The sequence below is a fragment of the Rhinichthys klamathensis genome, unplaced genomic scaffold (genome assembly GCF_029890125.1).
Source record: "Rhinichthys klamathensis goyatoka isolate OS25496 unplaced genomic scaffold, OSU_Roscu_1.1 h1tg000114l_1, whole genome shotgun sequence".
Taxonomy (NCBI): domain Eukaryota; kingdom Metazoa; phylum Chordata; class Actinopteri; order Cypriniformes; family Leuciscidae; genus Rhinichthys; species Rhinichthys klamathensis.
Genome location: NW_026606651.1, coordinates 4337348 through 4409436, shown reverse-complemented (window position 1 = coordinate 4409436; position 72089 = coordinate 4337348). Strand labels below are relative to the sequence as shown.

General features: G+C 37.9%; 3 protein-coding genes across 3 annotated transcripts in view; all 3 read left to right on the top strand.

Moving 5' to 3' along the window:
- The window catches only part of tnks1bp1 (tankyrase 1 binding protein 1), a 33824-nt gene extending 31613 nt beyond the window's left edge, over window positions 1-2211 (top strand). Inside the window, exons 10-11 of the mRNA XM_056254855.1 lie at window positions 921-1011; window positions 1556-2211. Of these exons, the coding sequence (XP_056110830.1) occupies window positions 921-996 (76 nt within the window). The 3' untranslated portion in view covers window positions 997-1011; window positions 1556-2211. The remainder of the gene's footprint in view (window positions 1-920; window positions 1012-1555) is intronic.
- A 7976-nt stretch (window positions 2212-10187) lies between these two features.
- Window positions 10188-18143, top strand: crybb3 (crystallin, beta B3). The gene is made up of 6 exons (XM_056254674.1): window positions 10188-10288; window positions 11285-11367; window positions 12188-12306; window positions 13964-14096; window positions 16494-16636; window positions 17721-18143. Exons 2-6 carry the CDS (start codon window positions 11293-11295, stop codon window positions 17992-17994), a joined length of 744 nt encoding a protein of 247 aa, XP_056110649.1. The 5' UTR covers window positions 10188-10288; window positions 11285-11292; the 3' UTR covers window positions 17995-18143.
- Window positions 18144-38444: 20301 nt separating this feature from the next.
- On the top strand, window positions 38445-70868 carry pxna (paxillin a). The gene is made up of 13 exons (XM_056254854.1): window positions 38445-38932; window positions 45928-46133; window positions 49921-50119; window positions 50531-50723; window positions 52796-52946; window positions 53686-54786; window positions 56221-56490; window positions 57384-57692; window positions 63137-63295; window positions 64627-64800; window positions 65939-66020; window positions 66168-66316; window positions 69862-70868. The coding sequence occupies exons 1-13, from the start codon at window positions 38452-38454 to the stop codon at window positions 70126-70128; spliced, it is 3741 nt and encodes a 1246-aa protein (XP_056110829.1). The 5' UTR covers window positions 38445-38451; the 3' UTR covers window positions 70129-70868.
- Window positions 70869-72089: the final 1221 nt, after the last annotated feature.

The window sequence follows — 72089 nt, the reverse complement described above, 5'->3', positions numbered from 1 at the left end:
TTCTAAGTGTACTTGACTTATAGTTGATTTATTCAATATTTTTTTCACATAGTTTAACATACTATCTTATAAACTTGCATTGTTTGAAAATATTGATTTATAAAGAAACCGGATGTTCCGAATGTGAATTTTTGTGTCCATTAGTAGTGTTTCCTAGTGTACATAGGAATTTACTTCAAATAAAGTACAGTTAAAGGTATTTAAAGTATAAAAAATAATATCTAAATAGGAACATAGTAGTGCAAAAATAAGTATGATGTTAAGTTCACTTAAAGAAAACTTTCAAGTATACTTGCAGTATAAAACTACTAAACTAGTAGTTTACTGAGAGAAGACTTTAAGGTGTACTTTCATAAACTAAATAAAAAGCGCTACAAGTACTTATCTAGTAAACTATCAGTATATCTACGTTCACTTGTAGTATAGTTGGAGTACAAATGAAAAATGTAGTTGTAAACTAGTTGTGTACTCAACGTCTACTACTGTTACACTTAAAAGTATGCTTTTATACGCTAAACAATGGGCTAGTTTAGTCCCAATTAGTATTGAAAAGGTACACTTAAAAGTATACTACTAATAGATTGATATTAGTATACTTAAGACATAAAGTATAAACTTTACTTAAGTATACTTAATAAAATTAACAACTTTAAGTACACTTATTTTTATTAGCGACCGCAGGCAAATCCAGAAACGCGCTGCAAATGACACAAAGTTCAACGTATTTATTAGATAGATAGATAGATAGATAGATAGATAGATAGATAGATAGATAGATAGATAGATAGATAGATAGATAGATAGATAGATAGATAGATAGATAGATAGATAGATAGATAGATAGATAGATAGATAGATAGATGATCTGAATTATGTTAAGTGTTAGTTATTTGTAATAATTGTGATTTATGTAAATCCAGGTCCGGCTCTTCACCCTCATGGCTGCTTGAGCTCAAATCCAAGAAGAAAATGAATCAGCCTGAAAGTGAAGCATGAATCTGTGTCGCCCAGGTGAGTGTGTGTCCAGAAATCACCCCGTCCACTCCTCTGATTCCTTTTGACGAGGGTTTTCCTGAAATCTTCCACATTATATTTGCTTCAATGTTCATTATGATTAGAGAGCACATACACTCTTAGAAGAAAAGGTTCTATATAGAACCTTAAAGGGTTCTGTCAGGTGTTTCATATATACAGTAGAACCTTTTAAGGGTTCCGGAATCAATTTATGGATTTAGTTTTAATTAATTCATTTTGTGAAATTCTTTTTTAACTTTAATTCAATGTTTTGAATTAAACAGCTTGTAAACATACTTTATCACTAGAAAAGACATTGAAATAATCCATTAAACATGAAAGTATTATGCGATCATTTCTCCTTAAAAATGAGTCAGGAACCCTAAGTTTCTATATAGAACCCCTATAGAAAGAGTGTAGGGTGGGACGTTCGTATGTCGCTCGCTTCATCCCCAGTAGAGGGGGACAAAATCCACTTTTATATCACTTTGACTTTTTAGTAATTTGGTTGCAAATGTCACTCTGCCGTCTTTCCTCACAGGTCTGATGCAGTTTGTTGAGAGGAAATCTGGAAGGAAGTCTGTTTGATGCCAAAGGAACTGACATGCGTAAATGAGAAGTGCAATGAGCCTTTCATTCTCATACTGACTGATTATCAGATATGTTTTTCAAATATGTGTCCCCGGACTAAAATGTGTGTAGGCTTTGCCAAGATGATGTCCTGTTTTGCACCTTTTTACTTTTTTAACATGAAAGTCTGCAGCATCATAATCAGCACAAGATGGATGAAAAGCATGAGCTGTTTACTATCAGTCTTGGACCAGTGGGAACCCAAGCTCATTTTGATTCTGTTTACATTTATTAATTTAGCAGGATGGTAAAACAAGCAATTAATTTGAAAGACGTTTCCTCGGTTCAAGCAGGGGCCAAAAGCGCTCGTGTCGTCTTCTGTCCATCTCTGATCGGGGAAAGCAGATATCAGTATAGCTTCATGCTACAATGCACTTTAAATGAGTCACACCACTGGAAATTGTGCCTTGAGGTCTTAGTCATTACTTTGCATTTGACCTAGATTTTTCTTTAAATCAGATTTTAAATATTGTGTTTCTAAAAGTCTGAAGATATTCATAATGGCATTGCTATATAAAACATCCTTTTTCTTTCTCTTAAATGTTTTTGTTCTGTTTACATTGTGCCATTTCTAAACATCATTTGATGGTAATTTGATCTTGTTCACTTTTATTATAATTCTTTTATTCTCTGTATTTCTACTTGAATTAAAGCTATAAGCAGTGAAGCATCGGCTAGTAATCGGGCTGATTATCATTTATTATGTTTTATTTTGCTTTGTTGCCCAGTCCGGCCAAGAACACTTTTACAAAACACAAATCTGAGTTATAATAAGCTGTGTTTTTAGTTTGAATGTTTTTCAGTCATTTCCAATGTTTGTTTATTGACTTCAGCTGTGTAAATTGCTGCTAGAAGAAAATGTTTACCTGTTTAATGTTGGGCAACGGGAGTTGTGTTTTATAAAAAATGAATTATGAATTACAATTAAGGGATATCTTCATTAAATATTTTTCTAAATGGGAAGCAAGTTTGTCTTTGTATATACCATTTGCTTATGTGTGCCAGGACTGAGATATCAGTAGATCAAGCACAGGGGTTTGAAAACCTTTCTAAAGGTGAATTTTCAGTAAGTCAGTGATAGAAAGAGAGATTCGTGTTTGGAAACCGCAGTTACAGGAAAATTAGATGGAAAGTCCCATGGGCTGTCATTAATTTTCATATACACTCACCTAAAGGATTATTAGGAACACCATACTAATACTGTGTTTGACCCCCTTTCGCCTTCAGAACTGCCTTAATTCTATGGCATTGATTCAACAAGGTGCTGAAAGCATTCTTTAGAAATGTTGGCCCATATTGATAGGATAGCATCTTGCAGTTGATGGAGATTTGTGGGATGCACATCCAGGGCACGAAGCTCCCGTTCCACCACATCCCAAAGATGCTCTATTGGGTTGAGATCTGGTGACTGTGGGGGCCATTTTAGTACAGTGAACTCATTGTCATGTTTAAGAAACCAATTTGAAATGATTCGAGCTTTGTGATATGGTGCATTATCCTGCTGGAAGTAGCCATCAGAGGATGGGTACATGGTGGCCATAAAGGGATGGACATGGTCAGAAACAATGCTCAGGTAGGCCGTGGCATTTAAACGATGCCCAATTGGCACTAAGGGGCTTAAAGTGTGCCAAGAAAACATCCCCCACACCATTACACCACCACCACCAGCCTGCACAGTGGTAACAAGGCATGATGGATCCATGTTCTCATTCTGTTTACGCCAAATTCTGACTCTACCATCTGAATGTCTCAACAGAAATCGAGACTCATCAGACCAGGCAACATTTTTCCAGTCTTCAACTGTCCAATTTTGGTGAGCTCTTGCAAAGTGTAGCCTCTTTTTCCTATTTGTAGTGGAGATGAGTGGTACCCGGTGGGGTCTTCTGCTGTTGTAGCCCATCCGCCTCAAGGTTGTGCGTGTTGTGGCTTCACAAATGCTTTGCTGCATACCTCGGTTGTAACGAGTGGTTATTTCAGTCAAAGTTGCTCTTCTATCAGCTTGAATCAGTCGGCCCATTCTCCTCTGACCTCTGGCATCAACAAGGCATTTTCGCCCACAGGACTGCCGCATACTGGATGTTTTTCCCTTTTCACACCATTCTTTGTAAACCCTAGAAATGGTTGTGCGTGAAAATCCCAATAACTGAGCAGATTGTGAAATACTCAGACCGGCCCGTCTGGCACCAACAACCATGCCACGCTCAAAATTGCTTCCCACTAAACACAATGATGTCCAAAAGACGTCTTTTCAACGTCTTTGTCACAAAAGTCGGACGTTGAAAAGACGTCCACTGAGGAGCCAGAATGAAAGTTTTTATGACGTCTTTTTTTGACGGTTTCTGAACGTCCGATATAGACGTTCATGGACCCTCTTCCTACAAGGTTAAAAACTTGTTCAAATGTGGCCATTGTGGACATATTTTTTACATAATTTATGGTCTCATTTAGACATAATTACTTTGACTATTGCTGTCAGATGATATAAGTGAGAATTAGCAGAGGTTTAGATGTTGATATTTGTTTCATTTGAAGTGTCACCATTGTGGTGATCAGTGTTTGCTTTAGTTGGGCTCTTGGTCCCCTTTATTTTTACTTTAACTTTTCTTTGGCTGCTGTAACTGTATGTTTGTTAAACACACTGTAATTTGCAACTGATGTTGCAAAGAAAGCCAAGAATAAGTAACACCAGGTGTTATCAGCTTCATGTTGATGATGATGATGAAATCATCACAAAACAAGCATATAATGTTGTCAGATACTTTGGCATTTCTAGCCGCCTACCTTGTAGAACTGCAATATTGGCACCAATAGCATTTATAATATCACTTATTTAGAGGTGGATAACAATTATGTGCATACGATGTTTAGAGCAAACATATCATGTTGTAACACACAGACATCAAGATTTTGCATATGATTCACAACAATGGTGACAAAAAAAATCATCATGCTGCAATGCATGATGGGTAGCCTTCATAGTTCAAAACTCATCATTGATTCCCAAACTTTTTTGTTTTGATTGTCACCGTTGTTGTGATTCATAGCCAAAATCTTAATGTCTGTGTGTGACTACATGATGCATTTGCTCAAAACATGTGCACATGCTTTTTATACTTTAAAAATATTTTTTATTCTATTGGCACCAATATTGCAGTTCCACAAGGTTGGTGGTTGAGAATCCCAAATATAAACACAATTTCAAACTCAACATTTGATGCTTGTTTTGTGATGATTATGTCATCATCAACATTGAGCTGAAAACACCTGATCTTACTTTTTCTTGGCTTTCTCTGCCACAACATTTGTGTCATACAAACACACAGTTACAGCAGCCAAAGAAAAGCTAAAGTAAAAATAAAGGGGACCAAGAGCCCAACTAAAGAAAACACTGATCACCACAATGGTGACACTTCAAATGAAACAAATATCAACATCTAAACCTCTGCTAATTCTCACTAAGATCGTCTGACAGCAATAGTCAAAGTAATTATGTCTAAATGAGACCATAAATGATGTAAAAAATATGTCCACAATGGCCACATTTGAACTAGTTTTTAACCTTGTACGAAGAGGGTCCATGAACGTCTATATCGGACGTGCAGAACACGTCAAAAAAAGACGTCATAAAAACTTTCATTCTGGCTCTTCAGTGAACGTCTTTTCAACGTCCGACTTTTGTGACAAAGACGTTGAAAAGACGTCTTTTGGACATCATTGTGTTTAGTGGGTTAAATCACCTTTTTTCCCATTCCGACATTCAGTTTGGAGTTCAGGAGATTGTCTTGACCAGGACCAAACCCCTAAATGCATTGAAGCAACTGCCATGTGATTGGTTGATTAGATAATTGCATTAATGAGAAATTATAATAATAATAATAATAGATTTTATTTATAACGCGCTTTTCATTCCAAAGAATCTCAAAGTGCTACATAAAAGAACAACAATAATAGCTGCAGAATACTAAGAACAATAAAAGCAATAGAACAATCAGCACATAAAAGCCTTTCTAAATAAAAAGGTCTTCAGTTCAGATTTGAAAGTATCCAGGCTCTGTACTTCTCTCAGCTCACTCGGGAGGTGGTTCCAAAGCCGAGGTGCAGCTGAGCAGAAAGCTCGGTCCCCCATAGTGCGAAGTCTAGTCACCAGTCAAAAATTGAACAGGTGTTCCTAATAATCCTTTAGGTGAGTGTATTTTCACTCACTCTAGATAATATTTTTGTGGAAAATGTCTGTATAGAAAGTGTGTGAATTACACATTTAGGTCTAGTAAGATGTCTAATAACATCTAGATGTCTAATAAACACTTTATCATTTTAATGTAGGCTACAGTGCAAGAACCATATTACATTCAAATCTAGCCCGACTACTTTTTCAGTAGGGAAGGCTAGTGTTTTAGCACAAACTTCAGCGTTTAATTTAAATGCAAGTAGCCTGAGGGTTAGATGTTGTTTTACAGTTCTATGGAGATCTGTACACCTTGTTTATGTTCATTTTTATTTATTTAAAGGTAGGCTATAGCCTACACTCTTTGTTAGGCTACTTATTTTGTTCAAAATGAACTAAATGTAAATAATAAGTCAATAACTCATGAATCCTTCTTCCAAAAACGTGTTTTTTTTTTTTTTTGTCTTATCCTGATTCACTATGGTAAGCCTGCTATAGGCCTAAGTGTTTATTTAGACCTGTCGGGATGGTTTTCGCGGGAAATTGCGTCGCCCGTGCATGTCTCATCATAGGCTATCCATAAACAAAGTAAAGTTGCTCCGGCTACTTTGACGTGTGTCTGGTGTGAGAGTGGCAGAGGTTAGTTGTAAATTGTCACAACGAGCGAGAAAGGTTGACAAGAAGCCGATAAATCTCGAAACTCGGTAATCACCCGGTTATTTTTTAACGCATTGAACAGAGGAGAGTCAGTTGGCAAAAAGAGAACACGACAGCTCAAAACGGTAATTAACTTTGGCTTTGCTTTTCGGAGATGGTGCTTTTATTACTCAACAGGTGAGTAAGGTGTTTTATTGAACAGAACAAATGCCATATAGCTCTCTAACTCTGTGCTGGGATTTATTTTCAATTTAGTAAGTGTCTATTAACGGGTAAAGATACTTAACGTCTTCAGCTAGTCAGCTTGAGAGTCTTTCCATCTCTCTTAAAGGGATACTCCACTTTTTTTTGGAAATAGGCTCATTTTACATTTTACTACGGAGCCCCCCTAGTCCAACTTTGTCAAAAAAAAATGTATTATATCTCGTGGCCTCAAGATAAGTAACTCGTGGCCTCAAGATAGTATCTCGTGGCCTCAAGATACTACCTCGTGGCCTCAAGATAGTATCTCGTGGCCTCAAGATAAGTAACTCGTGGCCTCAAGATAGTATATCGTGGCCTCAAGATATCTCGTGGCCTCAAGATATACTATCTTGAGGCCACGAGTTACTTATCTTGAGGCCACAAGTTACTATCTTGAGGCCACCAGATAGTATCTTGAGGCCACGAGTTACTATCTTGAGGCCACGAGTTACTTATCTTGAGGCCACGAGATACTATCTTGAGGCCACGAGTTACTTATCTTGAGGCCACGAGTTACTATCTTAAGGCCATGAGATAGTTATAATAATTTTTTTTGACAGAGTGGGACTAGGGGGCTCCGTATTTTACAGAGCAGCAGGCGTAATGATATGACGCAGCGCCTGAAAATAGTTCCGTTGTGTTGACGGAAGGTAGCCTATTTTTTTTAGGCGCTGCGCCATATCATTACGCCTGCTTGCTCTCATGGTACGGCAGTAAAGTTTCTTGATTATTACGCAGGAATGAGAGTATAGTTCCTAGCCATATCAGCCTAGAAAATCGCAACTTTACATTTTCTGTCGGTCTTAGTGCACGATGTAACTACAGAAGAGTCAAGTTTTAAATAGGAAAAATATCAAAACTCTTTGGTCATTTTTTTTTTTAGAAATGCTAATGGTCTTGTCCACTTCAATGATGTATGCTAAGCTATGCTAAAAGTGGTAACGTCAGAACCGGCTGAATGGATTCAAAAACGGTAAAACTCAAAAGTTTAACTCTGGGGGAGTTGTAAAATGAGCCTATTTCCAAAAAAAGTGGAGTATCCCTTTAAGCCTGTGAATGTTTTGAGCAGTGGGATGGATAACCATATTCATCCACACCGTCACAGAGCAGAAGCACAACCAAAACAATGTCCTTCAGCAAAATGCATGCAGTTTTTTTAACCGCTAGATGGCCAAAAGTTTCATGGTGTACCGTTTAATTTGTTTTATTTGCTTTTTAACAAGCCATTCAAATGATAATCTTCCAACAGCAGAATATAACAAAATCATGCACTGAAAAAGTTTATACGTACCTCAATAATTTATATTATTTCTACTTGATATAACAAATAAAAATGACTTTTGTTTGTGTAAACAAGTTAGTCAGGGAGAATTGACAGTCAATTTGCATTTCTAACCATTTCTGGACCATTATTATGAAGTTCAATAGTGCCACATGATCCTTCAGAAATCATTTTAATATGCTGATTCACTGCTCAAGAAACATTTCTAAATATTATCAATGTTAAAAACAGTTGTACAGCTTACTATTTTTGTAGAAACTGATAAAAAAATTCTTTGATGAATAGAAAGTTCAAAATAAGAAGCAGAAATATTTTGTAATATTATAATTGTCTTACTGAACCCAAACTTTTTAACGGTCATGTTACTTAAAGGTGCTCTATGGAACTTTTAGTGGCCTCTAGTGGTGATGTTTCAGATTGCAACAAGAGCGCTCGTGCTCGTGTGCGTGTGCGATCTCAGGAGCGAGCATTCACTAGTGGCCACACGGAGACTTTCAACGCAACGGAGAAAGCATCACACAACATGCTGGAAACTCATGTAAACTCCCACTGCAACGTTACAATAATAGGCTACTTTTATCAGCTTGACGTTGAACTAATGCTCCATGCTCGTACCTTGATAACGTGACATTGACTGCATTTAGCCGACATGTGATGTTATCTAGCATAGCCTACGGCATTTCACTAACTATTCGTGTATCTTTCACAATCAACAATGTCAACATAGGTGAATGTATAACGAAAACGGTTAGTGAACTAGACTGAACAATGTCAGTGTAACAGTAAGACAGTAGGAAGTAACATTACTGTACTGAAGGTGTCTGGAAATGTTTATTATAAACAATATGATAGTGGGATGAATTACGTTATAGCGTAACGATCTATAACGTAGATCTAGTACATAAAACAAGTATCCTAAAGCACCTTTTCTTATCCTGGAACAGTCTTTTGTATTCATTCCATGTCTCATGTAGTTTAGCCTACCTCGCTATTTCATTTGAGTTTACTAATAATTCAAAAGCTTTGCTGATGTTGATCCGTGTTTTCGTCCTGAGTCAATCAGAATCACGTTTGGCCTGACGAGCTTCAGCAGATAAAACTTTGTTTTGTTTTTTATATTTCTGTGGAGTTAGTGTTGGAGTGTGTGTTGTGCTGGAGGCAGGTCGTTGTTTAGTGTTATCATCAGACTCATGTCGTCAGCTGCAGTGCCGTCACATAGACTGTATATAAAAGGAGAGAGCCTCGGGAGCGCGCATGCACGTCACATCCGATGGATTTCGCGGTAAATCCGACCCGGAGACTTCACATATAAATATGAATATTGGCCTTCAGAGGTAATAGCAAAACCCGACAAGTGGATCATTGTAATGTGTGATTACAACCCCTTCACACACAGGCAATAAAAAAAGTATTCATTTTAGAAGAAAAGTTCCATATAGCACCTTTAAAAATAAAACGATTACTTGTCAATTTGAGTAAAATAATAATAAAGTAAAATGCCAAATATTTTATAATGCAAAAATAAAAAAAATCATCTGTTAAATTTACATTAAAACTTTTACTATTTACTTGTCAATTTGAGAAGTGATTTATATTTTATTTTTTAATGAATTGATTTCTTTAAGTGGCACCTGTATGCCTGGTTTCACAGACAGGGCTTAGAGATTAAGTCAGGATTAGGCCTTAGTTCAATTAAAGTAACTTTTATAAACGTATCTTAGGAAAAAACATTACTGATGTGCATCTTGAGACAAAACAATGGCACTGATATATTTTAATGTAGGTATCAGTGCAAGTTGCTTTTAGTTAAAACAGCTCAAACATGCATTTTAGACTTAAACCTTGTCTGTGAAACCGGGGGATAGTCTTCCACACATGCTTTTCTTGGGCAAACAGAGGCGGAGAGAGAGAGAGAGAGAGAGAGAGAGGGACACTGAGCAGGGTTGTGATGACAGCAGCTGATCCTGTCTGAATCCTCTTGGCTCGCTCCCTGTGGGTGCCCGCTGTACCCACGCTGGCAGCAGAGCAGGCTGGTGCTGTGGGCAACTCCTGCCAACTCTCGGCCCATTGAGAGGCAGTCTGACGGACACAAATGAGAACGACAGACTTGCTGCATCAACAGCAATCCACAGCCAACCCATTTCTGCTGCTGTGGACGGAATTAAACCATAAATACCCCCCGGGTCCCCTCCACTCACCCGACACACCCTCACCTCCACACACACTCACACTCACACACACAGAGAGAGAGTGGAGGGGTGAGAAGAACCGCTGAAGGTCACGGACAGGAGAAACAGGTAAAGATGCATTTTAAGTCTTACTTTTCATATGTATCTATTATTGTCATAAAATCTGTCTTAGGTTTATTGTTTGAATATCTAATGAATTGTCCTAGAATTTATTATAGAAATTGGCATAAAAGAGGAGACAACTATTTTTTTCAGAGAGCACGATTTATAGATTTTTCTTTATGAGAAACAGGGATGTGGTCTTCTTGATCTTCTTGAACTTTTATTGCTAAAACAAGAAAGTGTCCAAAATCCTTTTTGACTTAATTTTCAACACTAGATATATAGTTTCATAAAACCTAACACGCATCTTTTTTTTTGCATTAAAAGCATCTTTCTTCAAAATAAATGGCACATGTTTGTGATGTTTTATGATCTTTTGATGGTTTTGTTTTGTTTTATTTTTACATTTTTTTGTCTGTTTTGTTTTGTTTTGCAAACATCCGTGCAATGAACATAATCATCTGTGTTGAATTGCATTCCTTTTGGATTTTTTTTCAGTCATTTTTCAATGTTTGTTAAACCTCAGCTTGCACCTCTTTGTAAAACAAAATGCCACTTTTGATGTTTTATCATCTTAGTTTTGTTTTGTTAAGAACACTTTTGCAAACAAATGCGTGCAATGAACATAATTATCGGTGTTTAATCGTGTTCCTTTTGGATATTTTTCAGTCATTTATTTTTCAATGTTTGTTAAACCTCAGCTGTGTTAATTGCGAGAAAAATGTTAACCTAATTAATGTTGGGCAATATGAATTGTGGTTTATAAAAATTATTGTTCTTATGAATTAGATTTTTTTTTTTTTTGCATTAATAGAATGCTTATGCATCTTTCTTCAAAATAAATGCCACTCGTTTTGATATTTTGTTTCGATATTATCCAATGCCATTCATGTAGTGTCCAACTATCTGCCCACTGAAGATCTAATCTCATATATTTTCTCTATATAACATCTGGTTTGATTTACTTGCTGTTTCTCGTCTCCGTGTTTTTGTGTTTGACAGACAGAGAGATGTCGGATCAGCAGGGACTCCCAGATCAGCAAGTTGCTGGGAAGAGCCAAGGAGGAGCAGGAGCAGTTTACAAGGTCCAAATATACACATTTATACCGTTAATATTCACAGAGGATATTTTGCTCAGAAATTGCTCTTTTATATCTTATGTGTACAGTATCAACTTTCACACATTATTGAGCTATAAATGAATGTGGAGCATCTCACATATCTTCACATTTGATGAGAAATATTTGAGTTTACACTGAGATCTCTAACTTTTGATGGTGTAGCAATAATTTGGGACATTATTGAGATCTCTTCTGACACGGTAGAGGAGACATGTGAGATTACATGTGAGAAGTTCTGAGAAGCTGGACACTTAAGCAAACGTCTCTGTTTGGTTTATATTTGATCTCATTGCTGCCTATAGGAGAAACAATTGAGATGTTAAAGAGATCTCATTTGTGAGTTGTTTCCCCTACGAAAACTGTACCTGTTCCATTAGTTAACGTAAATGCTTTAACTAACATTAACTAACAATGAGCAATACAATTTTTACAGTATTATAGGCTAATGTTGTGTTACCTGTTAACAAATGGAACCTGATCGTAAAGTGTTAGCGATCTAATGCAGCAATGTCTGTTTTATGAAGATCTTCCCTGTAATGGTGCAAATATTTAGGATTTGATCAGATCCGTGATCTATTGCTCAGCCGTATAATCTAAAATATTGAACTGAGGCTATATATATATATATTAAAAAAAAACCCGGCAAAATGGCCTCATTCATGAAACAAGAAAAGAACCCATTTCTTTATTGAAATGATTGTGACAATTTGTATAAATGGTTTTACATGTAAATGCTGAAACCCAAACAGTTTATGACTTAAAATGTATTGAATTATCTTAACAGGTCTCACTGTATGAATTTGAGAACTTCCGAGGGAAAAAGGTCGAGCTGTCAGCAGAATGCAAGGACTTGATTGAGAAGAACTTGGAAAAAGTTGGATCAATCATAGTTGAGTCTTGCCCGTGAGTACAGTACATCTTCTCTATTGTCTGTCTGGGCAACTCTGGCTCCACAGATCCACTTTCCCTGATCAAACTCACATGAACAAGCTCATCCAGGTCTCCGGATTGCTAGAAAGCTCCAGTCAGGTGAGTTTGATCAGGGAAAGTGGATCTTGAAGCCCTAGCCCTGGTCTAACCTCTAGTCCACCGCTTTGATTCTTAAAGGTACAGGTCACCAAAAGAACATGTGAAGAATTTTTACAAGGTTCTTCAAAGCAAAGGTGTAAATATATCCAAATATTCAAAATGTGGAAGAGAGGGTTTTCAGTGCACAGCACACGTTCACAAGTTTCAGTCTGTTGTGCTTGCAAATGATAGCATATATGGATTCAGAAGGTATGATTATATCATACGACTCAAATAAACGATTTATATCAGTGCTTCTCATGCAAGCTGCAGGATGACTTAAAATATCATTGTTATGTTTTAATTCAAATATAAAATTCAAATCATTTAAATATAAAATAGATAATTATATTAATATAATTTATATTAATATTATAAATAATAAGTTAAAACAATCTAAAGGTGTGAAGTGAAAGCATATTTTTTGCTATTACTGTTGTTTTTGCTTAAGAACATACAGTTCCTTACAATTCTGGAATCACAAAATGAATTGTCATAAATTAATTTACCTAAATTGACAGTTTACAGAACAAACGCTCAATGTAATATATAGTTATTGTTCTGTTAATATTACATTACATTACCACTGTTATAATTATATATGTTTTATTTGTCTACCTCTGGGTTATTATTGTTAACTAAACTAAAAACATTTTCATTACTTGAAAAATAAAATGTAAAAAAAAAACTTAAAATTATTTTATTTCAGCCAGTTTCCAAAGCAATACTTCTCATTTTCATTTAGTTACAACTAACATTGCAAAAATAATTTTTTGTTGTGTTTCCCAGTATACATATCTAAACATTCTTAAATCAAAATACATTTACATGAGTAGCAAAATGACTTGTCTTGTTTAATGAAAAATGCATCAAAATTAAGTTGGTTTATGCTTAAAACAGGATAAAAAATAAATGGTAATGGGGTCAGAAAAATAATCCTGTTTCCCCTTTGAATTAAGTTTACATTTTTGACCCCATATTTGTTTCTTGTTTTCAAAATCTCACTTAACTTTGATTCTTTTTTCAGAAAACAAGACTTAATATCTCAAGTCATTTTTCCTTCTCATGTAAATGTTGGTTTAAGAATGTTTAGATATTTGCAGTGAAAACAAGACAAAATTTTCATTTTTAGCAGTGAAAAAACTAAAACAGAATAAAAACTATACTCTAGAGTCTAGACATACAACACACAACAAAATTACTAAGACTTTAACTACAATTAAAATTAAAGCAGAAAATTTTAAAATAATATCTAATTCAAAATATATAGTATATCAATGATACTAATATAACACTGGTTTACTTGCATGTCATGTGATTAGAAAATTGTGAACATGCAAATGTGTTGTTAAATATTCACTTTTATATTCTACTTTATTTTAGGTCAAACGGGTTCGGCTGACAAAAAAGTTTGGGAACCCCCGCTTTAATCAATAGGAATTGTCCATTTATCCATCATGATAGCTTGTCTGTGAATGTGTTCTTGTCATAGATGGGTCGCCTTTGAGCAGAAAGGCTTTCTGGGAGAGCAGTTTGTTTTGGAGAAAGGAGAATATCCTCGCTGGACCACCTGGACCAACAGCCAGAGGAGCTACTGTCTCCTGTCCATCAGACCTCTGAGAGTGGTGAGAGACATGTTCACACTCACACACACACACACACACACACACACACACTCCTAAAGATCTGAGCTACTGTCCATCAGACCCCTGAGAGTGGTGAGAGACACGTTCACGTTCACATACACACACTCCTAAAGATCTGAGCTACTGTCTCCTGTCCATCAGACCCCTGAGAGTGGTGGGAGACACGTTCACACTCACACACACACACACACACACTCCTAAAGATCTGAGCTACTGTCTCCTGTCCATCAGACCCACGAGAGTGGTGAGAGACACGTTCACACTCACACACACACACACACACACTCCTAAAGATCTGAGCTACTGTCTCCTGTCCATCAGACCCACGAGAGTGGTGGGAGACACGTTCACACTCACACACACACACACACACACTCCTAAAGATCTGAGCTACTGTCTCCTGTCCATCAGACCCACGAGAGTGGTGAGAGACACGTTCACACTCACACACACACACACTCCTAAAGATCTGAGCTACTGTCTCCTGTCCATCAGACCCCTGAGAGTGGTGGGAGACACGTTCACACTCACACACACACACTCCTAAAGATCTGAGCTACTGTCTCCTGTCCATCAGACCCACGAGAGTGGTGGGAGACACGTTCACACTCACACACACACACTCCTAAAGATCTGAGCTACTGTCTCCTGTCCATCAGACCTCTGAGAGTGGTGGGAGACACGTTCACACTCACACACACACACTCCTAAAGATCTGAGCTACTGTCCATCAGACCTCTGAGAGTGGTGAGAGACACGTTCACACTCACACACACACACTCCTAAAGATCTGAGCTACTGTCTCCTGTCCATCAGACCCACGAGAGTGGTGGGAGACACGTTCACACTCACACACACACACTCCTAAAGATCTGAGCTACTGTCTCCTGTCCATCAGACCTCTGAGAGTGGTGGGAGACACGTTCACACTCACATACACACACTCCTAAAGATCTGAGCTACTGTCTCCTGTCCATCAGACCTCTGAGAGTGGTGGGAGACACGTTCACACTCACACACACACACTCCTAAAGATCTGAGCTACTGTCCATCAGACCTCTGAGAGTGGTGAGAGACACGTTCACACTCACACACACACACTCCTAAAGATCTGAGCTACTGTCTCCTGTCCATCAGACCCACGAGAGTGGTGGGAGACACGTTCACACTCACACACACACACTCCTAAAGATCTGAGCTACTGTCTCCTGTCCATCAGACCTCTGAGAGTGGTGGGAGACACGTTCACACTCACATACACACACTCCTAAAGATCTGAGCTACTGTCTCCTGTCCATCAGACCTCTGAGAGTGGTGGGAGACACGTTCACACTCACACACACACACTCCTAAAGATCTGAGCTACTGTCTCCTGTCCATCAGACCTCTGAGAGTGGTGGGAGACACGTTCACACTCACATACACACACTCCTAAAGATCTGAGCTACTGTCTCCTGTCCATCAGACCTCTGAGAGTGGTGGGAGACACGTTCACACTCACACACACACACTCCTAAAGATCTGAGCTACTGTCTCCTGTCCATCAGACCCCTGAGAGTGGTTAGACACGTTCACACTCACACACACACACTCCTAAAGATCTGAGCTACTGTCTCCTGTCCATCAGACCTCTGAGAGTGGTGGGAGACACGTTCACACTCACATACACACACTCCTAAAGATCTGAGCTACTGTCTCCTGTCCATCAGACCCACGAGAGTGGTGGGAGACACGTTCACACTCACACACACACACTCCTAAAGATCTGAGCTACTGTCTCCTGTCCATCAGACCCCTGAGAGTGGTGGGAGACACGTTCACACTCACACACACACACTCCTAAAGATCTGAGCTACTGTCTCCTGTCCATCAGACCCCTGAGAGTGGTGAGAGACACGTTCACACTCACACACACACACTCCTAAAGATCTGAGCTACTGTCTCCTGTCCATCAGACCCACGAGAGTGGTGGGAGACACGTTCACACTCACACACACACTCCTAAAGATCTGAGCTACTGTCTCCTGTCCATCAGACCTCTGAGAGTGGTGGGAGACACGTTCACACTCACACACACACACACTCCTAAAGATCTGAGCTACTGTCTCCTGTCCATCAGACCTCTGAGAGTGGTGGGAGACACGTTCACACTCACACACACACACTCCTAAAGATCTGAGCTACTGTCCATCAGACCTCTGAGAGTGGTGAGAGACACGTTCACACTCACACACACACACTCCTAAAGATCTTAGCTACTGTCAATCAGACCTCTGAGAGTGTTGGGAGACACGTTCACACTCACATACACACACTCCTAAAGATCTGAGCTTCTGTCACGCTTCACTGAGTCTTGTGTTTGTGGTCTATTACCAGGACAGCGCCGACCACAAGCTATATCTGTTTGAGAACAGCAGCTTTGCCGGCAGAAAGATGGAAATCGTGGATGATGATATTCCCAGCCTGTGGGTTCATGGCTTCCAGGACCGTGTGGCCAGTGCGAAAGTTGTCAATGGAACGTGAGTTGTTAACTTATGAACCCTTCATTTTACAAGATGGTCTTGATCTTTGATTTGTGTATTCGGAAAATTAAAACTTTTAATCTGTGAGAATGCATTAGATTGATCAAAAGTGACAGTTTATATTATAATGTTACAAAAAAATGCTGTTCTTTTTATCATCAAATAATCCTGAAAAAAAAACTATCACGGTTTCCACAAAAAAAGTGTGAATTATAGTGTGTGTGTTCCCCACAATCCACAGACAACTTAAGTCTGTGTTTTAATCCGTCTCTTTTGTCCACTTTCAAACACTTCTGTCCTGATTTCTTCGAGGGGAGGGTCTGTGAGCGGGTAAATGTATGGGGTTTTTCGGATCTTTCGATCTAATGGACAAAATAAGCTGAATTTACATATGAACGCGACCAGAGACGACGGAAAAACACACGGAGAACATCAGGTTTAGTTTCTGCTCTGACAGCCACAAGACCAGCCGAACGCTGTGAGTGTGTGTTAGAAATCAGGAATGGTGAGAGAACATTGTGCTTGGTATGTTTTTCATCTTCAAACCCAACTTGTGTCTTCAGCCGACAAAGTTTAAATCCCGTCTGGCTAGAGCTCTTCCCATAATGTAACTCATAGTTCAGTAGACGGTATTATGTGTCTGTTTGAACACACTCGACCACATGAGCGTTTATACTACGAAAGCAATCCGGTCGAATGTGTTTTCAGCTACCTCTGGAAGAGGGTGAAAGTGGACAAGCTCAAAGCGCTTTAGACCCGTTTACTCCTGTATGTAGCGTCGTCCACTTGTGATCCGATCGACCAAAACACATTTTAATACCAGATGTAAACAGTGCCAAAGAAAAAAGTGGTTATTTTAAGAACTGTTGCCTGAAAGGTTCTTTGGGGGACCAAAAATGGTTCATCCGTGCCATCACTGTGCAAAACTTGCTTTTGGAACCGTTCTTTTTAAGAGTGTATTTCCTCAAGATATATTTTTGCTACTGAATTGCTATAGTGACCTTTTTCTGGTATTGCACTGACTGGATCAGATCCCATATTGGTTGTCAAACTCAAGTATCACTGCGATCTGTTTTCTCAGGTGGGTGGGCTACATGTACCCTGGCTACCGCGGCCGGCAGTTCGTGTTTGAACACGGTGACTACAAACACTGGAACGAATGGGGAGCCACAGAACCACAGCTGCAGTCCATCCGGCGCGTACGTGACATGCAGTGGCACAAACGGGGCTGCTTCCCCATCCCCGACCCGGCTCCCAAACCCAAACCCAACCCCATCCCCAATCCCAATCCTAACCCCAAACCTGCGCCCAATCCCGCCCCCAACCCCCCTCCCCCTGCCCCGTCCGCCAGCTGAAGGAGAGCGTCCCGCCCCGTCACCGATGACCTCTGCCCCACTCCTGCTCAGAGGGCCGCGAAGAAAGCTCGAAAGCAAAAGTGACTGCCTTGCATCTTGTGTGTCTATCATTGGAAATAAAGGCCTCGGCCCCATGGTTTGATCTCTGACCTTTGCCTCACGTCTGCTTCTATTTTAGCTCTGCTAGACTGATAATACGCTACTGCTCAAAAGTAGATTTTTTTTAATGCTTTTAAAAAGAAGTCTCTTCTGCTCACCAAGACTGCATTTATTGGATGAAAAATACAATAAAAACAATATTGTGAAATATTTTTACATTTTAAAAGAACTTTTTTCTATCTCAATAATAATTTATTCCTGTGATCAAAGCTGATTTTCAGCATCATTACTCCAGTCTTCAGTGTCACATGATCCTTCAGAAATCATTCTAACATGATGATTTGCTGCTCAAGAAATATTGCTTATTATTATCAAGTTTATTTCTTTTATTTCAATTCATGAAAATGTTTTTTTTTTTTTTTAGTTAACCATAATAACCCTGCAGACCCAGTCAACATGTGAGATCATGTGATGAGCACACCATTCTCATTTGTGATACTCTCTAATATGTGGGCTCATTGTGAGTTCAAATGTTGAGATGAGGTCACCGGGAGGACATTATACTTCCCGTTTCTCAACACATGGAAAAACGTGGATACCGCAGGATTTGTTAGCAAACCGATTGTGCCGAACAGTTGTGTTCTGGACTCATCGTGGAGTTGTTAAACTGGAGAAATGGTGAGTGGTCTCTTTAATTGCTATTCACATATGATATTATTAGGCTTTATGCCGAGCGTCACGTGACCAAGCCGGAAAACAGATCACATCGCTTCCGATTCAGGTCTTTTGTATGTGCTTCATGAAATTTTTTGCGGTTTTACTCAAGATAACTTAAAAGGAGCAAGCAAAATGAGCATAACCAATGTCCCTCGCATGTGCAGATTGATATTTAAAAGTTTTTTTAATTTTTCTTCTTCACACTATAACGTTTAGATATTTCAATAGCATAAAACACCAATAACAAAGTGAACTTAGTAGGTTAGCTGATTACCTTAAAAATCCATAAATATCGTAGTTAGTTCTTACGGCCGTTAACACTTTCTCTGACAAGCGGATGCAATGAGACCCGTTTTCCGGTTCGGTCACGTGACGCTCGGCATAGAGAGCCTAAGTCCCTCCCCTTCCGGTTGACCGCCATGGGACCTTATTTCGGAAAATTATTGTATGGTAGTCAATGGCGAGAGACAACAAATATTTTGATCTCGTTTGAATTGTGCCCTGAATTACACATATGATGTTTGTCAATTTAAAAGATACATTTTAAAGTCAAGAAAGTCGCAGTTTGATGTAAAACTGTTGAGGTATAAGACTTTGAAAATACGTAATTACAAAGACTACAAACCCAAAAGGCGCACATTTTCTCTCAACGAATGAAGCTAACTTTACTGAAGCTTACTTTACTGAAGCTAACGTCTGTCATTTTTTCTATAGTCTTACGTTATAATCGTAACGTTACGCCGTCATCCCTGAGTGTTTTGTACCAGACTGCACACACACGAGCAGCGGATCTCGCTCGTTGTTTCGCTTCCCGGGAGATGTAGTTCATTGAGCAATTTTCACATAAAACTAAATGTTACTCTTCTGTTTTATTACAAACTGCGACTTTCTTGACTTTCATAATTATCTTTTAAATTGACAAACATCATATGTGTAATTCAGGGCACAGTTCAGACGGAATAAAAAGATAAGTTGTCTCTCGCCATTGACTACCATACATATTTTTTCCGAAACAAGGTCCCATGAGCCGGAAGCGGAGGGGCGGGACTTAGGCTCTCTATAAAGCCTCACTGTGTTAGCAGAAGGCACATCTGAACCTGCCATCAGATCTTGCCAGCTCAGGTTGGGAATCACCTGGCTTCAGTAATCACACTGATTGCATTGACATATTGCTCTCTGTGTTTCAGGATGTGAATACATCTGATTATGAAGGTAAAATGAGTTGCGAATGGCTCTTTGTGTTGACTTCACGTCGTCTATATTTCTAAAATCAATGAATAGGCCAGCTATTGTCCATATTGGTGTGCTTGTGTGTGAGTATTTCTCTTCATTTCCTTTCATCATGTTTATGTCTTTCCTGTCTCTTTGTAAGTCATTCGCTCTTGGCAGGAGTTCAGCTGAGTCATGTGAACGGAGAACAAAGCGTGGAAGCCTCCAAAAACAACTAAATAACTCCCGTGTGATGTGGCCAGGGCTTGGCATGGTTTGGCACTGCTATCAGGGCTGATGATGAAAACAATCTGGCAAGCTTCCACTGCCGGTCCAAATTGCCTATCCATGGCATACCTATGAGGTTACCAAACCAGATAGGCCTCTCTACACCTTGTCAAACTATTGGCCTACAGGCAGATTTTGGTAAGAAATTGGCAGATGAGACTCTGATCACTGTAGATGTTGAACGAAATATTTTGCAAGCTATTGTGAACCTCACATTATTGTGCAACAGACCGTTATTGATAAAACGTAACATTTTGCAGATTCACTAAAATATGAACAAACTAAACCCCAGCTTTGGTTTAGTTATTTTAATTAATTATTAATACACTGTAAAAACTAATATTCTATACTAATTTCAATGAACTCAAAATTTTAAGGCAACTTGGTAACTTGCTTAAGTTAAACCAACAATATATTTTTTACAGTGTATTTAATATTATTTATTATTAAAAATAAATGTTATGTTAAATATATATTAGGGCTGTCAAACGATTAATCGCGATTAATCGCATCCAAAATAAAAATTTGTGTTTACATAATTTATGTGTGTGTACTGTGTATAATTATTTTTAATAGGCTACATAAATACCCACACATGCATGTGTATTTAAGAAATATTTGCATGTATATACTGTATATAGACTGAATGTAGCCTAATGTATATTTTATATAAATATAAACATTTTATATATAAAGAACATATTTTTCTTAAATATATACATGTGTGCATTTATATACAAAATAATTATACACAGTACACACACATATATTATGTAAACACAAACTTTTATTTTGGATGCGATTAATCGTTTGACAGCCCTAATATATATATATATATATATATATATATATATACACCAAACCTGATTATTTTATTAAAAATCCACATTTTCTATTCTTTTCTTTTGCTGTATTATCTTGTAAATGACTGAGAACATTATTTTCTCTCTGAAGTGGTTTGTAGATGGTGCCGCAAACAACCTCTGTGTAAAAGAGAACAGATGTCTGACATTTATTGAAATGAGTTTTTAAATAAATGCTTTGGTTCTAGCCTGATGTGCCGGCTGAGCTGCTGGGTTTAAGAGGAAGGAGAGGTTTTCCGTGAACTGACTGCAGTTGCTAAAAACAGCAGAAGAACAGGAACATATTTTCAGAGAATCATTCTATTTTAGAATCAAATGATTTTTTGACATGTTTCTCCAAGCACTTTTATGTTTCTTGTCATCTGTCTGAGAAGGTTCACAGTTATCCAGGTCACAGGTTTTTCTTATTTTTTTAAGTTAGATGTGCTCTAGACTGTTTCTCAGAATGTTTTGTTGGCTTCGGCAGTTGTGAAATTATGAGTTTAGTAAATTTCCTGGCATTTCAAATCATTACACACAACATGATGTCATATGAGAGTTTCTTCTACTTTGCTGTCCTGAAAACAGCATGTGTACTGCGAGTCAATCTACAAAACTAGTGTACATTCTTTCTTTCTTTCTTTCACTTTTTTATTTAGCATTTTTAATAAAATGTTATGGTCTGATTAAATAATGACTGAGAAAAGAGATGTTGAATATAGTGGCTGATGGAATATGGAATACCTTATGGAATACCTACTTCACACTGGAAACCAATCAACATGATGTCAGTATTATGTAATTAAATATTATGAATTACATTTTGGCAATTAAATAGGTTAAAAAATATATAATTTTGGCAATTATACCAGCTCATCCAGGTATTTCATGTATTATACACTATATACTGTTTTTTATGTTTTATAAAGAAGTCTGCATTTAAAAAATACAGTAAAAACAATAATTTTGCAAAATATTTTTGCAATTTAAAATAACTGTTTTAGTAATATATTTTAAAATGTAATTTATTCCTGTGATCAAAGCTGAATTTTCAGCATCATTACTCAGTCTTCAGAGTCACATGATCCTTCAGAAATCAATTTGATGATCTGCTGCTCAATAAACATTTCTTATTATTATCATATATTATGTTGAAAACAGTTGTGCCACGATACATTTTATTTTTCAGGCTACATTATAAATGTCACTTTTGATTAACGTAATGCATGAATAAAAGTATTTAAAAAAAAATCTTACTAATCTGAAACTGTTAAATGGTAGTGTACAGCACATACTCCATATTTATATTATGATTAATATGCTATTTCTTACAATGTTTGATAATTAATTATATAAAAGAAACCAGTTATGCAACAAGGAAATCGTGTCTTAATTCAGTATTAAAATTTGTTTTCGAGTACAGGAATAGCACATGTGACCGCCGCTCACTTCAGAGATGGAAATGAACATGTGAATTTAGAAGATTCCCAAAGATCCCGAAGCTTTCAGCAGCCCGTTCACAGCTGTTGATGGGATATCCCAGTGTCTAATCATAGCCAACAGCTCCCCATTACGGGCCAGCACACCAACACATAACCAGCATAACAGAATGATGATTAAAGGATATCTTCACATAAAAAAAAACTATAGGGAGACCACTGAAATTCATTTCATATCTGTTGTCGTTGCTGGAATTCTGTATGCAGAATCATAACAGCATGTGTAAGCTGTTGTGCAATAATGCTCTGATGACTCAATGTATAAATACGGGGTGACGTTTCATCTGAGGGCGATTACAGCTTTCCACATGAGCTAAACACCTGCAGAAGCAAAGACAGCACATTTATCATGAGATTCCCATGAACTAATGCAGATACTGTTCATATATGCATAACTTTAATCAAGTTGTGTTTCTGACCATATAGGATTTCTCATGAAAAATGCTCAATTTAAATGCATTAGATATTTATTAGTATTTTGATGGTACACTTTATCTAAATAAAGTTTTATTTATTTTATCATTTTACATTTTGGTTTAGGTTAATACTAGTTTATTTCTTTTTTGATAGTTTGTATTCTATCATAAATTGTATGTTATGTTATTTTCTATTTAAATATTAGAACATATTACCGGTATATTTTGTTTGTATGATATCTTGTATTGTTTAATTATAATTTTAATTATTAAATGAAATATTAGCACCTATATATTTGTTCATTTTATTATTATTCAATTGTAGTATTATTCAATTGTGTTATATATATAATAAATGTTATATTATTATTATGTAGGTATTGTTTTACTACAATTAATAGTTTGAATATTAGCACCCATTATTATTATTTGTAATATTTCTTAAACTATATGATTACATTTAAACATGTTATAATATTTTTTAATTATTATATATTATGTTATTAAAATTAATTGTTTGAATATTTTAGCACACATTATAATTATTTGTGTTATTATTAAATTGTGTTATTTTATAAATATTATATTATATATTTTTTTTTATTAAATAATGTTTTACTCAAATGTATTTCTTGAATGTTTATTGCTTGAATATTGTTTGAATGTGTATATATAGCTATAAAGAAAATGTTATAGGCTATATATTATTATTTTATTTACATGTATTGTTTGAACACTTGCACTATTTTATTAAATATTTGCACCCATTATAATTATTCGTGTTATTTTGAACATTATTTGTTTTTGTTTATTTTTTATATAGTTTTAGACGCGTTTCTAAACGCCTCGCTTTCGGTCAACAGGACAGTGAGCGGGCGCGGCGTGTGCTTGACTCATCACGGGCTCGCGCAGCTCGTGCACTTGAGTTGAAAACTTCTCCGCGTGCGATCGCGGAGCGCACACGAGACCCGAAACAGAGCCGAGCGGTAAATCACGGGCTCCTGCTCCCGTTGCCGGATCAAAACATGGACGATTTAGGTAAGTACGAGCTGCTTTGACGTTTTACATCGGATAATCGTGAAAGGAGAAGTTTGACGCGACGCTAGAGCGCTGAATTGACGCTGTAGGAGCGGATGGTGCGCGGTGCTGTTGCCAACGTCAGCGCGCGCCGATGCTTCACTGCAGCAACATGCTGAAAAACACATGCTCGCGCGCCTGGATGCCTGTTTAAAGCTGCTTTTACACTTTATATTCACGTATCTTCAGGTGTTTTGTGTCCTGCGTTGATTCTGCAGTGTTGCAAGAGTCAGATTGATCCATTCTTTACAGCTGCTGTTCTCGCAACATTGAGTGATTAATATCAGACCCTTGCTAGTGCAAAACCACTTTGTGCTTTATATTTGTCCCTAAATGCAGAAGTGTAGAATATAGTTTTTGCCGATTTATTTGCATTTGTAGTTCCTGTCTTTGCAACTTCTGCAATGTGTCAACAAAACAACTGTGTTAATTCGCACCCGACCTCCACACTTCACAAATATTGCCCCAAACTTGCTGTTGTTCTTGATAGCGTGCATTAATGATTGCATTGGATTTAATGCAGGAATCAACATTGCCAAGACACTTGTATTTCAAATTCAGCAACAAAACTGCTAGTAGTTGTTGTCAATTAACTGTGTTCACTTACTGTAAGACAGTTGATCCCATAAACTACAGCTTGGTGTTGTAACTTGTTGACTTGTTGCCCTGGGCAATGAGAAAAAGAGCAGCACTGCCTAATCTAAGTAATCTCAATATTAGTGGTTTGAGGCTGTTGAGTTGAGTCTTCATGAGTGACATGCTGTTTAGTAAAGATATTTTCGTAAACCTGGCTGTGACGACGAACAACAAGCGTTTGTTTGGCTCAGAGAGTTTAGACGGTAACATGGAGCAAGCGAGGGTCAGAATTTAAAGGTTCACCCAAAAAAAGGAAATTTACTCGCCCTCATGTTGTTCCAAACCTGTATGAGTTTCTTTCTTCTGTTGAACACAAAGATATTTTGAAGAATGCTGGTAATCAAACAGTTGACGGTAGCCATTGACTTCCATTGTAGGACAAAAGTACAATGGATGTCAATGCTTTCTGGTTACCGACATTCTTTAAAATATCTTTGTGTTCAACAGAAGAAACTTCTACAAGTTTCGACCAACTTGAGGGTGAGTAAATGATGACAACATTTTCATTTTTTGGTGAACTATCCCTTTAACAGCACTAAAATGGCTAAATTAAAGCAACTAAACTGCTTTAGGTGTCGTATTGCAACTACAGTCTTGCATGAGCTAATCATCATGTGATTCTAAACAGGAGAGAAAATATTTTCACCAAATGACTCAGGATGCTGTGCAAAGCTTCAGTCTTTCTAATGCACAAATCTATTTTTAGCAGTGGTATGGCAGTATCATCCTGACAGCGCTTCAGTGTCCGTCACACTTATCTGTCCCGTTCTGAACATCTGTTCGCTTGCTGATCACAGGCACCTTTAAAACTCTGTAATGCAGACTGGCATAAATGGGGCATCTTGAGTGTCTTTACATCGCAAGACTATTCTGAAACTTAATTATGCTTTTGCTCCATTGATGTTGTCTGCTTGTTTTATAGGTCGTTACACACAGATTGTCATGTATGATAAAGAGAGATTTTGTAGGTGGTCTATTTAAGTTAAATGTCACCAAGAGATGTGGGATAAATATTTAGAAATTTTAGTAAGAAACAGGCCTTGAGAAATAGCTTAAAGTACACTTGAAAATGCTGTTTAATTAAAGGCATCCCAATCTGATTTCAGTGCATCTCTGCACAATTATTATTATTATTAATTGGAGTTCTGTGCAAATTGTACACAAATAAGACCAAGAGCGTGCATGAAGAAAGTGAACATGCTCATGTTGTCTTGAGTGCACTTAGTTTCATCTCTTCTCATAAGGCCTGCGTCGATGGCGCACAAACAGCGATCGCTTTATCCTCAGCAGTGAGGCGTAGAGCGAGGCAGGCATTGAGATCGCAGGTGTGAGCGTTTCTTCTTGCCAGGTCGTTCTCCTGTAAACGTAAGCCTCCATTGTGGGCCGTGGACGACTGTTTGAACCTAAAAAACCTGTACGTCAGCGTATTGAGTATTGTGCCTCGAGACTGTTGATGCAACAAACAAATATGTCCATGTATGTCTCTTAAAGGTACTATATGTATTTTTTACAACCAATTTTTACAAGAGCGCTCGTTCTCTTGCGCGTGCTCGAACACGAGAGAGAGCACTCATGGTACCGGCCACACTGAGACTTTCAACACACCGGAGAAAGCATCACACAACATGCTGGAAACTCATGTAAACTCCCACTGCAACGTTACAATAATAGGCTACTTTTATCAGCTTGACGTTGAACTAATGCTCCATGCTCGTACCATGATGACGTTACATGTGGTGTTATCTAGCATAAGGCATTTCACTTTCTATTCTGTATCTTTCACAATCAGCATTAAACATTAAACATATTATACATTCACCTATGTCAACATAGGTGAATGTATAATATGATAACGAAAACGGTTAGTGACTAGTCTGAACAATGTCAGTGTAACAGTAAGATGGTAGGAAGTAACATTACTGTACCGAACGTGTCTGGAAATGTTTATTATAAACAATATGATAGTAGTGGGATGAGTGACATTAGACAGTAGATCTAGTACATCAAATAAGTTACATCCTAAAGCACCTACTTTTAGTTATCCTGGAACAGTCTTTTGTAGCCTATTCATTTCATGTCTCATGTATGTTGTAGTTTACCTTGCTATTTCATTACAGTTTACCATTATTTATTTCAGCATATCTGAAAACTTGTCATTTAGCCTATCACAATAAAAATAGCGGAGGTCTCTCCATAATTCAAACGCTCTGCCGATGTTGATCCGTCGATCCGATTCACGTTTGTCCTGACGAGCTTCAGCAGATACAAATGGTAAATGGACTGACTGCATTTATATAGCGCTTTCACAGACCCAATGGCCACCAAAGCGCTTTACAATTTGCCTCACATTCACCCATTCACTCACTCATTCATACACCGATGGGCGACGGCAGCCATGCAAGGCGCCATCCAGCTCGTCGGGAGCAGCTGGGGTTAGGTGTCTTGCTCATGGACACCTCGACACTTGGTCAGGTGGAACCGGGGATTGAACCACCAACCTTCCGGTTTGTAGACAACCCACATGAACCCACTGAGCCACTGCCGCCCCGTGTTTTGTACAGTTTTGTTTTGTTTTTTATATTTTTGTGGAGTTTGTGTTGGAGTGTGTGTTGTGCTGGAGGCAGGTCGTTGTTTGGTGTTATCAGACTCATGTCGTTCGCTGCAGTGCCGTCGCATAGACTATATAAAAAGGAGAGAGCCTCGGGAGCACACATGCACGTCACATCCGATGGATTTCGCAGAAAATCCGACCCGGAGACTTCACATAGAAATAGGAATAGTGGCCTTCAGAGGTAATAGCAAAACCCGACAAGTGGATCATTTCAATGTGTGATTACAACCCCTTCACACACAGGCAATAAAAAAAGGATTCATTTACTTTACTGTATTTTTGGTCAAATAAATACAGCCTTGGTGAGCAGAAGAGACTTCTTATCCAAAATCTTACCAATATATTGAATACATTTCCCAGCCCTGTCATGAATTATAACAGTATTTTTCCTAATGTACCGTTGAATGTCGTCTGTTCTCGTACACTGAATTTGTAATCGTCCAGTCACCCGGGGTAAAGAGCGATCTGTCAGTAAGTCCAAGCTTGATGATGATAGTCTGTATGATCAAGGCCTGCAATGTTTAACCTGGCCCATGTGTGCGCAAGATGACGTTTAGCTCAATTATCCGCTGAGAATCAGAAAGGTTGTGTCTAATTCAGGCAGCTTTATTTTGAGTCTGACCTAAACCATCTTGTGTGTTTGCAGACATTTGCTGCACTATTCGGATGTGTAAAGTGTGAAATTGTGGTTATGTCTCAAAAGCACATATGTGTGAACGCACGTATCATTGTGTTTGCTGCTTGCATTAAAATGCAACACTGTGGTTTGATGGTCTGATATCTGAGTTTAAATGAAAGTTCCTCATTTACTCGGTTATGTTGTTCCAAACTTGTATTGTTTTCTTTCTTTTGTGAAACACAAAATGAGAAATGTTGTCTAGCAGAATGCCTGAACATCTTGTTTCAATATGATGAAAGTACATGGTTATTTTTGTACTGTCAGACTCTGAATAGGACAAAAATACATGAAAGTAACATAAAAATAGTCCATATAACTCTTATATGATATCCCAGGTGTTCTGAAGTCACTTTAAGGTTTTCATTTAACAGAGGCTTAAAGGGATAGTTCACTCAAAAATGAAAATCCTGTTAATTGTTATTCACCCTCACCAAAACCAAATATTGTTCATATTTGGAACACAAATGAAGATATTTTTCATGAAATCTGAGAGATTTCTGTCCCTCCACATATTCACATGGCATTCAATTTTGGTAAACAGAAGCTCAAACATGAGAACCATTCTCATGTTACGCATCACATTTGAGCTTCTGCAAGAACCAATAAGGATCATTCTTGTGTTACGCATCATGTTTGAGCTTCAGCAAGAACCAATGAGGTTCATTCTCGTGTTACGCATCACGTTTGAGCTTCTCCAAGAACCAATGAGGTTCATTCTAGTGTTACGCAGCACGTTTGAGCTTCCGCAAGAACCAATGAGGTTCATTCTAGTGTTACGCATCATGTTTGAGCTTCAGCAAGAACCAATGAGGTTCATTCTCGTGTTACGCATCATGTTTGAGCTTCAGCAAGAACCAATGAGGTTCATTCTCGTGTTACGCATCACGTTTGAGCTTCAGCAAGAACCAATGAGGTTCATTCTCGTGTTACGCATCATGTTTGAGCTTCAGCAAGAACCAATGAGGTTCATTCTCGTGATACGCATCACGTTTGAGCTTCAGCAAGAACCAATTAGGTTCATTCTCGTGTTACGCATCATGTTTGAGCTTCTGCAAGAACCAATGAGGTTCATTCTAGTGTTACGCATCACGTTTGAGCTTCAGCAAGAACCAATGAGGTTCATTCTCGTGATACGCATCACGTTTGAGCTTCAGCAAGAACCAATTAGGTTCATTCTAGTGTTACGCATCATGTTTGAGCTTCCGCAAGAACCAATGAGGTTCATTCTCGTGTTACGCATCATGTTTGAGCTTCAGCAAGAACCAATGAGGTTCATTCTCGTGTTACGCATCATGTTTGAGCTTCAGCAAGAACCAATGAAGTTCATTCTAGTGTTACGCATCACGTTTGAGCTTCAGCAAGAACCAATGAAGTTCATTCTCGTGATACGCATCACGTTTGAGCTTCTGCAAGAACCAATGAGGTTCATTCTCGTGTTACGCATCATGTTTGAGCTTCAGCAAGAACCAATGAAGTTCATTCTCGTGATACGCATCACGTTTGAGCTTCTGCAAGAACCAATGAGGTTCATTCTAGTGTTACGCATCACGTTTGAGCTTCAGCAAGAACCAATGAGGTTCATTCTCGTGTTACGCATCATGTTTGAGCTTCAGCAAGAACCAATGAGGTTCATTCTCGTGTTACGCATCACGTTTGAGCTTCAGCAAGAACCAATGAGGTTCATTCTCGTGATACGCATCACGTTTGAGCTTCAGCAAGAACCAATGAGGTTCATTCTCGTGTTACGCATCATGTTTGAGCTTCAGCAAGAACCAATGAGGTTCATTCTCGTGTTACGCATCATGTTTGAGCTTCAGCAAGAACCAATGAGGTTCATTCTCGTGTTACGCATCATGTTTGAGCTTCTGCAAGAACCAATGAGGTTCATTCTCGTGTTACGCATCATGTTTGAGCTTCTGCAAGAACCAATGAGGTTCATTCTCGTGATACGCATCACGTTTGAGCTTCAGCAAGAACCAATGAGGTTCATTCTCGTGTTACGCATCATGTTTGAGCTTCAGCAAGAACCAATGAGGTTCATTCTCGTGTTACGCAGCACGTTTGAGCTTCTGCAAGAACCAAAACCTGTCAATTAGACAAAGGTCATAATTCTTTAGTTTTTTCTTATGGATATATTTTACATATATTTGTGAACGAGTTTTGGATAAATATACTTTCAGTATATCTTTATTTGTGTTTTGAAGATTAATGAAAGTTTTATGGATTTGGAACGACATGGTGAATAATTGATGAGAGAAGTTTCATTTGTGGATGAACTAACCTTTTTAAATTTCAGACAATGTTCCTCTCAAAAAGCTATTGTATGACTTCACTTTTTATAAAAAAAATAATTAATTTGTACTTTTTGGCTTGTGGCCGACCGTGTATATATAAAGCACCATTTGTTTTTTGTTGTATTATGTGATTGTGAATCATTTTTATTATATAACTATCGTTTTAAAGTAAACTAACGCTCGTCTGTCTGGATGAGTAAAAATTACTGTTTGAACTTCCCTTGGTGATTCTTAGTCACAATGCAAATGCTCTCGCAACGGTTCCTTTTCTGGGAAAGAGCGTTTGGTTGTGATGTGTAAACACAGAGTGTTTGGTGAATGGTGAAACACTCCAACCTCAACACACACACACACACACACACACACAGGCTTTATGGTGAAATGTAAATGCTCAAACTGTGATGGGATTTTTTTAATGTATTATGGTGAGAAAAAGCAAGAAAAAAGGCCTTTGTCTATGAACACTAAAATAGATTTGCTGTAGAAGCCATTTTCACTCAGAAATTGCTAGTTTAAATTTCACACATAATTACAAAGAAACCGGAAGACATTGAATCAAACTTGAAATTTGAAGTAGAAAGCCTTAAATTGTATTTTCTTAGTACACTTATCTTTCTCATGTAGCCGAGCTTGTTCTGTTTTTGAACTGTCCAGAACTGACTTTCAGACTCAGATTAACTTGAATTTATCAAGAGCATCACCTAATTGCAGGGCAGATACAGTCACATCATATACAACACATAGGCCACATGTTTCGCACGGCTGAATGCTTATCTTGTCTTTCTTGAAGATACCACATACTATGCTGTAATAAACAATAGGTTTTGTGTTTGAGATAAAATACTAAACAATTAGTATTACTAACACCATTAATATGTATTAGTATGCATTCATTATTGCAAAGTAAAAATGATCAGGACTTTAACATTATTTAATGTTATATATATATTTATTTTTTTCCTTAAAGGTAAAGTATTTAGTTCCTGCGACACTAGTGGCACCTATAGCGGAATTACAAAAATGAAGCATGTTTTGAAACAGCCTTGCAAATGGCCCTTTCGCACATTACGCCTCCCCCAACTCAAACATCACTAACACAGCTCCAACGGGTGCTTGTGAAGGCAGTAAAAGGTCCAGCATATTAGGAATACTTTTAGCTGCATGTCATGAGTAAGCAACTGAGCAGGATAAAGAACTATCTAGAGCGAACGATATATAACAAACCCATCCAATGTATCTGCATTTTTTGACATGACACATCACAACAGTTTGAGGCTGTCTACACTGGACACAAAGTAAACATTATAAATGGGTACGTTTGTCTTTCTGAGCGGGGGTGCATGATGATGCTGTATGGTATTGATGTGTCCATTGTAGCGTTTCATCACAATTCCTCGTTTGCTTTGAAGTGTTCGTGAGCGGTTTCATCTCTAAGGTCTAAGGCCCTGTTTACACTAGAACGCTCGCGGGTGAAAACGTAAAAATATTTTAGCAGATGTGCCTTTCGTTTACACGGCGACGGCGTTTTTGGGGCTTAAAAACTTAAAAAACTGAAACCACCCTCCAGAGTGGAAATCTTAAAAACGCCCCACCGTCGCGTTCCTGTCTAAAGGGTAAAAACGCAAAAGTCTGCTTGACAGTGAAGGCACAGATCTGCTCACGGCGGCTTTCGTCGCGTACGCGTTTACGTCACAGGCATGCGCCAGTACAGGAAAATAACAATTACAGCAATAACTCCACTTCCTCGTCTGTCCAGACAAAATTCTCAGCTTTTGCTGTTCGCTTCGCCATGTCTTTTGACTTCGCGCTACCAGGGAGAGAAGTAGAAGGAAGGTTGTACGCACATTGATATCCATAATAAAGGCTAGATGTCTTACGGCGGAGTCTCTATCGTCATCACCGGCGGCCATCTTGTCACAGGCAAGCTTTCTGGTGGGCTCTGTGGTACCTGATCTAAGATGAGTGATCAGCACAAACACAAATACTCTTATCTCGTTGAAATCTTGACGGATTTACAAACGGTTTGGTTTCTTACAAACATTATTAACGTGGCTATACTTCTGGATGATTATTTATTGATACACTTATTATTCATAAGTATGCAGTGTCATAACCACATCTCTGACGTTTATAACAAACCAAACCGTTTGAAAATCGATAGAAAATTGAGCAAGTTATGGTTATTTAAAAAGTACATGCACCATTAAAACACAATGTTTCGAGTGAGCCTGTGACAAGATGGCCGCCAGGTGCGGACGCTGACTGCCATTGGCCAGCAGCGCGGACGAGACATCTAGCCTTTATTATGGATATCTATGTGTACGCAGGCGCGCGGACTTGGTGTTGTTGTGTGGCAGTGCTTCACATTGCCACCTAGCCGCCTGAAGTGCATACTACATCGAATTTCACACACTTTTGCGTCACCATATGCACGCAGATTTCCCACCCATAATGCTCGTCTAAACGCAGAATAAAAAATGATAACGCAACGCCACTTTTGCGTTTTCTCTTCAGATCGTGTCCGTGTAAACATAGCCTAAAGCAGTGAGTTTTGGCTTGCATTTCTGCAACTGAAGTATATTATTAACTACTGAAATATTACATTTATTTTGTATAGTGATCAATAAATGTATTGTGTAGATAAATGTGTATTATTTGTGGCAATAATATGATCTGGTTTGTGGAGAATTTAGTTAGAATTAATGCTTTCTTTGGTGAACAAATGTTTTTTTTTCCAGTAGTTGTTTTTTCCAGCTGACCAAGTGACCACATTTCTGTTAGTCATTCGTCATTTAAATTGCTTAAAAAGAAAGGAAGATTGAAGGTCTTTTTAAATGCATCTCATCATCCAAAGTAAAATTACAGCATAACTGACATGCAAAGGTTGGATATCTCGTATAACCTAGTTAGATGAATGTAACCTGCCTCTGACAAGTCCTACTGTAAGGATAATCACTAGACGACTCCCTGAACTCTTTCTATGCCCAGAATTTGCCTTGGATTTTCTCAGTCTGAATCTAAGGGACGCATTTGGCAGGACGATCAGAGACGATCTGCACGAGTTTAAACAGGCCGAAGCATTTGAGGAATTCCCTGCACACCTTTCTGCCCATCAGATAGGGAGATGGAGGGATTGGGAGGGTGAGAGATCTCATGGGAGAACTGCTGGATGCAGGAATGTTAAGTACAGACTTGCACATTTATCTTGTACTTTTTTTATTGAAAGTACAATAACTCTCAGGTCACGTGTCTGGATGATGCTTGCACGTATCTTGTCTTCTCTTATGGAATAGGCCTTGAATCCCAGGCATATCGTGACCAAGATTGGGTAGATTAAAAAACGCATGTGCTTAACCACTTCTAAGTGCTTTCAGTTTTTCCCATGGACCCGTATGTTTCAGGCCGCTTCGATTGAGATAGTTTGGGCGTGTGCTCTTGTGTTCACTCAGATACACCTGTAGAGGGCAGCTGGAACAATTACTACTACATGTGGGCTTTGACTTCCCATCTGAAGAGAACTTCACTCTATTAACTTCCTACTTTATATATGTTTACTATTTTATTTTTTAAATGTATTTTTATATTTTTTTCTTGCATCTAATTATTATTTTTTAAATAATTATATTTTTGCATTTGGAATAGCCTGAATACCTTTCCATGTTCACATTAAAGGGTCAAAATCACAATCACAGGGGCCAGTAATACCTTAGTCATGTTTTTGAGATAAGTCTGAATAGCTGTTATTGTCTGGGAATGTTCAAGATGGATCATTTGTGCTTCAGCTCTGTGTCATCAGCTGCATTGCTTCATCATTGGCTTATGGTTAATTTCAAGATCTTTTGACCACATTACACACATGTATTGTAGACTGCAACAGATTTTCCTCGTCGGGAGAAGGCTATCATTTTAAATTAATTCTTGGGTTATTAATGATATGGTCCGCAGGTATAAATAGCAGTTTTGATAATGAAACTGGACTCTCACTGTCTCTTTCTATTTGTGTGTTTCACTCAGAGATGGTAATTGGTCCCACATGGCGTCACTCTGACAAAATAATAATTAAAAACAACACACAGACTTAAATATAGAGGAGCCAGTCAGCCAGAGGATACAATCTCCACAATCTTTTCCTGCACATTTTAAAGTAATTAACAGGCCTATGTTGAATGGTTGCTTTTTTAAACTGTCGCATATTGTAAGTGGAGCAATACATTGTCGTTTTGGTAAATCTTGAGAAATAGTTTTTACTCTTCAATGCATTGATAATTATTATTTGATTGCTGTTTTATTTAAATTATTGTATTTTTCACTAAAGTGAGTACACCCCTCACATTTCAGCAAACATTTTTGTACATCTACTCAAGGGACAATACTATAGAAATGAAACTTGGATATATTTTAGAGTAGTCAATGTGCTGCTTATATAGAATTAGAAGTATATATTTACTGTCCTCTGAAAATAACTCAACATACAGCCGTTATTGTCAAAATAGCTGGCAACAAAAGTGAGTACATCCGATTCCTAAGTGATAATAGCTGTACGTCGTTTAACCATGCAAAGCCACATGTCCTATTCATCATGTTCATGTTTTTGTCTGCTTGACAGGACCATATAAATTGTTGTGTCTTGTATTAGAGCAGTTAAAATTTGTGCTTTGAGTACAATTCTCTCATACTGACCACTGGATGTTCAACATGGCACCTCATGGCAAATAACTCTCTAAGGATTTGAGAATTAGAATTGTTGCTCTCCACAAAGATGGCCAAGGCTATAAGAAGATTGGTAACACCCTGAAACTGAGTTACAGTACAGGCCAGGGTCATACAGAGGTTTTCCAAGACAGGTTCCACTCGTAACAGGCCTAGCGAGGGTCGATCAAAGTATGATATAAAGATACTGTATGTGTGTGTGTATGTATATATATATATAAACCATTAATTCATATGGTTCATATAGTTAATATCTTATAATATTAATCAACATAATACATCCTTTGTGAATCGAAGCATAATATTTTTTTATATAAGCAGCTTAGACATTGTGCTAAATATCTGTAGTTGTGCAAACTGTCACTTTATCGCCTCTCTACTCTTGCTCTGTTGTAGATAATCAGATAGTGTCATTTCCTTAATGCAGTACTCTCCCTTATTCTTGCTGGGTTGACATCTGTGTCACACGTCAATAACCAAACGCTCAAGAATTCAGGGTTATTAATGCTTTACTCCCTTGGATCTATCAGGTTTTACAGCGTGGGATGCATTTCATCGTCTCTCTGTGGCAGGTTTAGGACTGAAGGCTTCTTATTTTAGTACAGGGGTCTTGGGTCTCCCTCCTTGGCTGACCACCCTGTTGGTCTCAAATCTCTGAAGGTCAGAACTTAGGAAGAACTTTGGGGTTGAGAACTTTATATTTTACTGTCATAAATGAGTCATCTTGTGGCCAAGAGGCCAAATTTAGACACTTTATGTATCAGGTTTGACCTCTCTGTGTAGATTTTCTGCAAGTAAGACTGAAGTAAATAGTCATTGGAGACTTGTTTCTCAGCTCGAGTTTTATTATTGTCTGTTTATGCGAAGAAAGTGTTATTTGCACTTTCACCCATTGACCAGATGGGGGCATATAAGTAAACATGTGAGAGTGGAGATGAATGAATTATGAAATGGGCATTAATAATGAACCTTTAAAGGGTTAGTTCACCCCAAAATGAAAATTATGTCAGTAATTACTCACCCTCATGTTGTTCCAACCCCGTAAGACTTTCGTTCATCACAACCCAGAAGCGCTGCGCAGTTACAATACGTGAACTATCTTGAGGCCCACAGAGAAGGAAATGAATAGTTGAATAAAGTTGTTATTTTTGTTTGTTTTTTGCACACAAAAAGTATTCTCGTCGCTTGATAAACTTAAGATTGAGCCACTGTAGTCACTCGGACTATTTTAACGATGTCTTTAACTTTTCTGGGCCGGCAAGTTTCGATCCCTTAGAAGCCTATGGAGGAGTGATCCAGCTCTCAGATGTTTTTTTTTATTTTTTTTATTTTTTTTATAGAGAACCGTTACACCCCTAGATAGAATGTTTTAAACGTTAAACAAGAGCTGTTCACTGTTTATAGATGTTTGTGCCAGAGGAGGTTGTGTCAGCATAAAGTTATGCTACAGTTATGTTTGCATTGGCTGTATACTTCCAGTGTAGCTCTCTAAAATATATGAATGATAGAAAATAGCTTTACGTTGTATTTATTCTTAATTATGAAAATATTTCATGTTAATTATTTCATGCCTTTTCAATTGTATCACGTTAGGGATTGGAAATATTACCAAAACCTTATGTAATGGTATAACAACCCAAACTTACGGTGGTCCGAAATTCTCACATTTAAGAACACAGTGCCGTGTTTCACATTTAGAAACACGTAGCGCATAGCTATATTTATTTAATTAAATTGCAGCCTTTGCAATTTGATAATAGCCCCTAAGTCATATTTCAATTTCGGTTTTATTTTGATTAATCATGCAGCCATATAATTCGTCATACCACCCCAACCCTACATTATATTGCCAAAGCTATGTCTTTGGTTAACAAGCTCGCTTAGCATAGAGCTAACAGGTAAAGAAACACTTTTTCTGATTAGTTTGAACAAGATATCAGGAGAACATACTATAAAATAAAACCGGACAATTCTTGATTATTTATGGCAGTGCTTCTCAAAGTCCGGACTCCGGTCCGGATCCGGACCCAGAGCGAATTCAATCCGGACCCGCCTCCATTTCGTATTTCAAGAGCCCTAATTGTGTGTAAGGGATTAAAAGTCTGGATTTCCTATTTTGATAAACACATGTTAAAATCATTTGTTTATTTTTTATGATGGTCCAAAATTAAAACGAAGGCGAGATATTTAAAGTTTTCCTCCGTGATTAAGTTGCCATGACATCCAGTGAGCGTGTGACTTTTGACGTAATCGGGCGCGACCGCGACGCGACACTTCCCAGCGTAAGCGTTTTGGGTGTGGAGGATGTCATTGTCCAGGAAAAGAAAAGTTGACGAAGAAAATTGTTTTTTCAAAGATGATTGGACAGAGAGGTATGCGTTCACAGATATCCCAAATCTCCCGGAAGTTCCAGGAGTCCCCCCCCCCAACCCCCAACCCCCAACCCCCCAACAAAAACCGAACAATCCCCCCCCCCCCCCCCCCCCCCCATAGTTTCGGACCTTTGACATTGATGAAAATTCAGATTTGGACCTTTGAATATAGACTTTGAGAACCCCTGATTTATGGAATATTGCAGTGTTTATTATGAACTATTTATCCGATTTTTTTTTTTTTTTTCATGCATCCTCATTATCTTTAATCAATATAACTTCTCTTCCCTCTTGCAGCATCATCTCATCTCTTCTCTTAGGATGTGTTTACTGGTGCGAGGGCGGGGTAAACAATAGCTAACCACAACCATCCAATCAATTCTCCTTGAACAAAACCAACCAAAAAAAAAACCTGCCCTACATTTGTTCATGTTCCAGAAGCCGTTTCACTCAGATATATGTTACAATAGGGAAGAAAAGACTATCACAACCTCGGTTTCATGTTGACTTTAAGCATGCGTTGAGAAGGGAATATCATTCTGTGGGGGGACGGTTAGACCGTATTGACTTGATTTTTATTTTGAGTGGACTGTCCCACTTTTGAAGCTGACCAGAGATTGTCTGTCAGGGATAAACGATGTTTAAATAAGTGGCATCCTGTATAATCTTTCAAAGGCATGAAGGTTCTGTACTCGTTCTTGCAGGGTTTTCTAGGGATTTTCGGAATAACTTTCTTTCTAGATGACGTCTGGGAATGTTTAGCCCCGTAATATGTTTTCGTAGACCCTAAAACGTGGTCATATATGGGTTTGTGTAGTGTCTATAGCTTACGTAAGCAAATCCCCCAGAGGGAGACCGTTATCTAGCGAACTGCCGGCTGTATACATAATCGAGCCCTGTGGAATGTTTTGAATGCTTTGGAATGGGAACGACCCTTCCTTTCTTCATCCCACTCTTGAGTCCAGACTTTTCCGGATCCTGTGCCCAATTCCTTTTGTTGTTCCCCCGATGGATGAAGAAACTGCATCAGCGTTTGCTGTTGAGGAGTTTGAAAAGGTTTTATTGGAATTCGACATGCAGGATTTCACACCAGACGCGGGAGAGTCCCAGGAGTCCGAGGTGCCCGAGACCAATACATCAACTTCGGCAGAGAAGACCTCACCAGATTTAACCGTGGTTGATGATTTCGTGCCTGTTTCGGCTTCTGTGGCAGATGCCGTTGAAGATATGTTAGAAAAGGAGACTAATTCTGATTTAGCCACTGAATCGCTTTCAGTTTCAACTGTAGAGATGGATTCAGTGGCTCCATCATTAGCATCTCGTGACCCACATTCAGCTCTGGTGGAGGCGTCAGGGACGCACACAGCTCTGGAGACCGAGGGAGCGCATGCTGGAGAGTCATTGTCAGGTTCTGTTGTTCAATCGACCAGCATGTCTGATTCAGATGGGACTTACATGATCCCAGATCCAGAGTGGGTGACGGAGAGAGGTAGGATTGGCTCTTATTGCATATTTATCTGCATATTTATTTCCCAAAAACCTACATGTGTTTGCAGATCAGGGTTTTTGCTTATCTGCGATGAAGATGGGCACAAGTACCTGACTGTTCAGATTGATTGTGAAAATGCGATGATTATATGACCTGAGGTTTCTATTAGCTTTTAGACATTTCCCAATCAAAGTTTAGCATTAGGGATGCACCGGTCGATTTGGCCGATCTCTGTTAAGAATTTGCACACAAACTGCATTACAATAATTTCCCAAAGTGTCGTTTGTGGGGAACTATTACAACGTCTGTAACAAGATCCTCTGAAACAATGACGAGAGAAAAAAATTGGCAACTGGTATCAGAATCGGCCCATTTGATTGTAAAAAAAAATTGGCATTCGGAGTCGGCCATAAAACATCTTGAGATCAGTGTATCCTTATTTAGCATTTTCAATGTTTGATTAGTTGATTCGTGGACTCAAGTACAGCAGTATGAAAAAGGGAAGCATGAATGCAGTTATGCTTCCTTTTTTCTTAACTTCCACAGTTGCACATTTATATGTACATTTATCATATACAGCAGTAATTTGTGGCCCAATTTGGCAGCAGACATCTAATGTACCAAAAACATACATACCGTAAATACACTGTAAAAAAAATATGTTCATGATTTGTAATCACAACATTTTTTCTTTTGTCAAATCAACTTAAATAATTTATGTGGTTCAGATAACATAATATTTTGAGTTTCTGATGATTAAATCAATCTTCTTCATTGTATTAACTCAATTTTTCCATTTCAATGAACTTAAAATTTGAAGGCAACCAGGTTACTTCATTTTTTTAAGTTAAACCAACAATATTTTTTTACAGTGTAGTTACACCGCAGCAATTACAATGCAGTTTAAAATCCAACCTCTAAGTGTGGTTGACTATCAAGGTTTCTTCTTTATGTTTCTTTTTGTATTAGCATTAATATTTTAGTAGCAATGATTTAAAGGGGATGAATATAGATTCAGAGAGGATGTTCTAATGCTTGGGTAATATTTTGGCATTCTTTCATATAGAACATGTAGTTTTGCCCATCTCAACGTCTTATTTTATTTATAAGTTTATTGTCTCCATGTCTACTGCAGTGTCCATTTAAGTGTGTTTGTTTTCATTTAGACGGTGTAATTTTTACAACGTTTGCTCGCCTGCAGAACAACACTTAAACTTCCACTTGTGGATGTGAGAACAGTGTGACATTTATTATTTACAATGCGCTCATTTTAACATGTTTATCAGATGTTTGTGCACAAATATTGCCAGGGTTCCACAATCATGAAAACCTGGAAAAAAGGGGAATTTTGTGTGAATTATGTGTGTAATAACTACTGTTAAACTGTAAACAATCAGTGAAATGTTCGCTATATGAGCGCAAAATTAGACTTTTTTTTTAAAAAAACTGGTCACAATTAGATAACTATAGACTATAGATAGATAGAACTATAGATATTCTACTCACCACTGTTCAACCATCGAATATTAAAAGGAAATTAAATGTGTAATAAAGCATCAACAAAGTACATTCAAACAGACCATGAATAACCCCCAAAGCATGATTCATTCCTCAGCAATATTACGCTCGGGTTGAATATCACCGTCGTGGTAATATCTGTATTTTGTAACATACGTTACCTTAATCAAAAATGTTCATTAACTTTAGCATTGCGTGATAATATTTCAAAGTGCTTTCTAGGGCTGGTCCGAATACCATTTTTTGAGCTTTGAAGCTTCGGTAGTAATGAACATCGAATATTCGAAGCTTCGGAATCTCTATATGTCTGTCTGTCCGTTTGCATTTTGATTATTTCGAGAACCGTTCATCCAAACGACTTCACAAGGAGTGCAGTGTGTATTTGGTGCAATATAGATAGACAGGCGAGACACGACACGTTCAGAATTAATAAACTTTTAATAAACTACAGTACAATGTGAGCGGGAAGCAGCACGCCTCACGCGAGCAGAGCTTATGCTCCGGGAACGGACACTGCACTAGTGATATAACACACACACACAGGTCTGTCTGTTAACTTAAGGAATATTTTTAATAAGGTAGTCTAATATTTTTCTCACTAACAAATTACTGACAAAGTAGGGCAGATTTAAATAAAGAAACGGCGCGCCCCACGCGTGCAGGGCTTATATGCTCCGAGAACGGACACTGCACTAGTGATATAAAACACACACACACACACACACACACACACACACACACACACACACACACACACACACACACACACACACACACACACACACACACACACACACACACACACACACACACACACACACACACACACAGGTATTTTAACTTAAGCAATATTTTTAATAAGGTATAGTCTTATAATATTTTTCTCACTAACAAAGTAGGGTAGATTTAGAAGTAGGGTAGAATTTTTTTTTTTTTAAAAATTAAATAAAGAAAAACGAAATTTAAATAAAGAAAAACGAAATTGTGACATGACATCTCAGTAAAATCTCAAAGTCTCCTATATTTCACACTAGATTAATTTAGATTGATAATAACGGGTAAAAAGGATAATACATTTTGTTTCTATTATTCTATTTTCCACAATGTCAAAGCAACGCAGCTTAACCCAAAAATACAAGCTCAGGCATGCACTTCTGTCCATACACACTCCGCTGTTCTGCACTCTAGCCAGAGAATACTCCCGTTGCAGGAACACGTTTAGTAGTCCAAGAAGAAGCAAATATATTTATTAAGTAGCTATAACGAAGTTATATGTTAAAGGATTAGTTCACTTTTAAAAAAACCTTTGCTGATAATTTACTCACCCCCATGTCATCCAAGATGTCCATGTCGAAAAGAAATTAAGGTTTTTGATGAAAACGTTCCAGGATTTTTCTCCATATAATGCACTTTGCTGGGCACCAAACGGTTCAAGGTCCAAAAGACAGTTTCAGTGCAAACTGCAAACTGTTCAAAGGGCTTTAAACGATTCCAGACGATGAATAAGGGTCTTATCAAGCGAAACGATCGGTCATTTAAAAAAGAAATAACAAAGTTTAAGTTTTATAAGCTCAAATGCTCGCCTTGCTCTGTTCTGTGTGACTCTCCTGTTCGAACTCGTTCATCAAAATGAACTAATCTTTTTCCGAGTCAATTCGTTCATTTCGTTCGTTAAATAAACCAAATGACTCGAAAAAAAGATTTGTTCATTTTGATGAACGAGTTCGAACAGGAGAGTCACGAACGTGCATCACAGAACAGAGCAAGGCGAGCGTTTGACATTATTAAACTTAAACTTTGTTATTTATTTTTGAAAAGCCATTTGAACAGTTTGCACTGAAACTGTCTTTTGGACCTTGAACCGTTTGGTGCCCAGCAAAGTGCATTATGGAGAAAAATCCTGGAACGTTTTTATCAAAAACCTTAATTTCTTTTCGACATGGACATCTTGGATGACATGGGGGTGAGTAAATTATCAGCAAAAGTTTTTTTAAAAGTGAACTAATCCTTTAAGTATTATTTTTCACCAGATTTCATAGTGTAAACCATATTCAAGCGCGAATGAGAACCGTTTCGAGGGGGATGCCAGGTGTGCAAAAAAAACACGAATATTCAAATACCAACCCACAGAACGAATATTCGGATATTCGGGTCCAGTCCTAGTGCTTTCCGTCATTTTGACAATTTTTTTTTTTATTTACCTGTTTTACAAACATTCCAGTAAACTCTGTTAATGGGGATTAAAAGTGAAAAGATGAAACAAGTAGGCTACATGTTAAAGCTTCTGTGTGAATAACTAACTTGGAAAGAGAGTATTTGGGGAGAAATATTTTAGATTCTTCCTGCATTCCAGTGAATTATTAATGGGACACATCGTAAATCGGGAGAACAGACCATAATTGCACAGTATATTATGTTGTCTTATTTTCATACCGTTACAGAGGAATACCAGAGGGTAAAAAAGAAAATAATCAGTCGGAAAAGAGGTCTTCGCAGATATTCTTTTGATACCGTGTCACATTAAAATACCAAGCGTCACGTTATTACGTACGTGACGCCTGAAAATAGAGCATGAAGGAACATTTACAGCTCATTCAGTCAAACTGATGAATAATGATTCATTGTAGTGCAAGTTTATATTTAGAAATTATTAGTTTCAGTCTTTTTGAATGGAGTTTACCCAAACCGGAAGTGTCACCCATAATTCGAAAACGCAGTCGGCTCGTCAGGAATAAGGGATAAATTGTGATTTTCAGCCATGCAACTGGAAAATTTGCATAGTTCAATTGCTATATTTACTCAGTTTGTTTCAATGAATAGTAATTGCTATTTTTTGTGCAAGCTATACAGTGTTTTATTCCTAGCATTTTTGGGTTAAAAAGAGTGTGATACAGCTTTTTTTTTGTCATATTTTTTTAAATTAGGCCAAAGAGATGCTTAATTTCAACATGTGGGAGAGTGATTTCTATTTAATATAATGTAGCCTATGTGATAAAGAAACAGCAGAGAGAGAGAGAGAATATGGGTTAATGTTTCCTTTGCCACTCCCTCATCAGGCCGAGTGCTGAACAAACAGTCCAGATACGATCAGAGACCAGTCTCAAAGTCTTCCTGCTGGCTTTCCTTTCTCTAGTAATCTTCACATTTATTTAGTAAATTACATAATTATGTTTTTAAAGTATTATTGACTGAATATGGAGTTCATCTGTTTGTCTAATGGCAGCACTTGTCCAGATTAGTGTATACAGTTGCAGACAGGTTATATACTGCAACCTTTTTAGTAACTGGTATTTGGAGGGGTAGTTAAAGTTAGCACCTGCCGAAAAACAGCCCGCCCTCCTCTCGGACGACTCCACAGTCACTGCTACTGAACACAGCAGAGTTTACAATAGTTCGATTTTCTTCTCTCTCTAGATCTCTCTTTTCCATTTCTTATCCTATCTTTTTTCCCCCCACTCCTTGTCGTAGCTCCTCCTGTCTGAGATAAAGTGCGAAGGTAAAGACACACAGATCAGCAGGGCGTTACTGTCTGTCCCGTTCACAGTGTAAGTAACCGGCTGTTATTTGCCTTTAGTTGGTTGTTTCTTGGGAAAGTGTCTTTCTGGGATTGTGGCTTTTTATGTGTTTGTGGCTGTAATGGGGATTTTTGGAATCGGCTGTGGTGTGTTATTGGTGGTTGATATTGTGTGATTAACAATGTGTTGTTTGTTTGTGAACTGAAAAAAAATGATCTTCAGCTTCAGTTTTGTTGCACTCGTGTGTCTTGTGTGAGTTATAGATTGAATATTATAACCTATATGGTACGAGATAAACTCAATGCCTTACATCTAGGCATCTACACCGGACGGCTTGTAGAGAAGCGTCAAAACTATATCACTCCACTTACAATCAAATCAAATCACAAACACTGACAACAAATGAACCTTCATTTGACTTTTATATTATTTATATGGTGCATGGCTACTCTAGCTATATTCATTTTTCCCATTTGTCTGAAATAAAATTATCTTATTTATCATTTAGATTTATGTATGTATTCATTGCTTAATTAATTAATTTCCTCAGAATTTGATTAAATGTTTGAATTAATTTGCTCTGAATAATATGTGTTATATATTTATTTATTAATTTCCTTTGATTTTTTAAATTATGATGCTCTGAATTTTGTGTTATATATTCAATAATTAATTTTCTTCTGAATTTGATTAATTATATGTTTACAAATTAATTTGCTCTGAATTATGCTTTATATATTTTTTAATTAATATGCTCTGGATATTATATTATATATTTATGAATGAATTTACTCTGGATTTTATGCGATAAATATTGATGAATTAATTTGCTCAGAATTTTATGTTATGTTTATAAATTAATTTGTGCTGAATTTTATGAGTTATATATTCATGAGTTAATTTGCTCAATTTTATGAGTTATATATTTATTAATTAGTTTGTTCTGAATTTTATATGTAATATATTTATGAATTTATATGCTCTAAACTTTACATGTTTTGAATTTAAATATCCTCTGACCATGTTTCTGGCTTACTAATTTAAATATAATATATATATATAAATATTTTTATATATAAAACATTTTTTATTCTAAACATATTAGCATGTTATCTTTAAAATTAATTTGCTATTCTACAAAAACCCATGCAAAATCCATTTTTATACTAATAGATTTCCATTATTTAGAAATGTTTTAACAACACATTTCTCATAGTTTACCGTTGGGCTTACAGCTCCGATCACTGGTTCAGTCTGACAAACAAATTAAGATGATATGCTGCTTTAAGTATTGAGAACCTTGAGGTGTCATCTGTCATGCTGCAATGTGACATCATCAGTCACTTCCTGTGTTGACACGACTGACTGGTAGAAAGGATGGTGATGCAACCGAGATCCAAAGGTGCCTTATCACTAAAGTAATTGCTATATAAAGAAGTTTTAAACCAGAGATGGTCCGAAAAGTGTTCACTTAAGAGCATGTTTTACAACCTTACTTAGTTGTGTGTGTGTGTGAAAGTGCTTTCTGTTCTGTTCCTGAGCGTATGGCTTTTGAATATTGATTTATGTGTGCATTAAGAGGTGTGTCCGTTTATGCACATGCATTTTGCACTTTACTTCCTGCAGAATCTATCCCTGTAGGCATGCAGTTTTAGAGCAGTCTTTACATGTGAGGTTGTCACTCACCACACCCCATATGAGTCATGTGATTCATAGAGAGAGACGTGTTTTGAACAGACTTGACAAAGTCCTGTTGAAACCGGGTTATTCAACAACAACTCGTTTGATTTCTAATAGATTTATGTTCTTCATGCGCAGAACACTCCAGGGAATTTGAATCTGAAGTAAACATCTGAATACTTGAGGTTATGGATTTGTACCGACACTTTTATCCAAAGTTTTATCAGTACACGTTCCCTGAGAATGAAACCAATCTGTTTTTTTGTGTGTTTTTTTTTACAGATGCTCTTCTTGCGGATTTGGAGTCCACAACCTCCCACATTTCCAAGCAAGCTGTTTTTCTGCCAGAAGAGACGCCATATTCCTGCCCCACAGGAAGTGACTCTTATCAGGACGTGTCCTCCCCGCCTCGAGTAACTTCCCCTCCTGCTGAAACACTGAATGGATCTTGGGTAGAACAGCCAGAATCAAAGCACTCTTCGACCCAGGTAAAATGACCATTACTTCCTGGAGGGTTTCTTTATTCCACAGGCTTTTTGCTGGTCTTTATATGAGTCTACTCGGTTATCCTTTAACCTTACAACAAATACCAGATGCTGTCCTGTTCCACTTCCTGTTGTGCCCTTTAGCAAAGCACTTCAGTTGCTCCAGAAACTTGTGCCATTAAGCCAGTTCAACATATTCATGGTTTCTGCATATTTGTATAATTTTAGTCAAGCTTACTTGGACTAAAACAGTAGAAGTTTAGTCTTTTTTTTAATGACCATTTTACACCCTCTCAATGGTCCTAAAAATTAATCAGACTGTTTATGCTGCTGTAACTTTAATACAATAATCAGTCCTTCCAGAGTTTTTTTTTGGGGATTGCGGCCCGTTTTCTTAAAAAGTGCGATGGAATATGCGGGATATTTATGCAAATTTTATGCGATGAAATTGCGGGAACTTGCAAAAACTGCGGTTTGATGAAAAAAAAACAAAAAAAAGTGATTCCCCAACACCCTGTTCTCACTAGGCTCCTACCTTACTGTAAAGAGTCCTTTCTTATTACGTCCTATGATAAGCAAGCATATTACATCACAGAAAGTGCTGGGAATATTTAAGTTCTCTTCTTGTTTTATTTCAGACCTAATAAAAACATCAAACTTACAAAACATTGATGAGTCAAACAAGTTCTGCCGCTTTACAAAAGGAATATGCTACAACTTCTGTAAAAATTAAAGGGCATATTGCAGGTTAGAGGACCCAACGAGTCAATGTATAGAAAAATAATGTAGGAACTAGATTTTCTTTAAAATATTCTTATAAATACGCTACATAAGCTTCTGGAGTCGTTTTTGTGAGAAAATTTTACTTCCGCGTCTGAAAATGGGCGTGGCGGGCGTGACGTAACGGGCGGGAGAGCGGTCGATTCAAACAACAGGAAAACAATGGATCGCAATGACATTTCGGACGCTGAGGAAATACTTACTTACAATTATGGACTACAGCCATACAATTATGAGCCTGCTATGCTGCCAAGAGAGCAGGGACAGGCCAGGATTAATGTTAGACAGAACGGTCAGAGACACATTGAGTTGTGGTGTGAGGAGAACCAGTGGAGAACAGGACAGGTGTCTTGGTGAGAGACATGCTTATAGATACACGTTCGCTAACGATATACACTGTGCTCACAATATTGTACAGATTATTACCATCGTATATCAGGCCAGCAGACATTAGTATGTTTAGGGTAGATGTATACTATTAAATGTATAAAAACTATACTTGAGTATATTTCTATTGTAAGTTACTAAAAACATACTCAAGTACATTTTTAAAACATATTTTTCATCTGGGTTATAACATAAACAGAAAATTAAAGATTTGAATATTTAATCAACCTAGTAATTTTGTTTTTCAATTACAAGTTGCCTCTATTTAGGGCATGACTCCCTATATCACACTATTTGATGCCATTGGTACAGTATACGACGATCAATATTCTTGCTTCGGCATCCCATGTTAAACTCCATCATATCGCCGGGATGATAATCCTCCGATCTGAAGTGAAAGCTACACACGACCGCGTTTCTCGAAGCCGATGCGGAAGAGAAATCCCGTCTCTTCACCTGCACAAACCGCACCAGGCACGACAGATATACAGCAGCACCGTTTTTCTTGTGTGGGAAACCTGTGGACTCGATGTCCTGACAGGCCGGAGTTTTTGCAACCTCCACAAACACAATAATTTACCATGACGATGATAGATTGAAATACAAAAACTACCGAAAACACACTGACTCACGGCCGCTCTCACTGAATGCCAGCCTGCTCTGCACTGAGCCGAGGCTGAGGCTCCCTAGCGTGACGTAAAATGACGCGATGTTGAAAAAAAAGCCGTTTTTACGAGCAGTCCAAGAAACGCTCACTTTATCTACTAAATTAGTGCCCTTATGTCGTTTTAAAACATTTTAAATCCTGCATTACCTTTTCATATGGTATTTTCATACAAGGTTATATATTAATTTAGATTTTTCTTTTTACCTACAATATGCTCTTTAATAAATAAAATATAAAAAAATAAAGTGTGCTCCTGTTTTACAGCTTTTCGATGATGTTCACGTCGCGTAATTACGTCACTTCATAACGTTCCCATGGCAACAGGGGGAAACGGCTGCTCTTGTGTGAAGCAAACGCAACATTTTTCAACTTTCTGCTAAGATATATGTGACTTTTTTGCAACGAAGATGTGAGGATTATGAAATCATGTAAGCCCCGCATATTTTGCACGGAAATCGGTAATTTATGTGGCGAAAATGCGGCCCCTGCATAAATATGCGGACTTTGGCTGATTATGCACTGAATCATGCGATCGCATAATCACGTTTTTCTGGAGGGACTGAATAATGAATATGCATTGATATTACTAATAATGCATCAAAATAATTATTTTTCCAAAATGCATGAATTTAATTTAGCCAAAAACTGAAATATAAAATAGTTTCTGAAATAATCAAATAATTTATCAGATTTATTTAATAATCAACTAAAATAAAAACTGTTTTACACATATTTAAATTGTACATAAAGCCAGTTTTTAATGACCAAATTCTGTTTCTACTCCAATTTGTTGTTGAAATATAAACATTTAAACAGTGGCTGTAATAATAACTTATTTTCATGACATATTTATTCAAACACACATTAAACAATGAAGACGGCAGGATAAGTAAATATATAATAAATGATATAAATTGCATATATTTAACAAAATTCTCATCTCTAGAGTTATGTCTATGTTTCTATCCAGTGGCGTCGTGGCATGTTGTTTACAAGCAGTTTTATTCAAGTGCGTCAAACCACGTTTTTTGTTTGAATTACGTCATCAAATTGACAGAATTTAAAAGCTGAGACTTCATGTTAAAGGTAACAAAGCACAAAGCTTATTGCTCGGATAATCTGTAAATAAATGTCACTGTTTTGGTCAATTATTTCCGCCCCAAAACCATTTAGACCGAAACCAAAAATTGCTGTTTCAGCTGAACATTTTCGATTGCAAAATTTCTGTTGCATCACTAGTTGATATGGTGTTCATATGTTAATGAGCTCACAGTTGTATTTGTAGCTTAGTTTCAGTAAATGTTCTGGACATACTTTTTTTTTTATGTCACACAGACTACATTTGGATGTTTAAATGCATGTTTTCGCCCTTTGGGGTCGAATATAGAGTCCAAATCAAAAAGCAGGAATAATTAAAGGTATAGTTCCCCCCCTCATAAACTTGTCTGCTGTTGTTTTTGCTCTGGAACACAAACGGTGAAATCTTCATGCAACTCTCGTTAAACAAAGCTCAAAAAAGGACAAAAAAATGTTTGAGAGACAGCATTAGCTCAGGTCAGGTTAAATATATTTCTATAGCGCTTTATACAAAGCAGCTTCAAGTGTTAATGGTGTAAGATTTATCAATTATGAAACAATTTCAGCTGTAAAGCAGCTTTAAGAAAGACTATAGTGTTATTATTCAGCTCAAGTCAGTTCAGTGTTGATTCAAAACAGTGTCGATGTTGCAAAGTTAGTGTCATTATCCAGTTCAAAATTCTTGTTCTCATCTCATAGTGTCAGTGCAGTAAAACCATAATATTACTGATTATTAATTGTTTTTTAAACCATTAAGCGGGTCCAAAACCCCAGATGTATCACAGTTGTTTTATTTTTTATTATATTTTTGCTATTTCTGCTCCCATCTGTGAAGTATAATTGCTTAAATGTTAAACGACTATATTTTCTTTCCTCAAGTCGGCTCCGAAAAACGCCAGTCCTCGCGTGTCTCAGTCTGACGAAGAGCACGTCTATAGTTTCCCCAACAAGCAGAAGACTACTGACTCCCCCACTGCCGTCATGAGCTCATCACTGGGCAGTAACCTGTCGGAGCTGGACCGTCTGCTGCTGGAGCTCAACGCCGTACAGCACAGCACACCCTCCTTCGCTACTGAAGGTGAGCGCTTCAAAACAAGCACTACCTTCGGATGAGTCGTTAAACCGAGTTCCTGACTCTCTGTGGTCATTAAAAATCCTAGGATGTCCTTGGATTAAACAGTAAGGGTGTAACCCCGGCATCCTGACCAAATTTGCCCTTTGGCCTCTGTCCATTATGGCCTCCTAATCATCCTTATATACTGATTGGCTTCATCATTGTCTCCTCTCCACAAGTAAGCTGGTGTGTGGTGAGCGTTCTGGCGCAATATGGCTGCCGTTGCATCATTGGTGGTGGTTGAGGAGATCCCCCCTTCCATATGTGAAGCGCTTTGAGTGTTGAGAAAAGCACTATATAAATGTAACGAATTATTACTACATGTTGTTAAAACATGCACAAATGTGGATTTTTTTAATATTTTATATTTCACAGAGACCTACCCACCTAAACCAGCCAGCAACGCCCAGCGCTATGTCCCAGAAAACGGTGTTTCATCAGTAGTGAAAGCGCCTCCTCCAAAGTTAGAGAAACCCAAACGCAGTGCACCCGGTCGGGGGATAGAAGACGTCAGGCCCAGTGTGGAGAGCCTGTTAAACGATTTGGAGAGCTCAGTGCCGGCCCCTGCGTAAGCTTACACACTGCTGAAAACATTTGATTAATGTAATTTTTATAAATTTCTGTATATATATTATATGATAGAATAATATTTAATATTTGAATTTTTATCATTTGAATATTTTACATTTGTTTTACATCTTTTTAGTGAGTAGAAAAAAATATATATTTTTTTCGTAATAACGACAAAAGTTGATATGTTGTAGGGCTGGGCGTTATGACGATATATAACATGGAAATGATATAAAATGTCTATTGTTAGAGATTTTGCTATATCATTAAGTAAATATATCCGCATAGCTCAGTATTACTTAAAGACATTGACACTTTAGAAGTTTAGAGTGAAAAATAAACATGCATGAATGAGAAAATAAAGAGCGTACATGATGTTAAAAAAAAGTTGAACGCAATAGACCAACGCTACTTTTGCGTCATCGAAGGGTAACGCCCCTTTTTGGGGGAAAACAAATCGGATTCCCCTGAGAACAGAACTCGCTCTAGATCTGCTATCTAAGTTTCTTGATAGCAAAAATGGCACAAACATACACTCTCTTTGCCGGCCGAGGACCGTGAGCGGTATTTAAAGAAGAGCTGGATACAGGGTTACAGAGGTGTCCCTTTGAAATGGTCGAAAACTGGATTAATGACCCCACGCAGTGGCCAAATATGAACTATTCAGACATCTAACGTTACCACTATCTCGTGGAAACACCAAGTAAGTAGCCTTTTTTTTTTTTTTTTTTTTTTTTTTATTAACACTCACAGTATGACAAACTAGACGACGAGGCCATGTCACTTGGATCATATTTAACTTGATTTAAGCTATTGACATAGTTTTGTTGTCGACTAGCTATACTATACTGTTGAAATAGTGGCAGGCTAGGACTAAAGTGGACTTGACTGGTTTCTACTTATGTCTAGAAAGTGCTAGGACTTTGAAAGTTGTAAAAGGTTTACAGTGTACGGCAAAATATGTATAGGACCAATGTATGTATGTATGGGGCTATCAAATTGGATGTTGTGACATTACGCTATCCTATCTAGTCTAGAAGGCTTGATCTAGTTACTGCCGTTCGTGTTGTTACATGTAGCCCAGAGCAGTGGTCGTCGAAAAGTCATATAACAGTTAGGCCTAAAGCACTTTCTAGACACAAGCAGAAACCAGCCAAGTCCACTTTAGTCCTAGCCTGCCACTATTTCAACAGTAAAATCAGTTAACAGCCAAGGTAGCATGCCTAGTGATAGCTAATCACATAACGTTAGCTGCTAGCAGCTTCGTCTTTCTAACTAGTATAGCTAGTCGACAACAAAACTATGTCAATAGCTTAAATCAAGTTAAATATGATCCAAGTGACATGGCCTCGTCGTCTAGTTTGTCATACTGTGAGTGTTAATGACAAAAAAAAAGGCTACTTACTTGGGGTATCCACGAGATAGTGGTAACGTTAGATGTCTGAATAGTCCATATTTGGCCACTGCGTGGGGTCATTAATTCAGTTTTCGACCATTTCAAAGGGACACCTCTGTAACCCCGTATCCAGTAGCTTCTTTAAGTTTGTGCCATCTTTGCTATCAAGAAACTTTGCAGATCTAGAGCGAGTTATGTTTTCTAGAATCCGTTTGTTTTCCCCCAAAAGGGGGCATTACCCTTCGATGACGCAAAAGTAGCGTTGGTCTTATCAAAAAGCCACCTCTCAGACTATGCCGTGTTTGATTATTACATTTAGGCCGTATTCTTTACTACGTGTTAAATTAAACATACTGTAGCTGAAATACTTATATTTCTGTATCTTTGGTCTATTGTATTCGTCCTATTTTTCGTAATTAGCTTCTTTGATCTTATTGTTAGTACAAAATTAAAAGCCCACTCCTAATATGTTGTTTAAATAAAAAAATTCTAATTTATCAAAATCTGTTTTGAGTTTAATTTAGACTTTCTTTATAGTCTTTTGGACTCCAGTGTAGTAAACATTGATGTTTAAATGAGAAGAATGTTGTAAACAAATGAAGACTTCACCAGTTGCCTTATTTGTGCGCTAGACCTTTTCTTACATCCCATTTTTAATATTGTAAAATGTATAGACCCGCCCCATCAGTGCCGATGGTTCCTGAGTTGAGAGAAGTTCAGGAAGAGACTCCCACCCAGCAGCAGGCCAGAATCTCAGCCTCCTCAGCTACGCGGGAACTCGATGAACTTATGGCTTCACTGTCTGACTTCAAAGTTCAGAGCAATGTAAGTCTTGGAGCAGGAGAGACAAATGACATTTAACTGTTATTTTTTACATTTTCTATAAATGTTCCTTTCAAACAACCTTCCTAAACTATGATCCATTGCTTTGCCACACAGTAGAATATGAGTCTTAAAAATGTTTATTTTTGAATATGCTTTTAATTAGCAAAATCTTATTTATTGGCAAATAATCTGGCCTATAGCATTACAAGAGCTGTTTGAATGAGTTGTCATTGGCTTTGTGTTTTAATGTTGTGAGCATGTCTGTGAGTGCTGATAATGATAATCAGATAGTAAACAGTAGATTATTATCAATCAAGGCCTTTGAAATGAATAAAGGTTTACATGCCTTGAATGATGGCATGCTCTCATGGGTCCATTATAAAGGTCTTGTTAGCATATCTGTCTTGGACGTGAGCCACACTGCGGCTGAAAAGAGAGAATCTGGAATGCTGTGGTTGTGGTGTCATGTTTATATCTTGAAATTCTGGTGATCATATTTGCTTTCAGGTTGGTAAACCAAATATCCGACTTGTACTTTGTTGCATTCTTAGAATACTTTTTTTATTGACTAAATAAGCCAAACTTTGCAAGATTGCATAACTCATTGCATTAAGCCACTGTAATTTTTAATTTGAGAATAATACAATGGATCATTCCCAGCATGCCTTCATGATTCTACTCAAATGCTTTCCTCCCTTTCTCTTTGATTGTTGTTGTCGTCTTACTGTTGGTTGTCTAGTCTGGCTCTGTGTCAGTTAAGGAGGACTCATTATCCACTAAAGGGTCAGAACTTTCCAATCTTGTGGTAACTGAGAGCCTCGTAGTCCCTTCTGTCCCAGAGGCAGAGGTATCTGACCACAGCTTTCCTTCCTCTAATGGCGCATTGTTTCTGCTGGAACTCCACATTGTTGAGGAATCAACAACCAAAGCTCCAGTGCCCAGCTCCACGCTGCGCTTCACTTCGTCCAAGAGCCATTCGGATAAACTACTGGTTGTTTCTAGCGCAAAGAGTCCAGTCCCTGAGTCTCGTTTATCACCAGAACCATCTGCAAAAACTTCAAGCCTTCCGCCATCAAGTTTAAACAAACGTGAAGTCAATTCACCCAAGATCTTCAACCTGAAAACCTCAAGTCCGATTTTGGTTTCCAAAAACAGTCCACCTGTGGTAACAAAGGCCTCCTCACCAGTTATAAATCGAAGGATTTCTAGCCCAGTGGCTAAAAGCCCCAGTCCTCCAGAAGTTATGAAGAGCTCAAATCGAATTGTCGACGTGAAAAGTTCTAGTCCTGTAACAATTGCTAAAACCTCTAGTCCAGTTGTGGTCCGAAAGAGCCCAAGCCCTATTACAGCTGTTAGAGCAACCAAAAGTCCTTTCCCTGGAGTCCTTGCCAAGAGCCCAAATCCTGATCCAGGGATTACTAGCAAGAGCCCAGTGCCAACTCTCATTGCACTACCTGCTCCTCCAGTTTCAACCCCAACATTAACTCCCAAGCCATCCAAAGAGAAACCTGATAACTCTGGACCTGGCATATTGGAAATAAGTCTTCCTTGTCCCAAGCCTCTTCTGGAGGAAGCTCTGGACAAGCTGTTGACGTCTAGTCTTTCCCAACCAGAGTCAGTGAAACCGCTTGAAGGAGATCCTGGCTCATCAGAAATTAACGATGACATTCTGTCACTTTTTCATCAATCGACGCCACAGGGTGGCTATAAAGACACACAAACCCCCTTAACTGATATCAGTTGGACGGACGACTCCTTATACCCTGGAGCGTCAGATGTTTCTCTGGACCTTCCACTTCTTCAGCCATCAGCAGTTGAAAGGCTCTCCGCTTCTGGACAAGTATGAGGCACACCAACTCTGTTAGACTGTCTCCAATTTGCACCCCTAAATTTAGCGAGCATGATCGAGAAGCATGCTGCACCACGTACGGCTGTTTATGCTTTCTCAAATACACAAGTGTGATCCTTATGCCAAGGGGCCTGTTGATATCCAATCTGAACCTTTCCATCCTGCTCAGATAGAAGCACCAACCATTAGCAAGTTAAATATGCCTCTCAAAAACCCGATACCCAAGTACAAATGTCACTTAGTGCTCCTAAAATTGAAGGGCTAGCCATTGGTTTGTAGCTGCTCTATTCAGTTGCATTGCTTTGTATCGTGTTTTTTGGAAAGGTTGAGAATTGAGGAATCCAAAGTATGTGTGGTGCATGAATTGGATTAGATTCTGTGGAAGGAGTCTTTGGGATGTTCAAATGCATGCCCTGACGCGCTTCCTCAATGAGGTGTATGGCGTTAAAAGGACAACAAGGCTAGGCTTGCTTGTTTCTTTGCAGTTTTGCATTGGTTTCATTGTGCAATTGCATTCCATCTTCACTTATTCTTTCTTCAGGGCACATGATGCTTTTTAGGAAGCTGCAGGAGATGTTCTGCAAAGGGGTTATTTACTGTGGTCCCATATTCTGATTGTCTTGCATGAGGCAAATTATTTGCAGTTGCTAAATTTGATGTGTAAAGTCTAAGGGTGTTACAGTTGAGTCATTTCGTTGATGCATTAAAATCATGCAGATTCACATGCATCAATCATGAAATATAGCTTTTAGATCATGAATTATTTGTGTTTGCCAGTAACTAGTTTAAAGTGATTAAAATGGAAAGAATTGCAGTTTGTTGAAATAATGTACAACATCTGGGGAATATCGATTGCATTTGAACTGTCAGCAAAACTTTTTCCAAAGTAGCTTGTCTGTCTTTTTCTTGCCTATAAAGGGAAGTATTTAAATAATACTATAAATTATTTTACAAATATATTGCATGTATTTGTTGTTAATCAAATTAAATTTATTCACTCTGAATTTGAAAAAAAAAGTCTTAAAACAAATTTCAAATTTAATTGCAAGAAGTGAATGGATTTTTAGTAGTAATAGCAATTTTTTACCTTTTAGTCCAATTGAAAATTGCTTTGACAATTTTGCATTGCTTTGGCATGTTGTGTTTGCTTCATAGTCTTTATACCTGCTCTTGCATCATTTCAGATTGTTTGTAGAAGGTTAGAGTTGTTCTTACTGTGAGTCACGAAGAGGATGCTTCAAGCTACGCTTTGCGATTGGCCTAAATTTGATGGGTGTGAGGTTACAGTACTGATTTTTATCCTGCTGCCTGCTTTTTAAAGGCCTTTGGACTGGATATCTGAGATCTTGAATGGCGTTTGCAAAGAAAGCATTGCATGATCTATAAATTTAAAGTGGTGACTTCAATAATGCTGCCTCTCCGCAGCTTAAATCGGTCATCAGACGCACAAAGGAAACGTCCAACGTTCACCCAATGTTTCGCGACGGCCATATGCACAAAAAAATGGGCCCGCTCATTCTCAACAAGAGTAACTCGCAAGATCTACTCATTGAAGAGCTGCAAGGGAAACTGGGAATCGGTCGCACTGGGCGGCCACGAAAACGGCCGGATGATTGGCTTACGGAAGGGGTCATTGTCTGTTCCAACCCACAGCGGTTAAGAGAGGAAGGTGGTGTATCACCAATGGTTGATAAGGTAGTGTAAGTCTCAAGATTACTGGTGGAACTAACAAAAGCTTGCACTAAAACATTTCTCGAATTTGTTTGTTATATAAAACTGGCTTTTTAACCTTTTATAAAACATTTTCAAATAGAGTGCAACAGTGCGTGTCCACTTTTTCCATGGCGTTAGTTCTGGAAGAATTTTTTCCATTAATTTTTCCCACATGGACTTTTAAAAAGTCTGTTAAATCCTTGAACCAAACCAAACAGGTGACTCACAACATTACAAACTTTTATTTAAAGCAAAAAAAGTATTTTAAAATCAGGGTCAAGACTACTTGATGGCTTTACTGAGGGAAAGAACTTCAATCCCATGAACCCTTATGAATGACAATCGGATGAAAAACTATGGAGAAATATTATGATTCATTTAAAATTGATTTTATTTATATATATATATATATATATATAGAAACAATATATTTTAAGTTTATTGCAATATATATATATATATATATACAGTGTGTATATATATATATAAACACAAACATTTAAGTATTTGTAGTGTTCCCTGCTGAGCTCTTTTGAGACGACTTACTCGCCGCTATTCTCTGATTGGTTGATTTTTTTTCTGTACAGCATCATGTTTTTCACCATGAATTCTGCTGTTAAACATGATTCTTTAAACTGATCGTTAAAAAAAATACAAACTGATGGCTTCAGCTAAAGCATTTACCATTTGTTTAACAACGGTTAAGTTTACAACTGTAAAGACAGACCTGTTGTGAGCTTTAAGTGATTGTAAAAAAAAAAAACAATCTTCCTATGGAGAAAATGAATGTGATTTTTACTTCTGGAACCCGACTGTTACACAATATAATGCATTTTTGCGTTTTGTGTTGTGTTTCACATTTCTTTGTCCATCAGATCATCATTCCTCCAGACTTGCCATGTCCTCCGAAAAAAATCCTAACCCATCCTGTCCCAAAAAAGCCAGTGGCTGTGGTACAGATGCCCGCTCCTCTCCCCCCACCACCTCCACCTCCTAGAGAGCCCTCTCCTCCTCCTCTTCCTCCTCCTCCTCCTCCTCCCCCTCCTCCAGTTCCGACCCTGCCTCCACCTAAAGAGCCCACCCCTCCTCCATCCCCTCCACCCAAACCTGCGACCCCACCCCCTCCACCAAAGGTGTTATCATCTGTGGGCTGCCAAACGGAATATGAACCTCTTTTTCCACCGGTACAGGCATGAACTTGCTCTCTTCGTTTATCTGCATCTGATCCGAGCTTGCATTTTTGTCATAAGGGTTCGCACGGTCATGAAAAGAATGGAAATATCAGGGAATTTGTCATGAAAAGTCATGGAAATTAATAAGAAGTCATATGAAACTGGTTGTATATGGGGTTGGTGTTGAGTAAAACTGGTTCACAAGCCATTGTGAATCATTTAAGTCAAGTCACATTTATTTGTACAGCACTTTATAGACAACCGCACAGCCATCTTTAGTATTTTGTGTTTGAACTGCAGTTTTTGCGGTAGCTCTGTATATTTCTATAGCATCGCTGCCGAAGAATAGCTGGTGAGGTGGATTTACTTATTGTTGAGTTAAGGGAAGTTATCATGAGCATTGTAATGTTTGAAGCGGATGTCATAATAAACGTCAGTAGACCGGGAAGATTTTAAAACGAGCGGACCATTCATAAATCTGTAAGATCTTACCTTCATGCTGTGGAAATACAAACCGGAAGACCGAACACAACGCACATTCGAGCTATACAATACAGATTGTGTCAAAGCATCTTCAGATTAATTAACAGCAAAATGTTAATGATGCAGAAGTCATAAATTATTAAATGAATTCAATTTCAGGTGTAAAGGAGCTCTAAAAAGACAATCGTGTCATTATTTCGATCAAGTCAGTTCAGTTTATTAACAGTGTCGATGTTGCAAAGTTAGTGCTTGTTCAGTTGCAATTTCGTTCTCATCTTAGTGTCGGTGTAGTTAAATCGATAATATTACTGAATATTAACTGTTTTTAAACCCCAACTGAGCAAGCAAACTCCACCGGGTGACCGTAGTGGAGAACACCTTGGGAGAGACCTAAATGAATGAGTGGATTCTTTTCAGGTTAATCTGTTGAACAAATCAGTCTGAATGAATCTTTAGTGAATCATTTAGAATTTGAATATGAATGTAAATGTGAATGATTCCTACCCAGTAATCACAAACTACTGGAAAGCTCATGAAAAACATTTAGAAAAATGATTTGGTCAGATAGTGTTGGGGGACCCTGTGACTTATCTATCCATTCTTTCATGGTTTCTAGGATGTAGCTTATTGAGCATATGCTGTTATGTGATTGACCTCCAAACAGCGCTCACACTAGGAGTGTCTCAGCATTTATTAAATAGTTTGCTGGTGCCAACATGTCCCATGAAGACAGTCTGTTTTCCCTTTTCTTGTCTCTGGATTCCTGGTACGTGAGGAAATTCTGTTGCCAACGAAGTTGGTTATCAATTACAGTTGAAAATGAAGCAGTCGGTCAAGTTAACATTATTTAGTAAATGGATTTCCACTCTAATAAAAAAATTATATAACATGGCTATTTTTTATTATAACTTTTGTATCAAGGGCGCCGCCATCTTGCAGTACTACAACCTGTAACTTCACTGAGTTGGTTGGCTGCATTGGATTAACGACGATTATTATAGTTTTGATTTTAGTCTTTGATTTTTCTGCCTATTTGCTGTAATCATTACTAGTAATAGATAAACTCATAATGTCTGTCACCAAGTAAACGGCCAATATAGGCTGGAAAAAAATTGGCGAACAAAAATAATTCAGGAATCCAGCAGTGAAGGAAAAGTTGGTTAAAATCTTTGACACAGAATGCAAAAGAATTTAAAAAAAGATGATGGCAAGGAAGACGACGGGATTATGGCTGATGTTTGGAGATTATCCAACATTTGGAGTCCTGCTTTGTAAAGAAATATTTATTTTGTGGTTTGCTTTGATCTCTGCATGTAGTGGAAGGACAAACGCCAACGGGTGTTTATTATGGTTGTGGTTCATTTTAATTTCTGACAGTCAACTTATTTAATATCTAAGTATAACTATGGAAATCTTGAGGCGGTGGGACTTTGTTTCTGGATGTGTATCTGGAAGTGAAGCAGAACTCTTCTCCGTTTCAGCGGCAGTTGCACGTGTCCTTTGCTTTAACACAAAAAAATATGTTTTACATCCAGGAGCAATGCATTAGTGGTCTCCATTTTGTCTTCTGATGCCCTGTGGCTTTCCAGTTTCCATCTTTCACTGTCTCTGTCCTCCACTGTCTGTCTTTAACTGTCTCTCTACCGTTGCATCTGTTGAACTCTGGGAAGACAACCAACCCCTTGACGTCACAGGTTGTAGTACTACAAGATTGCTAGCCTGGCAAGCCAGACCTACATCAAGATGTTAGGTCTGGGAACTCACAATTGGCATACCTCAATCCGAGGGGCGGGATAAACGGTTGTCTTTCAATATCCCTCGGCACGCAATAGGACAGCGCTACAACCAACCAGAGCAACGATGTGAGTGAGTCCCATGCGTTTTTCCACCAGCGGAGCTAGTTGATTTATTTAACTTTTGCCGTATCCGATCGTCAACTCCGAACACGTTTTCCTTTTTTTAAGAATGACTTAAGTTACGTTCTCTTAACTCCAAGTCCTCCAGAGTCGCGGCCAAATCCGATTCGAAAGACCGCTGTTCGCCAGTGTTTTCAAGTTAGCAGGGAAATCACCTGTGGAAATCACGCGGAACCGTCACATCTCTGCCGTCATTGTTAAGCCCGCCCACCAACTCTATACACGATGTGATTGGCCTGACCAGAGTTTGTTTTTTTCCAGCTCGAAAAGCCAACGGAGAGTTGCTAGACCACACTTTGCTGCAAAATAATTTTTGCTGCCGCTAGGGTGCGTCTAGATTTCTAGGCTACAAGATTGCGGCACCCTTGCAAAAATTCTATAACTAAATGGTTAAATGGTTACATTTATTGTGTTTATCTAATATCAGTGGTGGAATGTAACGAAGTACAAATACTTCGTTACTTTACTTAAGTAATTTTTTCACGTATCTGTACTTTACTTAAGTAGAATCAATAGTGCATACTTTTTACTTTTACTTCGTTACATTTTGCAGCAATTTACTTATACTTTAATACTTTCTACTCCACTACATTTCTACAACGTTCTGTTACATTTTCGTTACATTTTCTGATCAGTTTTTCCCCTGCCAAAACGTCATCCTGACCGTCCGTTCGTCACACGTTTCTGTCTCACCAATGAAGTTTGGTTGCCATAGATATATCAACCCGGTCACACTAAATGCGTCTCTATAGCACGCAGTGTGTTTATCGTGCAATTTATACGCGAAAATTAATTTTACATGCATAGGAAACGCATTGGTAGGTTTCATAGACAGTAAAAGAAAGGTAGGTTTAGTAGTGATGTGGGGTGCGTGTGTATTATACGTTTGGTTAGGGTTAGTATGGCAAGCCAAGAGGTTCAGAATTACGCCATAAATGAATCGCGTTTACAGCCAAACGCCGTCATATACGGCGTTTTAACATATGTGTTTATATTAGGGCTGTCAAATGATTAATCGTGATTAATCACATCCAAAATAAAAGTTTTTGTTTACATAATATATGTGGGTGCACTGTGTATAATTATTTTATATATATAAATACACACACATGCTTGTATATATTTAAGAAATATTTTCATGTATATACTGTATATAGATGTATATATAATTTATATTATATATAAATATAAATATTTTATATATAAATAATATATTTTTTCTTAAATATACATGCATGTATGTGTATTTAAATATATATACAAAATAATTATACACAGTGCACCCACATATATTATGTAAACACAAACTTTTATTTTGGATGTGATTAATCGTGATTTATCATTTGACAGCCCTAGTTTATATATATATATATATATATATATATATATATATATATATATATATATATACCGTATATAGTAAGGGTAGGCTATATAGTAAGCTTGATGTGTATATTGCCTAATTGCAAGCTTGTTCAGAAATGGTGACAAACTTAAAATATAACTGCTTTTCCATCATATTGAACATCATTATATGAGTATTAGGTTGAATGAGTTAGAATTAACTGTTTTATTAATCATTAGAATATAGACATTAAGAGAATAAATTGTTATGCAAGTACTTTTACTTTTAATACTTAAAGTACATTTAAAATCAGGTACTTTTTACTTAAGTAGGGTTGTCATTGTGGTACTTCTACTTTTACTAAAGTAAATATGTCTCTGGTTATTTGTACTTTTACTTAAGTACTGAGATTCAGTACTTCCTCCACCACTGTCTAATATATGATTAAGAGTGGAAATCCATTTACTAAATAATATAACTTGACTCACTGCCTCATTTCCACTTCCTGTTTTTTGGTTGATTTTTGACTCCGAAAATCTTTTTGACTCCAGGGCTGCGCTGGAGTACTTCAGGAGTAGCTTGTTTAAGTGTGAGATCATAAGCAGAAATAACAGGATTAATAGGTTGCTAATTTTGCTTTGTGAATAATGCTTCTGTGTCACGGTTCTTTGAACTGAGAGCACAGAGATGGGGTTACTGTTACACCAGAACTTCTTGACCCATAGCCTTGTTTGGTCTGTCATCTGATTATGTATTTAACACCTTCTTGGTCCTGTTGTATTTAGGGAAGGTTACGCAGGGAGCATGAGATTGATTTCCTTAGATTAGTAAAACAGACACGATTCACAACCTTTCCATTTATGTGAAATACATTTAAATATAAAATTGCAAATGTTGCATAATATCTAACCAGATTTGGTGTTTAAATATAATAACTATTGCATGTTTGTGCAGGATCATGCATCTCTGCTGGCTGTTGATTGCTGTGTACTTTCAAGTCTGTGAAATAAGACGAAAGCCGTAAACATTTCCATTGCATGCAGTGCTGGAGTGTTTCAGGGAAGCTGAGAACTACTTTAAGTGTTGTGAATTGTGTAGTTTAAAAACCACTAACATCCTGTAATGGATTGACTAATAAATGATGCAAGTAAATGTGTGTAATTCAACATCTCCAGTCCTGTTTGTTTGAAGGAAGAAGCTCTTGATGTACATGCGTTAGGAGTTTGAAAATACCTTTTTCCAAGTGGCGATGGTTATATTGAGAACATTTTCAGCCAAGGGAGACTTGAGCATACTCGTGGTACAAAGTTGATCATCAGTTGTTGAGCACACAAACATATCTGAACAACTACACTCCATATAAGGGGACATTTATATTGCACTTCTCAGTGTTGAGTTCTCCAAAACAAGTCAAGTGTCAGTGGATGGTGTGCTTCAAATCCTGCATGTGTTTAGCCATGAATTATCAACATTGTGCCATTGATCCAGGCACTAAATCTCCTGTTACTCCAGGGAGATTGACCTGGTAAAAAAAGTGTATTGAAAGTCGCTTTGGATAAATGCATTTGCTAAATGATTAATTGGTAGTAATTAGTTGTGTAGAAAGTGTCTAACATAAACAAAGCTCCTTGTTTTGTGTCTGCGTCTGCAGAGTGGGATTTGCATCCACATTTTCTTTGCTTTATGAAAAAATTATTTTCCTTTTGCTGTAGATTATGGCTCAGGGCAAGAGTTCCCCCACCAGCGTCCCGAAGCAGGGGAATAAACTGGATAACATGTTGGGCAGCCTGCAGTCAGACCTCAACCGCCTGGGTGTCCAGACTGTAGCCAAAGGCGTTTGTGGAGCCTGCAAGAAACCAATCGCTGGCCAGGTAAGAGATCTGGGGAAGAGCTCATTTACTGCCCAAATCAATTATCCCGACATATCATCCATTTGGATTTTTTTGGATATTATGCTCTAGTGCAGAAGCTCTGTTTCAAAACAAACAAATGTGTGTGTGTGTGTGTGTGTGTGTGTATATAAAGCTTGGAGATTTCAGATTTTTTAAAACGTTTTTCTCTTATGCTCACTGAAGGACCGTACACAACTGGACGAATATCGGCGCGCGTTATTCGCCAGCTTTTTTTCAACGCGTTTTTTGTGTTCACACCCAAGCGATTTTCGCTGACGATGAGCCGAGTGAACGTGCAAATTCATTCTCTGACATTAGATGGCGCTTAATGTAAAACAGAAATAGTCCTATTTTGTAGTCGCTGTCGCGTTTGTCATATAGTTCTTTATGTTCCGACACCGAGACCAGCAGCTCTACATTCATCTTGCCTCGCATCTTCCTCGTCTTATTTCTTCCCGGCAGTGTAGACGCTGCTTGGCGCATCTTCTTCGCCGTTACGTATGTGTGCTCGGCAAGACCGTTTTGTGTTTGAGCGCCCCCAAGTTGTGTTTTACTGTAACTTCAGATGCTCCTGACACGTGAGCAAAAGCGCCAATCTCATTGGTCGGATAGTTTTTGACACGGCGGGTCAAACCAAAAAAACGAACCCGAGCCGGTTTTAAAAAAAATTACGCTTTAACGCGTGGCGTTTTTCGCGTCGGTGTGCACACTCACATTGGCACCCTTTGTTTAGTCACGAGGCGTTAAACGTCGGCGAATAACGCACGCGAAATTCATCCCGGTGTGAACAGGCCTTAAGGCTACATTTATTATCAAAAATGCGTGAAATATTCTTACAAATATTACTGTTTTCACGCGCCTGGGAAAACCCAGACGAACTTCCGGCAAATTTGAGATTTGCTCTGCAAGTCAGTCTGGCCAAGCTCATTTCCAATTTTTCCAAATCGAGGCACCAATCACAAACGTTGAGGCGGGGTTTACACGATGACGATAGCTCTGATTGGTTTTTAGGTCTATCCAATTGCTCCCAGAGGCATTTGAGCGACGTCCGTTGGTGACGCCCCTTTGGAAATGGGCTGTGAATGAACCTTTCCCAGACCCACTCTCACTGGTGTCAACCAGACTATGTTTTCACTGTATTTTTAATCAAATAAATGCAGACTTTTAAGAACATTTAAAAAATCGTAATGATTCCCAAATTTTGTAGCTTGTATAGCATCATGAGTCACTGGTATTCAGTTATGTCTTTTGCTGTTTACTACAAAAGTAAAGCAGAACACTTCCATCCTCGTTTTCTTTGATTCATTCAGGTGGTGACAGCAATGGGTCGGACGTGGCATCCAGAACATTTCGTGTGTACTCACTGTCAGGAGGAAATAGGTTCCAAAAACTTCTTTGAGCGAGACGGCCAGCCGTACTGTGAAAAGGACTACCACAGCCTCTTCTCTCCACGCTGTTACTACTGCAATGGACCCATTCTGGACGTAAGGAGGATTCTGCTTCCTATCACCACAGACGGGGCATTCACAGGCCCGTGTGTGTCTCATGTGTCACCACCCAGTCGTGATGGTGCTTACTATAGCTGCTCACACTTTACCTTTGGCTTCAGGTTTCCTGTAAACATAAACAGTCACTTAAATGCAGTCTAAATCGGTCTCTCCAGTCAAACTCAACACATGCATATAGATAGTCTTTTTGAATAAAATGACTAGGCATCCTTAAAACAAGATACAAAATTGTTTACCATAGCATAATACGAAGGCAATAAATACACAAATTTTCATTTTATTTCATTTAGAATTCTATGTATTTGTTGGCTGCATGCAAAAACATAGTGCAACCAGTGTAGTCTGATTGACTAATGAATCTTATGAGAAGGTTTTTTTTATTGAGTCGGTTGAAAATGATATTTGTTTGAATCAGTCATGAATTACTGAATTAACATTTGACTCACTTATGACTGTATGTTTATATGATAACATATAGATAAATATACACATTGGCACAATATTCTCCATAATGGAATTTTGTTTTCCATAGATCTATATTGCAAAATTAATGTTTAGTTTAGCATGTAGTTAGGATTGGAGTAGTTTATATTGCTAAAACAGAAGTATGTGATTTATTGATTTATTTCGAACATGTATAGGAAACAAAATAAAAAAAACTTAATGACAAAAATAAAAACCTAATAACAACAGATACTCATCAAAACTCATCAAGAAAACAATATTAACTTATACATGTCCGAAAAGGAGTAGGAAGAAGCATGAGCTTATTTAATCCTACCCCTTCTCACTACTTATCAATAATACTCCGGTGGCCGATCATCTTAATCTATTTTTCTCCATACACACCGAGAATACATAAATAACAAACATATTTACCTATATTTGTATCCACCATAATTATTAAACAATGCAAAAAAAAACATGTGATTCACATGTTTGTTTATGTAGTGGGAAATGAACACTATTACTAATAATTGTTAGCAATTGTCTTATTCTTTGTTTTTTTATCTTAATTTTGCATACATTCATTGATTACATTGTGCTCTCTGTCCTTGTTTCGCCATCAGTTCATTGTAATGAATTGTACATTTGCTTTTATTTCGTCCTGCAGAGGGTGGTGACCGCATTAGACAAGACTTGGCATCCAGAGCATTTCTTTTGTGCCCAGTGTGGGTCATTCTTTGGGCCTGAGGGTAAGCTGATTCCACTCTTCTCAAGTTCAACCTCTTTTCTTCTCTTTAGCTGGCCTTTCCTTTTTTTCTACCAAGCTATTTTTTCTTAAAAAGGTTTTAAGCCTTTGGCAACTTTTTTCTTTTTCTGTTTGTCTCTATTTCCTGCAGGTTTCCATGAGAAGGAGGGAAAGGCTTACTGTAGGAAGGACTACTTTGACATGTTTGCCCCTAAATGTGGCGGCTGTGCCCGTGCTATCCTGGAGAACTACATTTCGGCCCTCAACTCTCTCTGGCACCCAGAGTGTTTTGTCTGCAGGGTCAGTGTGTGTGTGTGTTTGTGGGTGTCTGTATAAGCATGCAATTGATTGAGGCCTGTGTGTGTATACTTGGTGATAGGGCGATTATATCAGCTAGGCCAGTGAATATCGCAGTATTTGGCATGGGCATATTTCAGTTAAATTAATTTCATTTTTAATTAAATTAAGTTTATTTTAAGATCTTGACCAAAAATTTATGCACACCTTGATGGAAATAAATGTGGTGATGTTATTTCCATCAAGAGGTGCATCAGTTTTTCCTCAAGATCTTGTATTGTCAATGCAAGAGTCCAGCACTCTGTAAAGTCTCCTCCAGCACATCCCAAACACTTTCAAAGAATTTCAGATCTGGACTCAGAGGAGCCGATTCATGTGTAAAAATGATTCTTCGTGCTCCCTCACAACCTTTCTTTCACAATTTGAGCCTGATGAATCTTGACATTGTCATCCTGACCTGGAATATGGCCATGATGTGTCTTCCTACATGTTGAAGAAATGAAAAGCTACACAAGCGAAAAATGTTGATTATCTCCTAACAAGGCCACATATTAAGGTCTGGGTAGATCAGATGTTAAGAGAACAATCAGTTCTCGTAATCAATGTGTGGGATGCAGAAGAAATGGGCAGGAATTGTTATGGCAAGGCGACTGGTTAGAGTATCTCTGAAACGGCAAGGCTTGTGAGTTGCTCCCGGTCAGGAATGTGTCACAACAAACAGTTGCATCGCAGTCTGCTGCGTATTGAGCTGTGAACCCACAGACAAATCAGAGTGCCTACTGTATGACCACTGTCCACCATTGAAAGCGCCTTCAATGGTCAAGTCATCTTCATTTATATAGCGCTTTTAACAATGTAGATTGTTCCAAAGCTGCTTTACAGTGATAATAGGAAATGGCTTTGTGACAGCTCTAGAATAAAGTTATTTTCCAGCTAAAGTTAGTTTTAATTGATTCACTTCTGTCGCAACGATCATTAGGAATGGCACACAAGTGTCGGAACTGGACCTTGGAGCAGTGGAAGAAGGTCGCCTGGTTCTATCTGTCCCATTTTCTTTTGCATTGTGTAAACGGCTGTGCTGTGGGAAGATGACAGGACCGGTGGAGGGAGTGTAATGCTCTGGGTCTGGTCATTCATGTGGACGTCAATTTGACACGTGCCACCAGTAGCGGAGATAGCGTGGGTGCTTGGGTGCGGCCGCCCCAGGGCCCCGTGCCAATTAGGGGCCCCTCAAACGCCGCCGATCTTGCGTCACTGGACAGGAACGGGGCCCTCGCCAGCAGTGATGCCGGTAACTTTTTTCAGTAACGAGTAATAACGCGTTACTATTTCCAAACCAGTAATCACATTAAAATTACTGATCCAAATTACTGTGCGTTACTATTTTTTGTCATTTTCTTTAGTAGAAATGATGGCTGATATGCGATATGAAACCGAAATGTGAGTGAGAAGGCAGAATCGCGACACACTCCCAGCTCCCAGCGTTATCCTTCCCGTTCAGATCCAATGCTACCACATCTTTAAATTACTATTAGGCTATTGTTTGAAGTTAACATTATAAAATACGTAGACCTACACTACACCACAACTAGTTGAGGATAATTTCTTTAAAATTGGGCAATTCCAGCGTTATGGACGTGACATTTGGTAAAAAACTTGAAATGTAAATTCTCAGAAAATGCATTTAATACCAATATATTGAAACGTCTGTTTATCCTCCTTAATAAAGGAGTCCGGAGTCCAGACTCCAGACATTAGAAAAATATCAGTCTACACATGCGTTTTATATTTAATATGAGGGAAATACACGGGCGTGACACAAATTTTTTTGAACTTTTAGGTGGCAAAAGTACAAAAAGTAATACCCACTTCAGAAGGGCTGGCTCTCCACAGAACAAAATATTCATTTTGTCTTATTTTTCGTGTTCGCATTTATGAGGGAAAAACAATGTTACGTGTCAGTTCCCCGTTACGGACTTGAGCGCTCTGAAAGCGGCACTGAAAGACTGCTTTAAAACTTTCCCAGAGACATCAAACATAAAGTACAAAGCCATTCATTAAGGCGAATTTCGTTTTGTATTAATTGTATCTTAATTTTAATCAATGTTTCATCAACCAATTGCCTGGATTTAATAAATAAGAAGTAAATATAGCAGACAAAAGATAATCACGACACGGAGGCGCCGGCGCGTGAACTGGAGCTCGTCTTGTGAGTCATAAATGAACCGAAACACAGAGTAGGCCTACTTGCCTCACACACCTGAGAAATATATCTATAGAAAGCTCGAAATGTGTACTTTTACAGAACAATTCAAAACGAAAGAAAACAGACTGTTCTCTGAAAAGAACGAGATAGCATTTGTGTTTTATTTAACATATAAGCTTACTTGGCTCAACAAGTGACACATTATTATTACATATGTATTCATCAGATATTTTATGGGTTTTTTTTACGGTTTTAATTTTAAAATTACTTGGTAGCAGAGGGCCCCATGATGAAGCTCCGCCCCTGCGTGCCCCCTAACTAAACGTTGCAAACTAGGTGCATGCCTTCATGGCAAAGATATTCCCTGATGGAAGAGGGCTCTTTCAGCAGGATAATGCGCCCTGCCACACTGCACACATTGTTCAGGAATATGATCAAGAGTTCAAGGTGTTGCCCTGGCCTCCAAATTCCCCAGAGCTGTGGGATGTGCTGGACCAATAAATTCAATCCCCGGTGGCTCCACCTCGCAACCTACAACTTGAAGGATCCTCTGCTAACGTCTTGGTGCCAGAAACCACGGGACACCTTTAGAGGTCTTGTAGAATATTTGGTTTGGCGGGTCGGCACTGTTTTGTCAGTACGCAGGGGACTAACAGCATATTAGGCAGGTGGTCTGGCCATAGTGTGTGTGTGTGTGTGTGTGTGTGTGTGTGTGTGTGTGTGTGTGTGTGTGTGTTTATATACAGGTGAAACTCGAAAAATTAGAATATGGTGCAACTCGAAAAATTAGAATATGGTGCAAAAGTTAATTTATTTCAGTAATTCAACTTAAAAGGTGAAACTAATATATTATATAGACTCATTACAAGCAAAGTGAGATATTTCAAGCCTTTATTTGTTATAATTTTGATGATTATGGCTTACAGATATGAAAACCTTTTCACAATATTCTAATTTTGAATTTGGAGTTTTCATATCTATAAGCCATAATCAAAATTATAACTAATAAAGGCTTGAAATATCTCACTTTGCATGTAATGAGTCTATATAATATATTAGTTTCACCTTTTAAGTTGAATTACTGAAATAAATTAACTTTTGCACCATATTCTAATTTTTTGAGTTTCACCTGTGTGTGTGTGTATACATATATATATATATATATATATAAATGTGGGTGTTTAGGTTGCTATCTGTGTGTTTTGGATTAATACACTAGCTCATGTTGCTATCAGATGTGTCTATATTGCTGCATGTACTGTCTGTGCTGTGTTATGTGTAGCATTATTTGAATCATATGTGTGTAACTGACTGATTTCTGTTTTCTCTCTCTCCTCCACAGGAGTGTTTCACTCCATTTGTGAACGGTAGTTTCTTCGAGCATGAAGGGCAGCCGTACTGTGAGGCTCATTACCACGAGCACCGCGGCTCTCTCTGCTCCGGCTGTCAGAAACCCATTACCGGCCGCTGCATCACTGCCATGGGCAAGAAGTTTCACCCCGAGCATTTCGTCTGCGCCTTCTGCCTGAAACAGCTGAACAAGGGCACATTCAAAGAGCAGAACGACAAACCCTACTGCCAAAGCTGCTTCGTCAAGCTCTTCAGCTAGAATCTGATCGTGTTCAAGTGTGTGTTCGATCACACACGCCAATATCAGAGGCCCACGGGTCGAGTTTTAAAATTGTGTCATCTTGTGGTGATAGTGAGCATTACACCAGCTTGTTCCTGTGCCAAAGCACTGTCAGACAGGTGTAGATCTTCAGGGAGGCCATTACGATTTTTAACAGCCTTTTTAAACGCTTCTCCTGGATCCAGATGTTATCAGAGACTAGGTCTTTAAATTGCGTGGAGCTATTTTCGATATTATCGACTGCATCGGACAAATCGAGATCTATTTTTGTACTTGTTACACACACATTGAGCTTAACTTGAACATAACTATGTACACATCTCTTTGCACATTTCAGGCAAAACCCTGTTCTGTTTCGCTGCTTTCTAGGATAACAGCACACTCTATTTTATTTAGCGTCTTTTCTCCATTGGCATTTCTTAAAGGTGCAATAACAGCTTGAAATCGTCAAAATCTCAATGCCATATTCTGTGTATTTTTATCATTTTTGGTAATCGAGAGTTTGTTCAGCCCTGACCCTATTGTGCATGCATATCTCTGTCTTATCACTTTATAAAGTGTGCTTTTACTTTTTTTTTTTTTTGTTGATTGTTTCTATTTTTATATTCATGGGTTGTTTCTGTTTTTCTGGATGGCTGGAGTGGTTTTAACTTCCATCCTTATGCCTTTATGAGAGTTTGACTGTGGAACCGAATCACTTCTGCTGTTATAATACTTATTTTATTCTTATAAAAAGCCTTCTTAAAGATACCAGTGTGGGCCCTGATGCCCATTTCCTTGAGTATGTGGTGTTCCACAATGTGCCTATTGCCACCGGGCATAATGTGCGATTTTTCTTACAATGGTTTTTGTCTTAAGTTCTCGTTTGTATTATAAGTTTTAATAATTTTGTGATAGACATTTCTCCTCTTTTCCATTCATCTGATTTCCTACTGTATGCAAGTAAATGTATTCAAGTCTTATGAATTATAATTGATGTCAAAAGCTTTAACTTTTTTCCCCCCGTTTTAGTAATTTAAAGATTTTCTTCTTCAGGGTGATGTCATATTTTATTTTAAAATGAATGATGACATGCACATTGTATTTAAAACATGGGGTTTAAAATGACAAATGTACAAGGCATTGAATAAATACCAGAATCTCATTAACTGATTTATGCTTCTTTGATTTATGATTGTATGCTGTTAATAGGACTTCAATGCGATGTTTTCTATCGGTATTAAAGTCATGTTGTAAATAAATTCATATTGTATGCATAAACTGATATGTATTCCTAGAATGCAGTGTAAGTCACCTTGGATAAAGGCGTCTGCCAAAAGCATAAATGTACTAAAATGGTCAGAATTGCATTTTATAGTATGCTAAAGAGCATTCACTCATGATTCAAATTTTTTTTTTTTGCTTTTGCTAAGGGGTAAGACTTATCCTTCTAAGCTTACAGGATACATTCAGATGTCGAATTTTAAATTTACTAAAATTTTGAGAGCAACTGCCTGTTGTCTGGCTCTGTTGCGCCACCGTATGGTTAAATTTGAAGCCCTTTGTTAATATATGTATTCAATATTACTGTATGTCTGAGCTCAGGCCTGTGGTTATAATTAATATAAAAATTCTTGAATACATCACACGCTAAAACTATTGATTTGACATTGTGCCATTAGTGTATCGCTCATAATCTAAAATGCACTTTCAGCAGTTGAGATTGGCAGAACAAAAAGGAAAGTCAGCAATTTATTTCAGAACTAACTTGTTGAATTTGTAAATTGTAACAAGATTAGGCATAACTGAACAGTTATGTTGAATTTTTTTCAGGTCAGCAGGGTCAATGACCTGATAGCTGCTAGTTGAGAAACTAAAACTTCAGATTCTCTGAATCCAAAATCACAAAACCATTCAAAAGACTGGAGACACCTTCTTTACTATTATCTTGCACGTTTATA

Excerpts from the sequence above, each read along its gene's own strand:
- crybb3 (XM_056254674.1), top strand. The coding sequence starts at position 11,293 with ATGTCGGATCAGCAGGGACTCCCAGATCAGCAAGTTGCTGGGAAGAGC. Across the intron at positions 11,368-12,187 it reads GAGCAGGAGCAGTTTACAAG|GTCTCACTGTATGAATTTGA; the intron begins GTCCAAATATAC and ends TTATCTTAACAG. Across the intron at positions 16,637-17,720 it reads GCGAAAGTTGTCAATGGAAC|GTGGGTGGGCTACATGTACC; the intron begins GTGAGTTGTTAA and ends CTGTTTTCTCAG.
- pxna (XM_056254854.1), top strand. The coding sequence starts at position 38,452 with ATGGATGAAGAAACTGCATCAGCGTTTGCTGTTGAGGAGTTTGAAAAG. Across the intron at positions 46,134-49,920 it reads CAAAGCACTCTTCGACCCAG|TCGGCTCCGAAAAACGCCAG; the intron begins GTAAAATGACCA and ends TCTTTCCTCAAG. Across the intron at positions 66,317-69,861 it reads CAGAGTGTTTTGTCTGCAGG|GAGTGTTTCACTCCATTTGT; the intron begins GTCAGTGTGTGT and ends TCTCCTCCACAG.